This window comes from Pararge aegeria, chromosome 9, assembly GCF_905163445.1.
Source record: "Pararge aegeria chromosome 9, ilParAegt1.1, whole genome shotgun sequence".
NCBI lineage: Eukaryota > Metazoa > Arthropoda > Insecta > Lepidoptera > Nymphalidae > Pararge > Pararge aegeria.
The window spans coordinates 9,497,201-9,561,855 of record NC_053188.1 but is presented as its reverse complement, the minus strand read 5'-3'; the positions used below and the strand labels follow the sequence as shown (position 1 = coordinate 9,561,855).

Genomic DNA, 64,655 nt, shown 5'->3' with positions numbered 1-64,655 from the left:
CAGCATCATACCGAAACACTTAATCGCTTGGTGTCACATCTTTGTCAGTAAGTGCTGAAGTCTCAGATCCAGACTAGGGAATATTCCTTAAATGTAAATTTTTCCTGCCAAGAATCGAAACCAGGAGTTAGGCTTATTTATTTATTATTTATTTTATTTTGCATTATCACCTTGCGTAAAATATCGTTTCTGCTTTATCAGCTGTGTTATTGGGTTTTGTTATTTTTATTTAACTTACTTTGAAAGTTACTTTTAAAAAAAGCCGTTGGTTTATAGGCATCGAGTATCACAATCCTCAGCGTAACTCAGTATAACTGCTGGGCACAGGCCCCCTTCCTTAAGCTCAAGCATAGAGGGTATTCGTCCTCCACCTGTCTGCCCAAGATTCCTTGGCAAAACTGTTGGGTAATGGAAAGAGGGTAGTTCAGAACCCCCATTAAGAACGGTCCTCGAGTTGACTGTAAAATTTTAAATTAATTTATTATATTTTGCATCATTTGAAAAAGAAAACTGTATCTTAGATAAATTATGTTAAATTGGTATTTGTAATGTTTTCTATGAATAAATAAATTTATTATTATTATTATTATAAAATCATTTGCGGAGTCGCAGGCGAATGCGTTCCTGTAGCTACACATCATCAGGCGATGAGTTTGAGCAGCTTAAGGTTTTAAGTACGTGTCATGATTTTAAATATATTATTAAGTTTGTCTGGTTTCAAATATATTAAGATGTTATTGTAATTTTAAAATAATTAAGTAAGTAGTTTGATTAAAAATATTTGTATATTGACTTTTAAAAATAAAAGGATTTCGTCTGAGTTCGCGTGGTCTGTTCGGTATTCATTCGGGTCAGTGCTGGGGAGGGGATTTGAGAGACCGAGCGGAGAACGCGATGTTCCAAGTGGCATTATTATTTTTAAGACACTTGGATTGGAACTTCGGAACCGAGAGGTGGTGTTAAAGAGTATATTAATTTAGCTTGTCTGTAAAGTGAACTCAAATATATATTATTTACTGGTATTGGATACGGCGTTTCATTTTATCTCAGAAGTGCTATCGGACCAAAAAGGTAAGTAGACAATCTTAAGTTATTTAAATTAGTATTGCTAAACGCCCACTTTAAAAACCTTATCAAGAGGCTTATGAGCATTAAATCTTCAAAATTAATTTCTTTTGTTTATACTGGATTTGTTGGTTGCTTGACAATGCATATTAGATCAGGGCGACTCTCTGATAATGTCTTGTGTGGATTGTGTGTAATACTGTGTGGGGGCGTGGCTAGGGCTACTCTCTAGCAGCACCATAGCACTCATTATTGCACATACTGGCAGGACGTATCGTGTGCTTGATCGGGGCTACTCCCCGGTAGCACGGCATGCGTTTGAAACCAATAATCATATGTATATTTTTTATTTTTTCATAAATTGTACTACTTGTGACTGTGTTTTCATAAGCTTCTTAAGGATTTTGAGTGATTATAATCTGAACATGAGTGTTTATTTCACGTTGGAAGTATTTATAAGCAACTATGATTGTGCTTACTGGAATAATTTCAATAATAATTTGTATTGGTACATTTATTGATCAAAGGGATACGATTTATCGGATTTGTTAAGGGGCGTACTATGTGACTCGTTAGATTTTTGAGTGGGTATGTGTCTCACTGGATGTTGAACGAGTCGCTTGTCGTCTGATAATGTTAATGGGCGTACTATGCGATTTCACTGGATTTTTTTTTAGTAGGTATGGTTCCTACTGGTTGTTGAGTGAATCGCTAGGCGTCGGATAAACTAGTCATTTAGTAGCTTACGATAAATAGTTGTATTATTACCCTAGCCTACCACATTGACTCATCTGATTTATAAAATACTACGATTACCTTTATTGCATGGATATATTTAGTTGGGACTTATAATTTACGTTAGTTATTATAAATTATATTCTTAAATGGACTTTAGTTCTGTGTTGAACTTATACATACTTTTAAAGCTCTATCCCTTCAGTTATGGTCGTGAATGGAATACGTCCCAAGTTATGTACATATTTCAGTGAGGTGTGACGATGATGTCTGATGACGAGCCCGGCACTCCACCTGGTACACTTCGAAGGCACAAGCGTAAAACTAAGAAAACAAAGAATAGGCGGAGAAGCCCATCATCATCAAGTTCAAGTGATGAGGCGGTACCTAGGAAGATACGTAAGCGCGCAAACAAACTTTCTACTAAAGATATTCTAAAGTTGGTTAAGCATGTTTCAAAAGATCCTTCCAAAAACTCCTGGAATAACAACAATTTTAATAATGTTATTCCGGAGTTTGATCCGTCGAACAGAACTCAAACTATCGAATGCTGGTTGCGAAAGGTTAATGAATGTGCTGTTATATATGGATGGGATAAGAAACAAACTGTCCACTTTTCTTTACAAAAGTTAGTTGGGCTAGCAAAAAAATGGTTTGAAGCATTATCAACAGTTGTCTTTACTTGGGATGAGTGGCAGGTTAAACTCAAGAAGGCTTTCCCTAGTGAAGAAAATTATGGACGTCTCTTAGAAGAAATGTTAAATCGTACTTCACATAGTGATGAAAGTCTTCGTGAATATTTTTATGATAAGATAGGATTGTTAAATAGATGTGAAATTATTGGTAGAAAGGCTGTTGATTGTATTGTATACGGTATTAGCGACCGTTCAATTAGAAATGGGGCGCAGGCGCAAAATAGTTCGGAGCCCGAAGATTTACTTAATTTTCTTGCTTCTCAAAGACATCAACAATTGCTTACTAGTAAATCACGTGAGCATACGACTCAAAAGTCAAGCTCTGGCAATCCCGGTGCAAATTCTAACGGTGCTAACAGTTCAATAACTTGCTACAATTGTCGATCTAAGGGGCATCCTTATTTTCGGTGCACCAAGCCCATACTTAAATGCAAACGATGCAATCGGATAGGGCACGATAATGACGGATGCAAATTAGAACCCTTTGTTTCTGCAAATTCAAAATCTAACCAGGCAGGGAATACAGCGGAAAAAAATACTTTAAAAATTGATTGTTACAATGAAAGCAATGCCAAATTCTTTAAATCAGTTTTAATCAATGACAGGACTTTTAAAGCATATGTTGACTTTGGTAGTGAGTGTACACTTTTACGGAAAACCGATGCTGAAGTACTTAATTTAGTTAAGAATTTTGATAATGTTCCAGTAGTTAAGGGTTTCGGACAGTCATCAGTGATACCTCTGTACAAGACAACTGTGTCCGCTAGGATCGATGAAATCGAATCAGATATTGAAGCCTTAGTTGTAGACGACGTTTATATGCAGACATCGCTTATCATTGGACAGAATTTTACTGAATTACCGTTTATTACCGTTTTAAAAGATAGCTCTACACTAACATTTTATAAAAGCCCAAGCCTAGCTCTTTCTGAAGACCCAAAAGGTATTTTAAAGCTATACATTACGAATAGAATTCAACTCTCGAAAACAAGTTTTGTCCCCGTTCATTCAGGCTGTGACTTCACGGGAGATGTGTTCATTAAAGGTTACAGCGCTGTGGAAATAGGAAAAGAGTTTCACTTATTACAGGGTGCTTTTAGTATTTCTAATGGTAAAGGAGTAGTTATTGTAACAAATTTGTCACCTTCTCCAGTAACCCTAGAACCTAACGTTTTAATAGCTAGATCAATTCCGTTTAATGAACAAAAAGTAAGTCAGATAAGTCGAATAGTGAAAGATTCCTCTACTATGGAACCCCTTAATAAAGACGACATTCAAACTGGACCAGGACTAGATAGTGACCAAATTGATAGATTGTATTTGTTATTACAAAATTACCGCGATTGTTTTGCTACAAAACTTAATGAAATAGGTTGCACGGTTGATGTAGAAATGAAGATTGACTTAGCTGATAATAAGCCAATTATTTACCGGCCATATCGGTTGTCTCACCATGAACGCGAACAAGTTAGAGAAACTATTGACGAATTGCTTCTAAACGATATTATTCAGGAATCGAAATCAGACTACGCCAGCCCGATTCTAATGGTTAAAAAGAAAACTGGCGAGCAGCGATTATGCGTTGATTTTCGAGCCCTGAATAATAAGACTATTAAAGATCGTTTTCCGTTGCCACTTATTGAAGATCAAATCTCAAATCTCAGTGGCAATTGTTTCTTCACAACCCTGGATCTCGCTTCGGGGTATTATCAAATCCCCATGGCTAAAGAAAGCCAACATCTGACTGGTTTCGTTACACCCGATGGGCATTTTGAGTTCAAAAGGATGCCTTTCGGTCTAGCAAATGCCCCAGCCGTGTTTCAGAGAATGATTAACAAAATACTCGGAAACAGGCGGTTTGAATACGCGTTAGCTTATTTAGATGACGTTTTAATTCCGTCAAAGAGCATAGATGAGATGTTTACAAGGCTAGAGGACGTATTAATACTTTTTAGGCAATATGGCTTGACGCTAAAACTAACCAAATGTCGATTCTTCGATAATACTGTCAGCTATCTTGGGTATGAAATCTCTCCACACGGCATTCAGCCGAGTGAAGCTAAAATTTTAGCGGTCAAGGAGTTTCCAAAACCACAAAATGTCCATGAAGTCCGCCAATTTTTAGGGTTGACTGGTTATTTCAGGAAATTCATTAAGGGTTACGGAGAGGTAGCCCGTCCGTTAACATCTTTGTTAAAAAAAGACTCTGTTTGGAAATGGTCTAATACGGAAGACCAGGCGTTTTTAATTCTAATAGAAAGACTAGCCAATCGTCCTGTTTTAGCTCTTTATGACCCCACCCTTGAAACAGAACTTCACACTGACGCCAGCTCATTAGGTGTAGGTGGTATACTTATGCAATGGCAAAAAGATGTTCGGATTTTAAAACCTGTAGCTTATTTTAGTCGGCAAACTACTCCTGAAGAAAAGCACCTGCATTCGTACGAGCTGGAAACACTAGCTGTCGTATGCTCTTTAAAGAAATTTCGTGTTTATCTGTTAGGCGTTAATTTTAAGGTATATACAGATTGTGCTGCTCTTCGCACTACACTAACCAAAAGGGATTTGGTTCCGCGGATAGCGAGGTGGTGGCTGCAAATAAGTGAGTTCACGTTCGATATTGAATATCGACCTGGTGTTCAAATGTCGCACGTTGATGCACTAAGCAGAAACACTCGATTGTGTGCGGAACCAGATAATAGCCCCTCAGTTGGCGTGTATTCCATAGGGAAAGAGAACTGGCTTTTATCATTACAATTAGCAGACCCCGAAATATCCCGTATAGTTAAAATTCTTAAGCCCAACGACGACCAAGAAAGCAGAGACATTCGTAAAAATTATGTTATAAAAGACCATACCGTGTATAAAAAGATAGATGATAGGTTATGTCTAGTTGTTCCGCGAAGTGCTCGTTGGCAAATATGTCGGGCCAACCACGATGAAATTGGCCATCTTGGGTATGCAAAAACGCTGGAAAGAATACAACATTTATACTGGTTCTCTAAACTAAGAAAATTCGTTAAAAAGTATGTTGCGGCGTGTTTGGAATGCGCTTATAATAAAGATAACTCGTCAAAACAAAAGGCGGGTCATTTGTATCCAATAGAAAAAATACAAATACCATTTCACACTATTCATATGGATCACCTTGGACCTTTTGTTAGGAGTAAAAACGGTAACACCCACATTTTGACTGTAGTAGACGCTTTTACTAAATATGTTTTCGTAAGGGCGGTTAAAGATTTGAAAACTAAAACCACGGTTAATGTCTTAGAGAAAATATTTTATGACTTCGGTGTTCCGGCTAGGCTTGTGTCTGACCGGGGTACTACTTTTACATCAACAGCTTTTCAAACCTTTTGTAATGTACTCGGTATTAAGCATATTTTGAACGCAGTCTCTTGTCCCAGAGCTAATGGCCAAGCGGAGAGGTTTAATCAAACAATCTTGAACTCATTATCAACACAAAACTTTTCAGGCCATGAAGGTGATTGGGACAAGTGTCTGGGTAAAATTCAATGGGGTATTAACAATACTGTAAATGCCTCAACACAGAAAACTGCGACAGAAGCTATGTTTGGTATTAGACTACGCGATGTTTTATCGAATAAGCTCAACACTGAAAATTATTCAAGTTCTAATTTAGAGTTGCAACAAGTCAGAGAGCAAATTGGCAATAATATCAAAAAATATCAAGCAAAACAAAAAGAAAAACATGATGCAGATCGAATCCCCGCAGCAAAGTATGATATCGGTGATTTAGTTAAAATTTCTCGTAATAATTTTGATAATGATAAGAAAAGTACAAAGCTTCTGTCAAAGTTTGTGGGTCCATACAAAGTCACAGAGGTTTTAGGTAATGACCGATATAGAATAACAGATGTCCCTGGTTTTAATAAAAAGGGCAAACCTTACAAAACTGTTATTGCGGCTGATAGAATCCGACCTTGGATACATATAAAAGCTTTAGAGTTACATAGCTCCGACGAGACTAGCTCTGACGATGTGGGTGAAAAGTAACTTTCAGCTTTTTATTTAATGAATAAATTATAATTATTTTGATATTTAATGAATAAATTATAAGATTGTAATCTTCTAGTAAAATATAAAGTAATGTTTGGAATTATCATATATGAATTTAAATTTTATAAGTAGTTATGTATGTTATGTGACAAAATGTAAAAAAAAAAAAAAAAAAAAAACATATATAATATGTTTTTTTTTTTTTTTTTTTTTTTTTTAATATTTATTCACTATTTATTTATAGTTATGTGTGCCAGGAGGCAGCACAGTGTCGGATGGCCGAGTGTCATGATTTTAAATATATTATTAAGTTTGTCTGGTTTCAAATATATTAAGATGTTATTGTAATTTTAAAATAATTAAGTAAGTAGTTTGATTAAAAATATTTGTATATTGACTTTTAAAAATAAAAGGATTTCGTCTGAGTTCGCGTGGTCTGTTCGGTATTCATTCGGGTCAGTGCTGGGGAGGGGATTTGAGAGACCGAGCGGAGAACGCGATGTTCCAAGTGGCATTATTATTTTTAAGACACTTGGATTGGAACTTCGGAACCGAGAGGTGGTGTTAAAGAGTATATTAATTTAGCTTGTCTGTAAAGTGAACTCAAATATATATTATTTACTGGTATTGGATACGGCGTTTCATTTTATACGTAACAGTCTAACACTTGAGCGTAGTTGCCATTTCAATAAATCTAAGCTCAAGCGCCCCTCCTATCTATCTCTACGGTATACTTAACCCACCCAGCTCTATTTAAGTGTCACTACTCTTCGAGTGGTGTCAGTGATCCCAGTTTGTCTAATGAGACATATTGGGCACCCAACTTAATAGCGAAAATCCTAAAATTACATGCCCTTTTTGTAAGAGACCAACCTGTGTATGTATACCCTTCAAATTAAAAAGTACTTTTCAAAAACCGGAGTTTTGAGGTTACAAAGATATTAAACAGTTGTTTTTATGAACGTCCTCTTTTTAAATTCAGTTGAATATATATTTAGCTTGTAACTCCTGTAATTAATTTACCTATAAATTGTAACATTATTGTACCGCTTATATTTTTTACCTACAAGAAGTAACCACAAGGGCCTGTATGCAAATTGCGTAATGATAATCGTGAGTCGTGTTAATTCCATTTGTCATAGAGATAACATCTCGAGAACATCCCGCTGCAGGACGCTGACGATCCGATACTCGGATACGTAATAAACGAAAGTGAAAACAATTAGGAAATTGATGCACAGCTTTCGCCGGCGCAGATCGTATCGTATACACCTAATGAATCAACAATTATTACTGTTGAATGGTAATGCATAATTAAGTGTAATTAAATTAACAGATAGATAACTGACTCGTCGGTCTATTGGTTAGCAAGTTCGATACAGATCTCGGGGTCAGGTCAGGAAAAATTTTGTTGTGTAGTGTGATTTTGTTTTAGAATTCAGTTAACAATAATAACACCTAATCTATATATTAATACATGAAGCAAAAACGAGGAGGAACTGAGGAGTTTGAAATATTCCACACGTACTATAGTTTTTATAAAGAAAGAGTGCAGAATGCTCATATTGTTATATAGTTATGCATAAAACATTTATTAAATCAATTAAAACACACATTACACACGATACCATGTATACTATATATACGGCTACGGATTGGCGAAATCTGTGATTAAAGAAGTCTTTGATAATAGAGCCTTAATAATGTTCAAACTATTAAGGCTAAAAACTACTAAGAACGAATATTGACCAATAAGAGACCACTGGTAATTATAAATCTGCCTGAGATGAATAATGATGATAAACATAGAGATAAACATAAAGCACGTGTAGCAAGAAGAGTTATTAATAAATAAAATCCATAATAAGTAAAACTCCACTACAAACGTACTAAGATTTAATAAATTATTTAAAAAAGTTTAAATTAACATGAAATTCCCTGATAAACGAAGTCAAACCGTAATTGATTGGACAATGAATTATACTTCCATTCTCACACTTGAAAGTAAAATCACCTTCAATTTAGTAAGCTGTAGTACCAAAATGAAGGTCATACACAAAGAAAATGGTTTGTTTAAATAAATATTTATTTTGAAACACATTTATCTCGGTAAATAATTGGTATTTATCTCATTCGGCCGAAAAGGTTTTGGTCGTGTCTAGTTACTCTACCGACAAAGACGTGATGCCAAGGGACTTAGAGTTCCTTTCCGATGCCACGCAGAAGTCGATTGGAGGTATGAGTTTAATATAACTGCCTAACCCCTAACATATTTGTCCGCTAACATCTTAGACTGCATAATTACTTACCACTAGGATAGATTTCATTTAATGGTAACAACTCTTTGGACGAGATGCGAAGCTGAAATGCTACGGGGGCAATATACTAATTGACGGGGGGCAAGGGGGACCAATTGGAGCTGGAGTCCCATCCCGCTGGAGCGGTGACTTCATGCCGGAAAACGTAGTGTTGTTAGACCTCTCACAAGATGGGTGGACAAAAACAAAAGGATAGCAGGAAATCACGGCGTACAAGCGACACAAGATTGTGGACTTCCAAATTGTCCTACAAATACTCAGCAGTGGAAGGAACATCGGGAGTGAACCTTATTATATTTTCTCGCCAACTTTATTTTATACTGCGCCGTTTCCAATCGTTAGTAATGACGTATTATTTGTAGGCAATTTTCATAATGTACTCATACTAACAAAAGTGGAGAGGTAGGTACAGCAACATGATAATGGGTCCAAAGCTTTGCTCAAACTTAAAACAAGCAAAACCTAAAACAACAATGAGAATAAATTTGCATATTCTAGTAAGTATGGTCGAAATTACCCTACGAATACCAGTATTATTGCCTGATTTTACATCGTAAATATAGGTGCAAAATTACCCACCCAATTGGACCAATTTGAACACAGAAAAGTGGTGCTATTACATAAAATTGTTGATAATGTGTATGTAAGTTCACATATTACCATTGGGGTTGTTAAGTCTACACACACACTAATTAGTTTCTAGTAATAATAATTACTTAATAAGGCACGCGGACATGTGTTATTATTTTACTGTATGAAAACTACATATGAATTAAACGTAACACTTGTTATCGTTTATCTTGTGGATGTCACCATCTAATTTCATATATATCAAAATTTTGCCAAATCGATTATCTATTTTAGGTTTATATCTATAGATAAAGATAGAAGCTGTTATCACCGCCCCCTGCCCAGTGATTAGGACCTCGGCTTCTGTTTTGGGGGTCCGATATCGAATTGTTTGTTATCGATCGATAATGTTTGTTTTGAGCAATAAAACAAAAACATAGTGAGGAAACCTGCATGCCTGAGAGTTCTGTATAATGTTTTCAAAGATGTGTGGGTATGGAGTCCTCCGATCCGTACTGGGCCAGCGTGGTCGACTACGGCCTAAACCCTTCTCATTATGGGAGGAAACCCGTGCCCTGTATTGGGCTGGTAATTATAATACACGCTAATATTATGAAATAATATATTTTGGCTTATTAACTGCAGCAATCACGGCAAAATTTTGCGCAGTGATGGCTTGCGTCTTGGAGATGGAAATAAGATACAGAGATCCAAGCTTTGGAAATAAACGGTTCACGCGTGATTTGAAACGAATACGAATAAGTCGCGGGCGAAAGCTATTGTTGTCAATAACTCTGATGTACACAAATCTGAACTAAACTCATTTCAGCAGATCCAAGCAGATCAAAAATTAGTTCAGCCCTTTTTACATTGATTTCTCTACTGTACACGTGTTTTGGATTAACGTATAAAGTTTAACATGCGAATGTTAATGAACACGTGATTTGGTTAGCCGCTTGCGTGGTGGAGTTAAATGGATTTTCGCCGGCTTTTATTTTTGAAGTAGTCCTATGATCATAATTTTTTAAATCTTAAATCGAAAAAAGGTGATTACAACAATCGAAAAAACTTAATACAAAAGTAATACGTTTTTATATGTATTATGACTCACCTTTACGTCTTTTTGATTATAATTTGTAGCTTGTTTGTTTTTCACATAATTAGGTTGCGTTTGAAAATCAAAATTTAACCGTTTAATTTATCTGTAAGTATGCATCACGTTTGTTTGCATTGTTATTTGCGTCACAGTCACGCCATTTTACAGGGTGTAAACGACTTAATACGAAAGGAAAGGCCAAAAATAAATCTTACCCACGACCACTCCTAAAATATATTCTTCAACGTTTTAAGTTTAGAAAAAACTAAATTATTCCTACAATCTAAGAATTAAAATCCATAATTTACAGAAGTTATTGTGTTTGTTTAAATTTGGAATATAATTCTGAAATTTTATTAAAGTAATAGATGTATGCACACATATACGTGTAAATGCGATTTCAATGAGTACGGTTTCTCCATTTTTTTAATTATTTAATGCAATCTGAATTAAATCTTATTACAAATTATAATAATTCCTCTTAGTAGAGTGATTATATTTTCTTTTTATGCTCATATACTCCCTTTATAGTCTCCCTTTCTATACAAATAACAAAATTGCGAACCACAATCTTTGTTAAAGGTCAGTTAAAACGTTCATCGCTACATTCCTTCACGGGCTTTAACCTACATTGGCCTTAACTTTAATAAACACCGTATTTAGCTTTGTTTGCAGTTCTCGCAGGATTTTCCTTTTCTTAATTTACTATCTGGTGGTGTTTTAATCCAAGCTAAAGCAGAAAATATATGATAATCCTTAGCATATTTAACTCAAGGAAAATTTAGTATTTTATAAGTACTTTTTCGGTGCAGTGGTAATGTTCGGTATTAATGGTCTGAATATAAGGCTTCGGCTGAGGCTAGTTACTAAAGGTATTGTTCCGGTTCAATATCGCGTACAAACTGGCCATGAATATTTGTTTAATTTAGCTATCATGCCTATTCCTAACAAGATTGCCTGCTAAAACCTTATACTGCTTCATTACTTAACAGGTGAGTCAAGGGCTAACTTTGGATAAAAGAAGGAGTAAGATACATTTCTTAAATCTGAGGAATTTGCGATGACGCGATAGTTCCTTTCGTAGCGTGACCAATGTTAATTATTATTATGATAATTATTATTATGACAAGTCCCCAATTAAAGCGTCCTAACTCGTTTTCCTTCAAAGAAACAAAAACCGGAGGGCTTGATTAGAAAATACCAGTAACATTGGTCACGCTACGAAAGGAACTATCGCGTCATCGCCAAGTCTCCCAATTAAAGCATCCGAACTAGTATTGCTTATTTTTTACGTTTCCTTATTATCAGATCTCAATGTTTATTTTCTTTTGCATTTCTCACATTTTTTATTCATAAATAGTTTGCTTCTTCTATGCAATCATGAATAATAATTGGGCCGTGTTGTTGCAGAAATAAGTGATGACTTTGAAGAAGTTAGTTCCTTTTTCACTGTGCTACTTAGCTACTAACAATGACATTTTCTTTATTTTAATTATTTTACCAGTCAGAATGCCACATTCAGACTGGTAAAATAATGAATAGTTTCTTCTTTTTTTAAGTCAGTCTAAAAGGATGTTATGGGGTGATAATTTCGTTGTAAGTGATGATGCAGTCTATGATTGCAGCGTGCTAACGTATTTTGGGAGAAGGCATTTATATCAAATCCACACCTAATCGATTTCTACGAGACATCGTACTTGATCGCTTAAATCATTTTGCGGCACGTCTTTGTTGGTTACTGGCCACAGCCAAATACTCACACGAGAACACCCAAAAAAACACCTGCCAGCGATTGAACCGGGACCTCCACGCATAAGACCACAATACTACCCACTGCGCCAGGGATAGAATAATATTTGATTAGTCAGGGAGAGAACAATGGAGATTATTTCGCTGCATCTTTAATAATTTTTGAATAAAATCTAAGCAGATCGCTATGCAAATAATGTCTTGTATAATAAAAAATGAAAGTCATTGGATTGTATTGTCGGATGCAATTAATGAGTGCCATTTTCGCCACTCAAGGCACTGTCAGTTTGGCGAGCGGAAGCCTGTCAAAACGTTTTGACAGATATCGTACCTTGTGTTATGCGTCAACTTGATATCTACGCAAAAATGTACCTGTAATTTATGAATAGTGTATGAATCAAAAAGTTACATAATATTGGTGTAACAAGTGTATTGTGTAAGGGATTATAATATTGAAATTAGACTGCTTTGTTGGCTGGCAAATATTATTTTTGTTGTATTTACACGTAACTACAAGGCAAGGAAACGATAACTTGGTGTTTCGGTTGATACTGTTAGATAATTTCCTCCGATAATATAATATATCGTACTGGAAAATCTTTATTTATTATATCCAATATTTGAAGATGTTTCCACTCTTTCTTATCTCGTTATTCAGATAGGAAAGTTTATCGTCAGTAAAAAGGTATTTCCTTATTTAAATCTACGTACCTACTGGAAAAGCTTTCGTTACGGTAATCCGATAACTGAAGATAGTTCTACTGTTTCTCATTTTATTAGTCAGACATTTCGAAAGGGTATGGTAATCTGCACTTCAGGCCATCGTCCAGTTGGATAGTCATTTATATCACACGTGCCAGGATAACTGACACTGCTGATTCAATTTTGTTTTAGAGTTTTAACGGTCTGTGCAAAGCGTCGTCCGAGTACAAAACTTATGTTCGATACAGCGTCACGCCACGACAAAAATTATATCCCCCGATAATATCCCCCGATAAGGGATATAATTAACGTGTCGTGTCGTGCATGGGCACATGGAATAGAAGTTTACCCCCGTTTATTATGACACATATATTGTTCGGTTATTATTTCCACTTGTTCGCTAGTGTTCTGAAAGTTGATAAAGCTGTGTAGGAGAAGATAAATTTTTATTCTTTTCCCGGAAATGTTATTTTTTTATTTTTCAACTTACGACTAGTATTGCAGGACTTTTCCTTTCCTGAACTGATGTTCAGTATGGCTAGCATAGGCAGGCAAATTTGACCTGATTGATTTGTACCGCAAGAAAATTTTTCTCTGACATTGTCTAAAAACAGTTAATTCTGGACTCTGTCGGATATAACTCAGTTTATACAAATGACATGCAAAAAAAAATTCTTGGGCCCTGTCTAAAAATCATGTGTCTGATTTACCCTGATTTGTATGAATTAATCTTACTTAACATATTTTGTTCCTCAGTATAAGGCAATTAATTGTTTGACATACCACTATTAATTTTACCCATTTAAATTTTTCACCAAAAACGTTAGATGTATTTAGTTCAGGTAAATATTTAAAATGCTGTAGGTGTGCAGTATCATAGGTAGCGATTTCTTCGAGGTCCTTCGCTTTATTAGCGTTTTTTTCATTCGAAATGAGAATTATTTACCTAAAAATTTCGATCATCTTGGCAAACCAAAATGTTATACTTCTACAGACATTTGTTGCATATATGCATATGCAACAAAATCTGTCTGCGCATTCTCAAAAACCAAATAATAGTCTCTGATATCTAAAATATATAAAATCTAAATATATTACATTTCTACATTCGCTGAAAGCGGTGATAGCCCAGTGGATAGGACTCCGACATCTTTTTCGGCGGGTCGAGTCCAATCCCAGCTCGCACCTCTAACTTTTCTAAGTTACGTACGGTTTAAGCAATTAAAATATCACTTGCTTCATCATTGAAGGAAAATATCGTGAGGAAACCTGCATGCCTGAGAGTTCTCTATAATGTTTTCAAAGGTGTGTGGAGTCCACCAATCTGCACTGGGCCAGTGAGGTGGACTACGGCCCTAAGCCCTTCTAATTGAGGACAGACCAATGCACTGCAGTGGGCCGTTAATGGGTTGATATGATGATGATGTTCCACACCTATTTTTAAGTAGTTTTGCCTCATATTATCTATACCTGGTACAAACTAGATTTAGAAGTTCTTTTTTTTAATATTGCTACTAAGATACTGCAATAAAATACCGTAATGACAACAAACATTTAATATCTACCGGTTCACTTTCCTCTAAATTAATTGACCCCAATTTCACAGCCTTGACCGAAGCAATCAGGTAATCCTTATAAATTTGTCTTCGTTAGCTACTTTCATCACATTTTTAATGAGAATTAATGTTATCTACTCAATATCTCAAAATCGACTCGACTCGACGATTTTCAAAACCCGTGGTAGGACAACGCAAACCTCCGGGCTGGTACTGATAATTTTCAAAGAAAATCCCAATACCAAGTAATTAATAGTACCCCATACCAGTAGAGCGTTACATGATCGTATAATATTGATACTTCCATCTGCACATTATAACTCACAATCTGGTTAACTTGGTATTAGAAATTCCAAATTTGTGTACAAATAAATAAACTCTCTGAATTAAATACTTTATTGACTTTCCGAAGCTTTGAAGGTCACTGGCGAGAACTGGGTACGTATCAGAATTATTGTGAGTCAAATGTTTGAATCGTGCTAATATTAACCGGTCAGGGTTAAATCCGAATGGATTAAGAACCTTTACTGAAGTTATTTTACCCATTAGTAGGTAGGTACTTTTCACAGATTTTATGTCGATAAGTAGTGTTTTGACGGAAAGTAGGGAAGGTAGTACCTACGGCGATTTTAGAAGGTTTTTTTCGATTTTATATCATCTGTCCGGCTGCTTGGTATACCTAGTGGTAAGACAGATGATATGGAAATAATACTAATCCTAATAAATTAATAAGGTTTATTGGGGAAGACAGTATTTTCAATTCTTTCAATTTTTTCCTCGAACGTAGCTGTTTAGTTTGTAATATCCTTAATGCTATTTCTATGTGGTGTTCATTATAAAGTAACTGCGCGTCTTCTTAAGTTACTTTATTTCTTTAAATAAATATATTTTACTCATTTATTCCAGGTACTATTTTATCAACTTCGATATTCAAATTTACATAAAATTTACACAAATTTATATAATAAATAAAAACCTCGTACGAAATCTTGAAAAAAGCTTACAAAGTCGTTTGTTTTGATTATATAGTTACGTTGATTTAAATTTTGATATATTGGCTGTCTTTACTCCGTAATTTTATATAGATTTTCATATGTACATAGGTATATATTTTATATTCTAATATTTGATATCCTTAATAGGGATATAGTAAAAAAGATGTAATCTAGCGTCTTACAATGTAGATGTAAATTTCAGATCAATCGGTCATAAGAAGTAGGTAAAACTTTAAATATTAGATTTTGATTAGCTTAATATTGATTGTATCAAAACAGTTGAATACTTGCAACTTGAAACAATAATTGGAGAGTGAGCAGCAGCATGCTCTGTACTACTACAACCATCTACTGCAACCCGACTACCCAGCGTGTTGATTATGGGCAAACCTGCCATTGGAAGAGGTTTTTACGTCTAGCAGTGGACTTTTTAAGGCAATTAATGAAACAATAAATATTGCTAAACTAGTGACCACGTGAGAGGTTTAATAATATAACTACAAACAGTATTATCCTACGTAACATTTAGCAAATAATTAACACACAATAAACGTCGGTACATAAAACTAATCGTAAAATAGATTATGCTTAATATTTTGAAATAGTCAATAGGTTATAGTCGTTGTAATGAAACAAGAATTTAAAGAGAGTCTTATGAATATGATTGATTCTATGCTCACGATACTCATTACTTTACTCAATCCATTGACACGTATTGACATGCAGAAAACATTGCACAGTCAGTCATCTTAGCTGACCACACAGATATTACCTCATACAAAATGTTAATATTGTCTAATTACTAAAATCTTATCCTAAAGACATCGGTCACGAAATAGTGACCCGTCCGTTGCGTAATCGTGAGAATGTTTGGATGTAAAAGTGGTTCAAAATGTTGCCGAGATATTATCATTGAGTATATATTTCATTGCAATATTTAAATAGGTAAGTTGTTAATTTCCCCCCCAAAAAAAAATTGTCCATATGCCAGTAATTTGAGAAATAAAAAATTTACAAGTGCTAACAACAATTTCGGAACTTTCGATTGTTGAATACGTACATAAAATAACATATTCCATATATAAGATGTGTACTGTTTACTCTTAAATATAATAGTAATATCACTTGTTATGTAAGTGATGAGTCTGATTACAAATTTCCTTTTTCCTTATTGTAAATTGTTATTATAATCGTCGGTTTTTTTAGCAATGGTATTAAAATGTTTACGTAATAATTAATGTTACTACTTTTAAGAGTATTTACTACCATTGCAATAATTGAAATCATGGTCATCACCATCATATCAACCCATTACCGGCCCATTAAAGGTAACGAGTATCCTTCCACAATGAAATAGGGTTAAGGCCTTAGTCCACCACGCTGGCCTAGTGCGGATCGGTGGACTCCACACTCCTTTGAGAACTTTATTGAGAACTCTGATTGATGATATGGGCTATTCTTTAACAAAAATAACCGAACCTGATACGAAATTCTCTGTAAAAAATCATCAATGCATTCAAAAAGCTGAAAAAGCTAAATACTTGGGTATAGTTTTAGATCAGCGACTCTCATGGCATAATCATATTGATTTGGGAGTACGCGTATTAGAAAACTTATGTGGATTTTTAAACAATTAAGGCATGTTGCTTCAACTAACATACTAAAGATAATTTACCTTGCTTTAGCTTAATCTATTATAACATATTGCATCCCCGTTTGGGGTGTTGCAGCTAAATTGAGTTTTTAATTGTAAAAAGGGCCAGTTTATTTACATTAAAAATACTTTCTTTATATATGAAGAAACTGAGGCGCTTCTTCTGGATATAGATGCACGCATTAATAAAATGTACACACACACACACAAAAACACACACACATACGTACACACATTTTTAAAATTTTGTCATGTTGTCTTTTGTTGGTATGGAAGAGTGAGGGCTCCTGACACTTGTATTCTGCTGCTTACTAGAAGATCTCTACAACATGTATCATTTACTATGTAGAAAAAGAATTAAACGATTTCTATTTATTTGTTTATTTATTATTTTACCTAATTAACAAAGGAATTCCGAAAATAATGTCCTTAAAACATTAGGTATAGCAAAAGTTTTACTTTTATATACTATAATTAATAGATATGTATGGTTATAAAGACCAAAATAAGTTAAAGTAGATTAGATTTGCTTGTTAGACATGGCACATTGTAACAATAGCGATTACTATGTCATGTGTCATATTATAGATCTGACATCAGACATGTGAAATTAACGTCGCCATAGTGTCATTGTTTGTTGTATGTAAGTCCTGTATCTGAGGTAGTATGCATAGATGCCAATGGAACAAGAAACATGCCGCTCCCTCAAAAAAACTTTAAATGTGTAGAAAAAACTTACTGAACTTTTAAACGGTTTGTGGTCCCAATTTTTTTCTGGTACAAAATAATAAGATGAAAAAAGGTAAAATCACAATCAACTATCGATTAAGATTTACAATCTTTTTTTTGTCGTTATGAAAATTGGTGTGTCTCTTAAAAAAGATAGATATATGAAGATCTTTTTTAATAATTAGTACTTTTTATCAACCCTAAGGTATAATAAGCATAGTAAAAAAAGATTTTTTTTTCAATTTGCTTCCAAATAGTTGGAAAATGTTGTTTTATTTGTGGTAGTTATTTACACAACTTCAGTTACATACATTCTTAATTAATTAAGCAATCCACTAATGTATTACAGCGCAATATATTTTACTTTTAAGGTGCAGCACGTTTCGTTGGAGACTATAGAAATTAAAAAAACTCATTAACTTCAAGTGGGTATTGTTAATAAGCAGATTTGAAACATCAGGTCAGTCTGATTGTAGTGACTACCACCGGCTTGGAAGGCATATTATACCAAGAAAAGCCGGCAAGAAACTCAGCAGATTGCTCTCTTTCAACAAAATTTTATAATTTTACAATCTTTAGAAATTTTCTATCTTCTGATGAGAGCGGAGTAGCCCGCTTCCATAAACCATGTCGTTAAGGAATTCATAGTGTAGTAACCACGATTGATTATATAAGTTTTATACATTTTTTTAAACTTAGGTAAAGTAGATCTAATATTACCTTCGATATCATGTTATAGAAGCATATTCCTATCCCCACATAATGATTCTGTACTTTTCTCAGACGAAATGAAGATATCACTAATTTGTGTCCGTTTCAAGTAAGTCTAGTTTCTAGTTTATATTAACTATTTCTTTATAATAAACGAATGTTTTGTTAAATAAACATTATATTGTTTTATATGGAAGCTATGCCTAAGAATGTACCTATTTCTTTAAATTTAACACGACAGAATTCGCGTGATCTAAGTTTATGTATCGATCGCACAGCACAGAAGTTCAACGAAAAAAACAAAGCTAAAGCCAAAATAATCCTATGTTGTAAGCATACAATAACTTTAATGTTGAATATTTCAAATTTGAAATACCTTTGAATAATTGTAGTAATAATATTATAATTAAAAGTTAATAATAATTCTTTACGGTGTATGCCTAACCACCGGCGGTTTGTACAACGTAAGTGTAATACGTAACTGGAACTAAAAAAGAGGTATAATTTTTTCTCTTTTGTAGTGTAGTGGTTTAAGTTTTCTCTTAACTTTGGTTTTGTTAACTTTGTTGGTAATACAGTCTTAGATGAAATGCGCTTGTCTAATGTTTGGGTTTGGCTCTTAATTTAAAGAAGCTCATGTTATTGGACTTAAGTTTATTTTATTATTTTCTCGACTAGTACCTCATGTACTAGTCGAGAAAATAAAGACTTCGCACGTTTTTATGAATATCGACTTAGTAAGTAAAGTTGCAGGTGTTTATTAATACCATGCGGTTCAATGGTAAGAAAGGTGAGTGTGGAAGAAGTCCACCACGTTTGAGTCGGTTTTTCAAAGATTAGGGTTTTGTCTGGGCCAACAAGTATTACATCAAAATCTTTTTTGCAACAAATCGTTTAAAGCGGTTTAACTATGTGTTTATGTAACAAAGGTTAAATTTTAAAGTCTTCATTAACTCCTGGTTCTTTTCCGGAAGATTTTTAGGGAGATCGAAATAAATAAGCAATAAAACCCGCATACAGCTTTCTTATTAATAGCATTAGTATGGCTCATTAAGTCAGTGACTCTAAGAACTCGACATTCAAAAAGCCATAATCTTTTCATCGCGTTCGTTAATCGTTAATAAGGAAGTGTTGAACGATAATCCTTACAAGGGTAGAATTAAAATGCTAATTTATTAATTATGATATGACGATAAGCTTACCCTTAATCCTTCATTCGCAAACTTGTCACTTTCTCGGCAGCAGTGGGCAGTATTCGTTTGATGCGCTCGTGATTATTGCCATTAGCGTCCATTAGCCGTTTAACTAGATACGATTAGAGCACGGCACGACACGGTTTGCAACACCATATATCATAACCCACCTTCAGGAATAAACTGGCCTCAGTCAACGTTGTTCGATATTTGGTTCTGGGTTAATAAAATTCGCTTCGCTGGCAATTTTGCCATATAACCTAGGTACTTTATTTGCAAAAAAACACCTGTTCGGCAGTTTACCTTTTTTCGCCTGCAAGATGAACAAAACAACAGCATACCGACGACTAATAATGGAGGTTTTTTGAAAGTTTATTTTTATTTCAGAAGTTTCAACCCCCAACTAAGGTAAAATAAACTAAATGAAGCAACAACAACAAAATTACTAAAAATTACCATTGGCCCATAAATAGTATTTTACATTTACAAAATTGCATTCGATCAATAAAATTTTATGAGCCTAGTCGTGTAAATTGTAATGATAATGTAAATTTTGATTGTTTATTTACGTGGCATACCCTAACGTTTAATAGCGACCCATAAATGAAATAAGTATAAAAATCTTATGAATAGGTACTGATAATAAATCAATACCAAATCGATGATTTTTAAATCTACCGTGTGGTTAATAATAATTTGATATTTTCAAACCGTTGAGTTTTTAGTTTGGACCACTTTTCCCTAAGATAGCTGTTATATCAGGTTCTAAAACCGATTCGATGATTGCATAAGTCGCAAAATATATTACACGGTATAAAATTTGCGATTTGAAATACATTTGCTTATCTAAGTTCTTTGCGTTTTACAAATACGCCAATGAAAGCTTTATTTATCATTAGTGACATGTGATAAGAAATACCCACACCCATGACAGGTAGGTATTTTGCAAGTTTGTTTGCGTCTCGTAAGCTTAATAAGCGACTAGATTAACTGGACGTTTGTATCGAATAATAGCGAGAACTCTACTTTACATTTAGCTGTTAGGTTCTAAATGTGGTAACGTTAGTTAGCACATTGTAAACCAATAATAATTTAACCAGCAAAGGTCTGACCCTTATGTTTCTTCTGTAATTCGGGTGGTTATCATGACGGGGTTAGGTATCTATGCTTTAAAATAATTTTTAGAAAAATCGAAAATTTTAATAATTCAATAAAACTAGCTTTTTAGCTAGCATGTCCAATTTTCTAATAGATACGTGAGAAAGTAATGTTGCACATAGTTTAAAATCTTATGATTGTAATTTTATTACTTGAAATAAATAAATTTTGAATTTAGAATTTTGGTGCTAAGACAAAGCTATCCCAAACTTTTAGCCCAAACAATAAAATGGACCAATTACAACCTCGGACCATAGTCATAATATGACTGGTGTGAAGTTTGAGAATTTATGAGAAAGCTGAAACTTGAGATGAGTTAAAGTGGTTGTTTTCGTGGAATGTGAATCAGCATAGAATGCAGACTTATCAATATTAATATGTGCTTAACTATATTTGTCTGTATATTAATAATTTCTGTAGGGAACCTACTTATAACATTAATAAATATCAAAGTGAAAATAATCAACTCTCACTGACAAATCTCTCAAATCCCTTGATCACAAATCAAAATACATCCGCAATGTCAATGACATCAAACGGATGCGCTTGCGTAACATGCACCTTGACAGTAAACCGTTATATCGATGAGTTGATGACGTAACATACGAACCCAATAATAATTAATATTATCTGTTATCCCGCGATCCTGTTACTAAGTACCATATAAGTTTTTTTTTTTTTACAAATAAATTCTTCATTGTTCAGAGAAATACTAAAGCGTCGCCGAAACAGATGCGGTTGTGGTTTAACCAATAAACAAAAGTGCGGTGGCGTTATTGCTGTTTATACTCGTATATCGGAGTTTTCTCTGCGAAAAATTTATTGATGCTATTTTCTACAAATTGTTCATCCCGTTGGAGATGTAGAAAGCGAAAAATTTATTCTGTTATCTTTTTGCAATGGTGAACATATAAGACTCATAAAACGCGTGTTTGGAATTATTACAGCGCGCATATAGAATTTGGAAAACAATGCTGGCGAAGCAGTGAGTGCTTTTTTAAGTGGTCTATCCCGGGTGTTTGGAATTATTATAGCGCGCATATAGAATTTGGAAAACAATGCTGGCGAAGCAGTAAGTGCTTTTTTAAGTGGTCTATCCCGGGTGTTTGGATTTATTATAGCGCGCATATAGAATTTGGAAAACAATGCTGGCGAAGCAGTGAGTGCTTTTTTAAGTGGTCTATCCCGGGTGTTTGGAATTATTATAGCGCGCATATAGAATTTGGAAAACTATGCTGGCGAAGCAGTAAGTGCTTTTTTAAGTGGTCTATCCCGGGTGTTTGGATTTATTATAGCGCGCATATAGAATTTGGAAAACAATGCTGGCGAAGCAGTGAGTGCTTTTTGAAGTGGTCTATCCCGGGTGTTTGGAATTATTATAGCGCGCATATAGAATTTGGAAAACTATGCTGGCGAAGCAGTAAGTGCTTTTTTAAGTGGTCTATCCCGGGTGTTTGGATTTATTTTAGCGCGCATATAGAATTTGGAAAACAATGCTGGCGAAGCAGTGAGTGCTTTTTTAAGTGGTCTATCCCGGGTGTTTGGAATTATTATAGCGCGCATATAGAATTTGGAAAACTATGCTGGCGAAGCAGTAAGTGCTTTTTTAAGTGGTCTATCCCGGGTGTTTGGATTTATTATAGCGCGCATATAGAATTTGGAAAACAATGCTGGCGAAGCAGTAAGTGCTTTTTTAAGTGGTCTATCCCGGATGTTTGGATTTATTATAGCGCGCATATAGAATTTGGAAAACAATGCTGGCGAAGCAGTAAGTGCTTTTTTAAGTGGTCTATCCCGGGTGTTTGGATTTATTATAGCGCGCATATAGAATTTGGAAAACAATGCTGGCGAAGCAGTGAGTGCTTTTTTAAGTGGTCTATCCCGGGTGTTTGGATTTATTATAGCGCGCATATAGAATTTGGAAAACAATCCTGGCGAAGCAGTGAGTGCTTTTTTAAGTGGTCTATCCCGGGTTTGGTCCCCGGCAGGGGTAATTTGGGTATTTCTATTTTTTTAATTTTCTCTCGTCTGGCTAGCTTTTATCCTAACTACAAAGATGTGCCGCTAAAAAATTTAGCATTCCAGTACAACATTTTTTATATTTATCAATACTTAGTATTTTTTTTATTTGTGTAGTCTTGTTTATGTATTAGTATGTAGATATTCGTATGTATGTACTAAATAGTGTACCCCACCTATTTGTTTTCTTTTTAGTTTTCCTAATCTAAGGTTGTCTGGCAAAGATCGCTACTTAGCGATAAGGCCGCCCTTTGTATCCTGCTTCATTCTATAAATAAACATAGCGTAGAAACCATTTAGGGGAATGGGTTTAATCTTACTCCCATACCTTGCCCTGCTTACCACCCACCCCTAACCTGATAGATTCGTCCGTTACCATTCTGGACTTAGGTATATCATTATTTACTAGCGGGTGAGATTGCAGTCAAGTGCTAACTTGAAAAGGAATAAAAAAAAATCTCCATGTAGGTACAACCCTCCTTGCCCGCCATATCAGACCGCGACCACTGACGTCGACCCCGTCGTTTTGGGAACGCTTTAAGCTTCTGAGGAAGTAAAGCGTAGGCTCCAGATTGTACAGATTAAACATGATCGATATTATTGCACAATAAAGCATTGTTCGGAAACACCGACGCTATTGATAATATGAATGAACCGTCACAAATATTCGATGTTATCGCTTTTTACTCTACATCTTATATATAAAGACGCTTTTGCATTATTTATATTGATACATATATAAATTTAAATATAATTAAAGTGTATGTTTGTGATCTTGGTGTTCTAAATACATGTAATATATACATATATATTTTTTAACTCAAACCAACGCTTTAAAATACTTGTTTATTACTTGTCTGTTTCCAGGTTAATCTACGGAAGTGGAATGGAAATTTTCATAGCCAGATAGAAAACAGCCAATAATAGTTCACTGCTGGACTAAAGATCTCTTCCTTAGAGAGAAATTGCCTTTAATCACCACGGCGGGCGGGAGTATTGGTGTTCACGCAGTAGATGGCACCAGTAGCAAAGAAGACGGTGATGCCCGTTCTCCGTTATACTAGGACCGATCAAGGTTAACTGGTATTCATCCCGGGAATGGTGTCTGAACTCAATCTCAACACCGCGAAACATAGGCCGAAGCGCTAACCACTAGGCTTTCGCCGCTTCGTCATCTTAATTATATATTGATATAAAAAGTGGGTATGCCTTTAGTACCTATGAATTTGAGGCAAATGATTATGTTAGTAAATCAAATGCAAGAATGAGGTTTTGGTGTAACATGTTAAGCAATAATGTAGACGATTTTACTAGAGCGCACAATATATTTGACAGGTTAGACGCTATATTTTATGATGATGTAAAGTTTTGGTGGTCAGGTGTGGGAAGGCGGCGCCTACCTAAATTGAGCTCGCGGCCGACTACCACACACTTGCATACTTTAGCATAATATTACAAGCAAGCTTACTTAACAGCTTTACAAAGTTTTCTTGCAGCTATGGGAAATAAAGAAGAAGAAGAAGAAACAATTTATTGCACGTATACCATACAGGAAAAGTATGTATGTACTAATCTAAATATTATCATAAATTTTCCCCCCCAACTCCCAACATTTCCATTGTAAACAAGCTTATGGTCTATTTGACCTTTTTACTTCATTACGCTAACTGGTGCCTGCAAATCTTCAACATCTTCCAACTGTTGTAATGATGTGTTATATAACATTAACACGTTCTCGAGGTTCGTTCCAACGTGTTATTTTAATAAGGTCCTAGTCTACCCGGTCGGTTAGCACTGCACTACCTCATTACAAGCGAGCTAACATTTACGATTACTTTATTATCATTCTAGTATAAATTCTAAAATAAGTAGGTTATTTAAATTGCACTAGCTAGATCAGCCCACACTTCGCTGTGCCTAATTTTTTTGTAAATTATTTCCCATTCCCGAAGGAACTAAGAAATAAAATGTGTATAAAATAAAATAATTAAATATACTATGACAAAACACACATGGCGATCTGGCCCCAAAATATGCGTAGCTTTTATGGCTACTACGATAATTGATGAATATTTTATGAATAATATACATACATACTTATAGTATACAGATAAACACCCAGACGATGAAAAACATTTATGTTCACACAAACATTTTCCAGTTGTGAGAATCGAACCAATGGCCTTGGACTGCGAAAGCAGTGTCGGTTTATTAAACTTTGTGTAAAAATTTCAAATCAATTCAACATTATTTAAGTTATGCGGACACAAACATAAAATAATAGCAACATTTTGTTCATTAACTGCTACCGTCACCTTGACTTTAGCAATTTGTCAATTATTTACATATTTGGGCAGGTAAATTGCTAATTCATAAAGTTAGTAGGTATACCAAATAGTAAGCTGCTAAAAAAATGTTCTAATATTTTAAGCCTAATTCATCATGGATCTATGTTCTACACGTTAAAAATGAAATTCCAGGAACAAGCCAACTCCACAGATAATAACGTGAAAGACCTTGACCGCAAAGTATACACGAGGACACACGACTAAGAGTAATAAGTAAGGCACGTGCCCTGTCTACAAATGCGTGGCCAGCCGCTATCTTAACTTTATTTACAATGACTGACTTATTTAAATATTTTGTCACGGGGTAATCCCCATAAAACATACGGCAACCTCTCATATTACAGTGACCTAAATACCTGGCACACATGTTTGATCCGTAAACTAAAATTCTTTGTGTAATCTGCTTAAAATTCCAAAGTGCTCATTATTGTAATCTTGTCATGGCAATATGACCCACATTCTCCGAAATCTCATTAAAAATCGTCTCGTTTTTTTGTTTATACTAGCCAATGCACGTGGTTTCGAATAAAGAAAGTAATATCAAAGCAAGTGGATACCATATCTTCATGCCATATTTTTACTTGGCCACAAGCATGACTCTACATTTTTAAACGTCTTTCAAGTGTATCACAATACTCTTGCATAAAATTTTGTTGCTTCCAGAGTAAAAGAAATAAATTTTTAATATGAACGTTCAAGTTCCTTAAAAAGTTGCTTGCTTATTCTGAAGCAATAAGTATTTGCATAAATAGAAGATCCATTTTCAGTATTAAATTATCAATCATAATATTTATTGAAATGTGCTTTCAAACAGGAACGTAAGCATTATGATGTTTGATCGGCAACATTTTGTTTCTCTTCAACTGAGTCTCAATCAATTTGGGATAATAATTGACTTAGGTTTGGTTTCCACCTTCTACCGTTAAACTCATCACGTCACTTGTAACTCATAATAATTTAGCTAAATGTAGTAAACGTGGACGGGGTTTCAGCAAAGGTATGTTTTTTTATGGGAACAATGGATATACGTGAGTAGTCTAGCTATGTATAAAGCAGAGTACACGACATTTAGTCATGCATCTTCTCCGCACAGCTAGCTTTCGTAGTGCATCTTCATAGAACATCTTGCTCCGCTACATCACAGTCTCTTGTTTTGTAGCTTCGCTTTGACCTTCCCTCACAGTATATCTACATCGCGCGGCTCTGGTGGAAAGGCACCCTTATCTACCTATTCAAGTTTGTAGCAATTCCATCACACCAATGCATTGTCGACGAGTAGGTATAAAAAATATCGCCACTTTTCATTTATTAATAGCTTAGATATGTATGAAGGAAAGATTTCTCCTCTTTATATGGGCTAGTTAAACGATCAAAATGTACCTATTGCGAATAGTGAAATGTACAGAGGAATTTAACACTTTGTTATTTGCCTATAGCGGATCTCCGGATTCGTAGTGAGGACTGACCGACAACACTGTATGACATAACTCACTTAGCGACACACTTTGTATTCGCAAGCAAATATCCACAGGTAATAACTCTTCCTTTTCTGAATGAAAAGTTAACCTGTTTTGTTGTTCTAGAACGTTGTAACTTTTTGAAATAAACTAAATAATTATTAATACTTAATTGAGATGTAAAAAAGAACTCTATTTTGAATTTGTTTTATGCTTCTTTGTACTTTATATTGTTTAGCGTCTACCGTCCTACGGATAAATACGAATTCCCTTTGCAATTACTAAGTATATGGGCAAGAGACATTTTTCTCCCTGGGGAATGGACAAAATGTCATCTTCTCCCCAAGTTTTATTAATCGTCTCATAGTCCCAAAGTAAGCGTAGCTTGTGTTATGGGTACTAAGTTAGCTGATGAATATTTTTTTATAAATATTATACACATAAATACTTATAATATACAGATAAACACCCAGACAACGAAAAACATTCATGTTCATCACACAAACATTTTCCAGTTGTGGGAATCGAACCCACGGCCACGACTCAGAAAGCAGGTTCGCTGCCCACTGCGCCAGTCGGCTGTCCAGGAATTGTGTGGTTTTTTTGACAAAAAAATTTAAAAAAATCCTACAAACACATCTAATACAGCGAGGTTAGGTAGTGGGCTGGTAATAGGTTGATAATACTGATGATGAACCGAATGCCTACTTATTCTTTGGAAATACAAAGAACTCGGCGGCTTTCTATTTGCTGTAATTCTAATGAAACTAAATAGAACAATAGGTACTTGATTACTTCATTCAATCAAAATAAAGATAGAAAGAGAAATACGTGCAAGCTGAATTTTAAATTCTTAGTAGGTATTTCTAAGATTAAACGAATAGGTGTTCGTGGAACTTGATTAACACTGTTTACTGCTTAAAAAAAGTGGATCTTGGTAACGGTGAATAATTCCAAAGTTTTTATGGGATATAATATTTTAATTATACTTTTTAATTATGCTCTGAATGCAAATCATAGTTCAAAATACTTAAGTACATGTTATCTTTACAATTCTGTTACAATTGAGGGCTTTTATACAAAGTGTAAATGAAAACCGAAATAATAATTCACAGGCTTTCGAGGTACCTACGTTATATACCTACTGTCTCTGAGACTTACCTGTGACACCGAAAACCTAATTTTTTTTCGGTTACACGGTGTAAACTGTTTTAAAAACGGTAAATATTTGCCATACAAGACTGGCAGAGGTTATTAATTTGTATAAATCGCCCGTTGTACACTGAGACAGTCAGATCTCTTTTACGAGACGCGCTTTATACCCTTTCATATTTTCGTTACGCGTCGCGTAACGTAGGTACTATGCGCGTTTCGTGTCTTTTACCTTCAATAGGACTGTCTGAGGTAAACACTTAAAATGTTTTGACTTAGTTTCTATGGAAAAATAAATATGCTTCTTCAGATTGAATATTTTTACCGGATAATTCCTCATGAAATATACATATGCATCCTTCAATATTATTTCTTAATTATGTTACACGTTATATACTAGAAATGAGCTTAATCTACCATTATTAATGAAAAATATTATCATTGAATCTATTAATTAGCTATTAATACTTATCTGACCCGCGAAGTCATCCCCAATTTTTTTTTATTTGGTAGGTAGTTCCCCAAACATACTAATCACTAGACAGACGCAGTTAACACTCGCATACCTTTAGACAAAGCCGATAACCCCAATCCTGGGCATTTATACCTTAGAATTGTAAAAAGAACCATCTCCCATTGTGTTTGGTCGGAAACTAATCGATTAGCGAGCAAGATGAGTATCTATAGATGCCCGATAACGTCCATCGGAAGACACCTCGAAAGTAGGATAAATCGTGAGTTTACTAATTATTGGTGTTACGTTAAGTATTGCGACAGTCTTTTGTCTCCTTATTGCGAATCCACTAAAGATTTATGGTTATTAATCAGGCTAAGAGCAGCCGTGTTTGTATTGTTACGCCATCACGGAGATAATATGTTTATCTTAAGAAACAGTTGTGTAACACTGACTTAAGTGTTTTAAATTAGCTAACACTAATGTTCCGCGCGGTCATTACACCTTGTCAACATATTAAAAATTAATTAGGTATACGAGAAAATTATGTATGTCATAATATATTATAATGTATTAATTAACGATTAATCTTTGTTGCGCTCCTAGTAGATACCGCCGGTAAGTTGATTGGGCCAAAGAATACTGCGCCAATGCAACTGACTGCGCTGGCGTATAACTCGACTCAGTATTTTTTATTGTTATTTTATTGTAATAATTGAAGGACCAAGCAGATGTCCCATTTGATGGTAAGTGAAAGACCATCGCCTGTAACATAGCAACACTTTGCAGGGCAAGCAAGGAACATCCTAAGGTTTTCATCCTTATGTTGTCAATATTCCAAAACTCGCACAAAATGATCTGCAGCTTCTTTACTTCTTCGCATTGCTGGGCTTTGGGACGCTCTTTCCAGTTCTGTATTTCCTGATTCTTACAACCAGCACGGTATTTGTAAAATAAGAGTGAATAAGCATCTTCTAGGCAAGCGCGTCCCATCTTAGGCCACATCTGCACTTTCCGTAAGGTGAGATTGTGGTCTATTACCAATACAAAATGGTGGCCGAAATAAGCATGGCGGTAGCACTTTCCCGGATAAGCTCTGTTACAAATTGGCTCTACTATCTACTTCTACAACCTCTGCTATGCAATGAAACAAAGGATAGCGTGTTTTACTACTGTTAATTAAATACTGGGCTTAATTAAAACTTGTTGGAAGTTTCAATCAAAAGTTCTTAATACCATCACAGAGTATTCGATAGTGTAACGGATACGCGAATAAAAACAATATTAGTACAACAAAATATTATAATACTTTTAAAAAAAATGGCGGTGAGGTACGACAACATGGCGGCTTGGCTTTGACAAATTGTCTATCTATAATCTGTGGTCGGTGCACTGGCTGACGTCTTATTCGTTACAATAGGTAACCTTTTGCCTTGCAGAATACGTTAAGATTTCGGTGGAATATGATATAGTTAGCTTTTAATTTCGCTCTCCTTACAAAAAAGTGGCTTGGGCCCAAGCAGTGGAATATTATAATTACATTGTTGATGAAGGATAAATGTTTGTTTAAAATTTTAGAGATTTTCCATGTACAGTATTCTCAAATAGATAAACCAAAACATAGCTCAGCGCGACCGTAAAATCGCGAATGAATTCTTTAAGATTTTATGTCCCCAGCCTCCATCCGTCATGAACTATATATCACCACATTTTACCGAGGCACTGGCCAATTCGAAAAAAGGTAACTGTCGCTATAAAATGCTCCATTTTACTGCCTTACCAGGAATACTGAGCAAAAATAAAACATCATTATACCTTATGCATAAAGACCGAATTACTCGCGTAGAGCATAACTTTTTTTATAAAACTGGGCAGTAATTTTTTTTTTATATAGGTACTAACTTTTAATTTAACTATGCAGTAAATTTTAGTCGTTTAAAAGAGGTTGAGGTGACCAGTCGCGCACAGGGTGGACCAGAATAGGCTTTAAGCAGACAATAAAAAATAAATACAATTAAAAAAATCCTACTTTGGTATTGGAAAAAAGAATTTTCGGGTAGGCATTGCTCTTATGCATGTATCAGGAGCAAACTACTGCACTGAGACCCGGCGCCACCTTAGCTGGGTTTGTGAAGCATTGTAAAGTGTGAGCGAGCTGCATATATTTGTAAAGTTAAGCAAATATAGTCTCAGTTGAGCTCGGTTCATTTTATGCAGAGTTACAGCGAAAGACTGTTTATTCTCGTACGAGCTGATAAACGCTAACAATAAAATATTAAAGTCTTTGCAAAGAGCAAATTATTGTACGAGATGTAGTAAAATCAGGGTTGACAACCTACAGTGACGAAGTTATAATTGAATTACATTTGAACATGTAGATTATTGCGTCCATTGAATGCCGAATACTTATTAACCCAGGACTCGCGATGCATTTACGCTCTACGTTTATATACTGGTATGTAAAGTTGTAAACAGTTGATTGCGGCGTCGCCATAAAAAAGGCAACGTTTAGAAAGAAAATCTGGTGAATATATTCTCAAGGAACGGAGATGAAGTGATATACGCAGAACTCTCCTCTTAATACAAATACCTTCACTCTATGTTCATTCTATGACAAATTTTAAACATCTGGGATGTAAAAAATAAAATTACACTATAAATTAGTAAATCGTGGGCCTTCAAGAAATGATTAGATATACTACAAAAAACCCACATCTCCCCAACAGTTTTTGTTCTGAAACGCACCAAGGAATTATACAGGAAGGAATTAATGGCAACCCTAACTAAAATTCACTTTCTCACGGTGATTTAACTATGGGTCAAAGATACATGGTGAAAAACTCAGTCTCGTAAGAGCCTCTCATTTCCGCGAAGACGAAGAAACCGTTTTTCACAGGTTGTAAATTATATTGACTGTGCATCAATAAATACATGGGTAGTAAGTAGGCACCTAATTGTTTTAGTAGGATAAATTTACCTATTCCATGATCCTTGCTTGTCTTCCATCGACTGTTTTTTTTAGTATACATTATAACATGAAACCTGGAAACTTCATTGGTTTATGTTATATAAAAATACGACATTACTTTTATGTGTAATAGTACTGTTTGTTTCCCTTCAAAAGCTTATAAATAACTAAATAAACAGTAGGTACGTTGTTTTTATAAATACATGTATTATGTTATTTTACAATAGGTAGTCTTTACGGTCCAAAATGCAATCACAAAAACAAACTCTCAATCAAAATTAGTCAATTGGAACCTGTGATATTGTTGGACATAAATTTTACGTCAGTGACGCGTCGCGGTGATAAAATGCCTAGTATTTAACTAAAGCGATGATTAATATTTTCGGAATTTTAAAACATTTTCTTTAAATATTCAGGTTGCGTACCCGCAACCTCACACGACGTTATTCTGAGTAATATCATCAATTTATATGAACAAGCCGTAAATAGTAGAAACAGCATATTAAAAAGAAGGTGGATTGAAAATTTTAATAATTTTATTAATTTTATGCCACATAATGAATTGCAAATAGGCATAAACGTCCACCCTTTTCTTCACAACACTTTGTATGTTGAAGATATTGTGTTTCAAAAACATTAAAAGGCTTCTATTTATGGTGATCGCCATTTAAATGTTTTATCCGTTATGAAAAGTATATTCATAACCTTTTAAGAACCAAGGACAATTGCAAATTTTTTAACCTATTTTCTCCGGTAACTAGAACCCCAATATTAATACTGACGCTATCTTTGAAATTCTGATATTAATGACCGTAATTAACACGAAGATGATGTGGGCTAGTTACATCATATCGAATGATAGATGAAATGATAGCTTTCATTGAATAACCTTGACCAATGTTTGTTTTATGGTTGGTTGTGATTTTTTATTGGGCAACTTACAGTCTATATCTTTGAATATATAATACAGATGTCACTACCACTCCTATTCGCGCGGGTGTCGTACGAGGCGATTAAGGGAATATAACGGGCAACGGTCAATAGCGTCCTCTGTGCTAATACTACTGCGAATAGCAACCTGTCTGCCCAGCGTAGTGATTATGAGCAAATACTTCCTTTGGGAGCTTTGAGTCCAGCAGTGGTCTGTTATAGGCTATTGATGATTGATGAAAAAATGAAAAAAATGAAAATGAAAAATTATTTATTTGTTATCTAAATTTCATTACAAAACAATAGGCTAAGACCTCCATTTAAGATTGGAAAAAACCTGTATTTGGAGGTCTCGCTCTTTCCGATATAAAGTTTACACATATACTAATAACATGACTTAACCAATTTATTACATTTTATAATTTTACTTTTTTTTGTTTAGAATTTTTCAACCAATCATGCAAGCATGCAAATGTGTGAGTGTGTGTGTGTAAGTGTTTGAGTGCGTGTGTGTTTGTTTATGTGTGTGCTTTTACTTTATAATCAGGAAGAGAGATTCTGTCTCATCGTACGTTAATGATTTTAACCAATTTGTTACTGTTTTTTACAGTCATGCAGTTTCAGTGGATTGATGATGATACTAATCATTATCACAGGCATTCTCACTCATAGGAGAGAGCAACAAGAAAGCGTTTATATTAAGATTCCTTTCCGTTATTACTTAAAGACCTACAACAGCTAACGTGCTCACTGAGGCACGAAGAAAAGGTACTTATAATCCAAATTTGGTTCCCCAAGTTTACAGTAAGTGTAACTGAGTTAAAGTACACCAAAGAAGCAGACTGTTGTTAGCAACTTTATAGACAAAGCACAATCCACGGAGAACCTGCAGCTACAGAAATATAACAATTTGTCTAATGAGAGGTGGCCGCTGTGGCTACCGTACCGACATAGACGTACTTCTAAGCGATTTAGCGTTCCAGTGCTTATGATGTCACGTAGAAAGTGATTACGGGCATAAATCAAGGTCTGAACAGGTTAGCGCGTTACCATCTTAGACTGCATCAACACTTACTGGCAGCTGGTGAGATTGCAGGCAAGGGCTAACTTGTAGTTGAAAAAAAACAAAAGCGCGTGGAAACCTCTACCAGGAAAGCAGTGTATGTCAAGCAGTAAACGTTCGTAGTTTGAGGCAATCTATTTCGGCGGCAAAACAAATGTTATCATGTCTTTCAAACTTATCTGTTGACGTCATGATAACAAATGCGAAAGAATGTCTGCTGGTTTGTTTGTTACCTGTGTTCGGTTAAACCACTGCACCGAGGTTGGTAATATATGGTACAGATATAGATTGCATTCTAGAGACGGAGATAGGATGCTGTATACCCAGGACAAGCGAACCGTTCTTGCAGCATTAACAAAAAATACTTTGTTCATAGGTTGGGTTATAACAGCATAACCGTTGTTTAACTTTTGCATAGCATAAAATAGAATACTTTTAAATTACCGGTTCCTTAGTAATTAAAAGTTACCAAATACATAAGAACTTAGTCCCGGTAAATAGCATGTTATTTTACACGAATAGGGTGTAGTACACAAGATGTTACCATAATTAAAATGCTGGAAAGCTCACTGACTTAAAAATGGCAATGATATATATATCTGCTATATTCTTTGACTGTAAGTAGGTAGGTATTTTGCGGTATCTAGAAAGGTTCTAGATAGTTAATAGAAATAAAATATTCTTTATTAAGTACTTATTTTGTACTAATTACTTGACAACAGCAAGAAATGTTTCAATAAATTTTAACGATTGGTATTTACATTATGTAGTAATAAATAAATGGGACCGGATTTGAGGCAATCCGAACACTTGAACAGCAATGTTTTCAACGACAGGCCGGCGCCGGCGCCGACAAAACTGACATTTACATGGGACCTTGCGTTTACCAATTTGCGAACAATACATGCGCTTGTCACACGCATTCCCGGAACCCGCCGTTCGAACCCGGAGTGACCTCAGCCAGCCGACCTCCAAGCTGCAAACATTCTCCACCTCAAAAGAGTTGCAGAAATCGCACAACGACACCTCCAACGCACCTCACTTATCGTACAAATCAATCAGTGTCACGCAAAACCGCTTTTTATAATTTAAATACAAATTATTTAGCGTACCATTTAATGCATATTATCATTTAATCTATACCATGTTGGTATATTGCTCCATTGGCTTTGTTTAACGCAATAGGCCGATTACTACTTATTGCGAAATTTCGACTGTATGAACGTGATTGATGATATGACGAATAGAGCAAAAATACGGAAAGTTCGAGTCACAGTGTGTACTGAGAGGCCTGTGCTTTAAAAAGAAACATATAAAGTTATTTGTAATAAAATTAAACATATTTTCGTTGGATTTTTTTAATGCAATAAAATGTTGTCCACTATTCTTAAAGTCAGAGTATCAGCGGTTACAGTATAAATTTGTGGAAGAAGGACAATTTCGCAATAGCTGGTATTACTATTACAGTACATGTACGGTACGGTTTAAAAATATATTCGCAAGGAGGAAGTTTGATTTGCGCTGGAATCTCATTTCCTAAGCTGGCTATGGAGCGGAATGTTATCACTCATGGGAAGGTTGCTTCCTGTAGGTACATCCTCTACACTGCTATGATACTGATGCCATTTTACACCTATCATATTTAACTCTCTACGAGTTGTAGGTTTAGACTATGAAATTTTAGGTCGATAAAGTGTTTGATCCATTTTTATTTTTACTGCATTCTTGCGTATGCAAAGCTAACACCCCTGGCGAGTCTTTGAGAAATAATAATGAAAGTGGAGAGAGAATTGCCGTCACTGTCCACCTTCAAAAGCAAGAGCTAGTTCGTAGTTCTTAGAAGCTTAGAAGGGACGCAAGGATACAGGGATTGTGCACTAACCTGAGCAGGTCCACCACCTGTATCTAAGCGGTGAGCAACAGTTCGCTAGCGGCCACGGAGACATCTCACAGGATCCGAAGGGCACAGTAGCAGCACTCGCAACGTCACCACATTCCTGGGTGCGCCTGGCGGCCTGCTAAGCTTCCTTCTAAGTGAGCTGGGCTGGCTGGAGTGACCCAGCGGGGAGCTGTACCAGTGGCACTACGTACAACGGAAGGTTCCGGCCGACCAAGTGCGGAGACAAGCCCAGAGAAAGAAGAAGAAGAAGATTCCCGGGTGCAGTTATGCGTGGACTGACTCAACTGTTATGACGTATGCGTCTGATCGCAAAGCGGTGTTATACCAACTTGCGGCGCTCGACTCGCGTCGGATTGCGAATTTAAGCTTTGATGCACGATAAGGTGGGTAGTTGGATAATAACGAGAATAAATACTGACAAATTATTTAGTAACTTACCCTTAAAGTGTGCAGTATATAATATTAGTAGTGTTGCCCAAATGCAAGAACAAGACGAGACTTAGCCAGTCTTGGTCTTGGTCTTGCGCCAATACACCTGGTCTTGGTCTTGGTCTTGGTCTTGCGCTCCCAGTCTTGGTCTTGGTCTTGGTCTTGCAGCAAGAGTCTTGCAAGTCTTGCAATTACCTATTAGTCTATTACTATTTATTAAAGTTTACTTTAAATCTTAGAAAAACGTATTAGAATTGGAACATTGTGAGCTTGAATTAACATAGCCATAGTAAAGATCAAGCAGATTAATAAATAACTGAAGATTTGATAAGAAATTCGAAAAATCAACTGACCTATATGTCGTTTTCCATGGAAGTAACTGTTTCTTAATAAACATTTATGATTTATAAGCTTACATTTGCTAAAACATGTAAAAAAACAAATTAATTACAATAACTTGACTGTATTTTAAAGAACAATACTTATCTGTCTAGAAAGAGATTGAACCCTCAACTTATAAGAAATTTAATAAAAGAGTTTTACGATTTATCATTTATTTGAATAAAAAATAAAATACAACACAAATCAACAGCTTTATCATTAGGTTATGATACTTTATATCAATTCTTTTGACCAAGAATTAATACAAAGTAACCATCTGGCTGACTCATCACTTAACCTATTTCTATGTTTTCTAATTACTAATGATGCTTTAGAAAATAACCTCTCAGCAGGTACTGAAGTTGCAGGTATTGAGAGAAAATCACGGGCCATTTTCGATAAAATCGGATACTCTGTCTCATGCGTCCTCCACCAATCTAAAATCACCAATCTGAAACTTATTTATTCTTTGGAACACCTGTAGGTACTCTTAAAATTCGAAATTATTTTGCATGAATAGTGTCAAATGTTATGATTTCGGCGCGGCGGCAACGATTGTTTTAAATTTCAAAAGAAGCCGCCGGCGCGTGTATCATAACCATGTACTTCCGAAAAGCGGCAAATTTCTTTGAGAAGTAAGTACAAAACCTTTGATGCCGCATTATCAAAGTGCCGATGGTTAAAACATAACTATGCATGCACTCAGTTTGATTTTAATAGATATTTTTTTATTCGCTATGTTTATGGTATTAGTCGTAATGCGCATAGGTCCAGTTTTTCATATTCTTTGATATAGTTTTTTGCGTCTCATAGAATTCCTAAGCGTACCTACCTACCTATACACCGAACTGTTACACCTAACTACTCCGTGAAATAGCGCTAAGTCCTAGCTGCAAGACGCAAGAGTCTTGCAGGCTATGTCTTGTTCTTGCTCAAGTCTTGCACGGTCAGTCTTGGTCTTGGTCTTGCTAAAAATACGCGGTCTTGTTCTTGGTCTTGGTCTTGCAAAAACGCAAGAACAAGACCAAGACTGCAAGACCAAGACTGAATTTGGGCAACACTAAATATTAGGCGTTAGTTTAGTTTTCTTTTGCTTTTAATGAATGTGAGTTAATTGTATATCATTGGCTTTCTATTAATAAAATAAATATAAAGCAAAAGAGCTTAAAACCTACATATCTTCTCTTTCCTATGAGATCATTATAATTTAAAAACAAGGACTGGAAATGCTGAATTGAACATCAACACAATAACTTAACACTTGAGCGTTAACGGTAACGTTGAGCTAGGCTTAAGAAGATGTTGATGACTAATGTGTCCCACGAATAGAACAGCCCAAGATATGCGGCAAAACCTTTAGCCCCGTATCGATAATCCTTAGTCCTGTAAAACGTGTAAGGGGTAAATGAAATCATCCTGGTACAGCTCTGCGATTAGCTAGCCCTTCCAGCATCCATTTTCCCCAGTGCCTACAATATGAGTACCTTAAAATCAAGAGTAAATAGGCATCTTCTAGGCAAGCGCGCTCCACCTTAGGCTGCATCATCCCTTACCATCAGGTGTGGTTGCAGTAACAAAAGGTAGTTTTTTTTCATTCCACAAGTTAGCCCTTGGTGACTGCAATCTCACCTCGTGGTTAGTGATGATGCAGCCTAAGATGGCAGCAGGCTAACATATTAGGGAATGAGGCAGTTAGATTAAACTCTTACCCCTAATCGGTTTCAGAACAGGTTAATCGCTTGGCCGCAAGTCTTAGTCGGTAAGCCAGCCACGGGCGAAGCCACCAAACAAGAGACAATTTTTTTACAGTTTGCGTTCTCACAAGATAAATAATGAGATGAACGTTAGTTACAATTTTACGGCGACATGGATATTACAGGTCGCTATGTCGATGCAAAAGAGGGCTGGTGCTAAGCGAATCGACCACCACTAAAACAACATAGAAATGACTTAATGCGCAGTTCCCACAAGTGAGTTAACATTAGGTAATAATAACCGGATCCGCGAGCTCATTAAATAAAAAAGATCATATCATAGACAATAGCATACCTACTCGGCGACCGAAAGTGATAGTCTAATCGATATCAAAGCGAAACGATGACGATAGTAAATGACCACATTGCGTCTAGTCATTCTCAATAGACGCGGTTTTTGAAGGTTATCAGCCTCTTGAGCTTTCTTAGATTATGATCATAGCTTTTGTAGGAGTCAAGGACAATGCCACGGAACTGATGTCAGTATGGAAAAAATTAAGTAGATCTTTGGGCAATTGCATACAAAATACTTTTAGTTTTCCAGGCTTCGAGTCGCTTTTTGGAAGCTCGATGCAGTGACGCTTCATTCCATTAATTTATAAATATTCGAACGTATATAGTCACAAAAATTTAGTTTAGTGATAACTAATTAGCAATTAATTCTCCGCTAGCATTGGCAGCAGAAAAAACAGAGTCACCAAAATGTCAATTTCAATAAATCTTCTTCGACCGTTTTTTGTCACATCCAAATTTGGTAACTTTTCTTTGCAGTTTCGGAACGACTATTGTTTGGAAATTGAAAACTATTTTTTATGTAGAAATAGATTAATACGTGGTATAAAATATCATTCATGATTTAATAAAATCATGGCTCGTGGTGATCAAACCATGTCCATAGCGTCTAGATATCTATGTCCAGCAAAGCATGTCAAATCGGTAGATTTCCCAGCGGCTATAGCTATTATTCCAATACTCCCATAACCCGAACTCTATAAACTAACCTCAAAAATATGCTTTAAAATAATCCGTCGTCACAGCGAACAGGTCGTCTTCGGGAGTTCCTTGCTTACATGGTTTACGTAATTAAGTTTTTGTATTTTCGAAATAGCTTTTATCTGAGCTTTTTATTTGAAAGCTTAATTTAATAATGATTACATTTTAAAGTGCTTGCCAATAATTATTTTACCTGTTAACTCAGAGGTATTAAGCTCACATTTTAATATTAACATAAAAACAATTCGTTAACCATACAATTGAAATAAACCTTTATTACTTTTTTGTCCTTGACTGTAACAATACGAGTAAATGGTGTTGAAACGACTCCTAATAACACAGGAATGATGAGTAAGTATACAGTAGTCTTTCGACTTTAAAGTGAATATGAAATTCTGTAATGACAATATAAATTATAGGATTTTGAGTAGCCGTAGCCTTCTTAAGTGCCAATTAAACGATCATATTTTAATACTGCAGTGAAAATATTGAGTTGGAAAATTAAAAGAAAAGTTTATTTTAGTGATTCCGACTTCGACTTTTCAAAGTTAGGTGCGTTTTTAATTCAGGCAATTTAATATCACTTGTTCGAACAGTGAACAATCATCGTGAAGAAACCTGCATGCCCGAGAGTTCCTTGTAATGTTGAAGTTTATCTATCTGCACTTGGCTAACATGGTGCTCTTACGGCTAAAACCATTCTTATTCATAAAAGGTGAAACAATGATGATCAATTGTTTATCTATCTTATCTAAATTAGTAGTAGATAAAAAAAAGCAAGCCCCATCGTCGTCTATGCTGATATGACGTAATGTATTTAATTATCAGATTTAACAAAGCAAATATTCAATAAGTGTTCCTACTGCTAAGTATTCCTTCCTAGATGAGTTCTTCGTAAGAATCACCAATTATTCTGTGCCACTACTTGATATTTTTTTAATTTTTGCCTCTTTCAAAATAACAGATCCCATGCTAAACTGCTTAAAGTCGATATATCAGAATCTTTACAAATTGAGTATGATTGTGTAAGATTAATAATAATTTTACCTTTATTTATGGGTAGGTAAGTATGACATGAAATTTAAATTATTGTGTAATGTAATGGATTCCGCTCCGATACCTTGGAGGTTTTATTTGGTTATGTATAAAGTGTCAAACGTAATTAAATCCAGGTGGTTTATTTTTTATCAACTGTTTATTTAAATTATGCATGGTAGAATTAGTAATATATGACTTTTATTTCATTACTTCTTTAACTAGAATTATGTGTTGTTACCCGATAATCGCTGGGCAGTTCGTTTCAATGTAAAACAAGCGCTAATGTCGCCAGGGAAAAAATAAAATCCTAACCCGTTTCCAAAAGTCATCGGTCTATTAATATGTATGTTGACAAGCGATTATTTTCGTTTTGACTAAACAAGCAAAAAATTGTTCATTTTGCTTTGATGACTCAAATGCCTTCTATATCTCTTTATTAAAAAATATAATTATTTTTTTTCGTTTGTTGGTACCCAACAGCCAATAAGGCTACGATATCAAAAGGCGGTTTTTAACAATTTCAATAGATAATATAATAGAAAGCTAAATTATCATTAAGTCCCTATGTTAAGTTAGAATAAATTAGACTCCGCACAATTTTGTCAAAAAAAGCCGCCATACAATAATTATCAATCCGAAAACCGAAGCCGATTATTCAAGATAAAACAACCATTACACATGAAAATGCTTCTTTCTGCATATTAATCTTCTATTGTGTAATAAAGATTTAAAACCACTTACAATGAACAAGAATCTACCAGACCATGTTGTTCCTGTAATTCGTATGCCTACAAAGATTGAGTAATAACACGAAGCATGTTATTTAAGTTAGAACAACAGAGCATTCATCATTCACCGCAAATTATAAACGGGGGGATACACAGAAGCAGTAGACGAAGCCGTAAATGGTAAATGGAACGCAAATGTCAAAATTGCAGCTATTTACAATACATCAAGTTGCGCCGGCGGCTGGCTTGCGGTTCTTTGACAAATGAAGCTGTAGTCTTCCTGACCGCGTAATGCATGGTGACTTAGCTGCTACTGTGTGACCCGGAACGTCAAGTGAATAAGTCACGCACTTGACTCACGATTATTTATGAAGCGGTACGGACTTAATTTTACTTTTGCAGTTGATTTAATATAATTAAAGAAGACCGCTTTTTTGTTTGTTGGAAAAAAATTTTTTTTTGAATATTTATTTTGCATTGTCTACATGTTTAGTCACACAACACGGCTAGTACTTAGGACAAATACAAAACACTCTCGATTTATATCCAGTAACAAAGGATAAAATTTATTTGTCCACCTGAAACAGGGAAAAGGGGAATTTTGCCCCTGTTTAATATTACATGTATGTTATTTGGATTGGATTTATATCCAACCGTGCGCCCATGATCTCAGATTGGATAAAACTGTGGGTGAAATTAAACATTTGCTTCTTCCCCCCTTTTGGAGAAAATGTGTCCTGCTTATATATACCTTAACCTTTCTCCTCTATAGGAGAGAGAGATAAGTGCTCAGACCCACCAATCCACTTAAACACGGGTTAGTTTTATTTATTAGCATAAACGTTTTAACGCGTTCTTCGTGACACGGAAGTGGACTGAGCCAATTTTCTATCTGCCGGCAATGTTGAAAATTTCTTGACAATTTTTTTTTAACTACAAATACTAAGCACGTTAAAACTTTCTATAAAGTTTTTGAGTGGTGTTAAATGATGTTGAAAGAACTTCAACTATGAATAATCTATGTAGTTCAATAGCATAAAAAAAATATGTTAGCCTTGATAAACTTTGTGACTTAATGTTCATAAAAAATATTTTGATGGAAAAAATACGAAAAATTGAAGTGAGTTTTCTCAGTTCTTGTTTATGAAAACTTTGTAATAGTGTAAAAAATTCTTTGCATATAGACTTTAGTGAGTATTTTCAGTGGCTGCGCATGAGGGCAACGTTCTCCAGTCCCACTAATTGAATTTTTTTAAAGTAAATTACATACATTTACGACCGATTAGACGGCCGATTGGCGCAGTTGGCAGCGACCCTGAATTCTGAGTTCCAAGGCCGTGGGTTCGATTCCCACTATTGGAAAATGTTTGTGTGATGAGCATAAATGTTTTTCAATGTCTGGGTGTTTATATGTATATTCTAAGTATTTATGTAAATTATTCATAAAACATTCATCAGACATCTTAGTGCCTACCCATAACACAAGCTGCGCTTATTTTGGGGCTAGATGGCGATGTGTGTATTGTCGTAGTATATTTTTTTTTTCAATTATAAACAAATCTTACCGGCTTGGTGATATAATCTTGATATCATCTTCAGACTTCATATTAAGAATCGTGATAGGATAAACCTTGTACCGAAAGACAGATGAGACCTCAGGCTATTATCTATTCTAAGTCTCAGGTCTTATCGATGCACTGAGTTGAGTAGCCTATAGTGAGATAAACCACTACACGGTATCCTGTTCCATTATACGGTGTGCCAAACGACTTGAATGAGGTCAAAACCTGTTGACTTATAAGGAACTACCTAATAGAATTTAACTGCATCTAAATGGGTATCTAGTTTAAGTATTTTTCATACTGGCAAAACTGATTAACCACGACGATAAATGTATTGTAGCTTTTAAAAGTATTCTTTTTTTATTCCACTAATAGTTAACTTTTGTAGGTAAGGTAATATGGAAGGTAAGGTAAGTTAAAATTAAACATAAACCTACGCCTAAGTAATTCTACGCGGCATAGTAGGTACTGGAACGCTTTTTTACGACCTCCGCGGCGCAACGGTGAGCGCTATGAATTAAAGTAAGGTTCGATTCCCGGCCAAATTGCCCAATTTTGGTAATTTATTATTTTTGAATTTCTTCTGTTCTGGTCTGGTGGAACGTTTTGGCCGTGGCTAGTTACCACCAACAAAGACGTCCCGCTAAGCGATTTAGTGTTCCGGTGCGATGTCGCGTAGAAACCAATTAGCCTACCATACTCCCTAAGAGGTTAGCCCGCCACCATCTTAGACTGCATCATCACTTTCATCATAGATTGCAGTCAAGGGCTAACTTGTAATAAAAAAAAGCTAACTTGGTGGTACATCTTCTTTTGCTGTCGTAGAATTCTCCGTAGCCTACTTGACATATTTTTTACATTTATTTTTCAACAAAAGTAATATTCTGACCAAATTAATACACGGACATGAAACATCGTTGGTCTAGCAGTTATCATTTTCGACTACGGATCTCCTAGGTCCCGAATTCGATTCCGTTGGGTTTCTCTGTCAAGATATTCTCAGTACCAATCCGGAGGAAATTCAATTTGTTAACCTGAGCCTCGGAAAACACCGGCAAGAAACGACTTTTATTATCATGTGATAATAAAAACGGCGACATTTAGTGGCGCCTTCTCCCATTAGAGTAATATAAAACAAGAAATACATTGATAATTAATCGAAAATAATATACAGTTTTGGCCTAAATTCCCATACCTAATTTAATTTTTTTCACCTATTTCGGTTTAGTTATACAATAGTTCCTACATTTCTTTTCGGTGCCTTACTATATTATTAGATTTAAAACTAACTTTTCAGTCCATACAAATTGTTAGATATTTGTAGACATAACCTAAATAAACAATTATTAAAAAAAAAGTTTTAATATAGTAATTTTTGAATGTCCAGAGTGGACGTCCATAATGATGAAGATGGACTCAAACCCGTCACTCTTCCACTTTATAATGACAAAACGTAGTTATACCATTGCACCAAAGAGTTCATCAAAGATGGTGGTGGGGGGTGTTGTTGTTTGGTTGGAGGTTTTTCCGCATAGTACAAGAGTGAAATCACATACATAAGTCTGCAGCCTTAAGCTAGTAGATCGTAAAACATCTCGTAATTTTGATATAAACAGCGCTTATACGCTGTACGTGAACACATATATATTCGTTCAACGTATAAGGATATAATTTATATTATACTACGAGAACACATCTTGAAGAGTGAAATAAATGTAATAAAAGAGAGGAATTTATTCACATTCCATATAAATGTTAACCTTGAACTCCTGCAAAGATTGGATAAAATAAAAATCGACCAAGTTGTCAGGGTTCCGCACCTTGGAAGAAAATTTTATATAAATAATATTTAATCGAAAGCTCTCAAAACATAGAACCACATAACCAAGTGTGCTTGTGAATATTGCTGCTAAATATAACCGAATTCAGAAGGGTGACACCAGCGGTATATTGTGTAGAATAGTGTAATAACTTTTCTTAGGTAAACATAATATCAGAAGTTGTACTAGAACGGAACGCGGGGATCCGCTTGTAAAATAACATAAATAGTTAAATAGGAGTAAAAAATATAAGTCAATAAATTAGTCATTAGTAGGTAATCTTTATTGTGTAAGATAACTATTTGATATATCATTGGTTGACCATTTCGTTACAAAACCCTAAAAATACAAGCAGTGGTCAACAAAGGGTGATAACTGATCTGAAAAGCGAAGTGGGTGCATTTATACAGAACATAAGCGATTTACATAGTACAGGGACCATTGAGATGGAGCGGTCAGATATGAGAAGGATTTAAATGAAATAAATGGTAAATTTAATGGAACTCTTAATGTTGGTAAGACACCCACCGTACCCGGAAGGTTCACACTTAGAGATACGCAATCTGGCCCGGGGATTGATTATTTCTCGAGCATTGCAATTCGTAATAAGTTGTTATGGCAGTACCTACTTAGGTCCTACTTTAACAAAGTTCCTGAGATAATATTACTAGCATGTAAGGAAAGTCGTGCGTCGTGAATTTTGCGTTATATAGGTATTCCATATCTGAAAAGGAGATGCCTTGTCTAGATAGGATACTATACCTACTATTACTAGTTACTACTATATGGGAACTGATAACTGGAACAATTCTATGAAAGGATTGTTTCTAAGTGTCTTTTGTAACAAATTAAGGCCCGTTGACGGCAGAGACAATTTGGATTTTATTATTTCAGTATTTTCTCTGCGGGGCTGCACAGGCAGGAGACAAGAATTTAATCCCCCAATTATATCCCCTGACAAGGAATATAATTAAGGCGTCCACCTGCTAAAATACGGAAACATGGAATACGAGAAATTTACCCCCGTTATTATTCTATCATTTATTGTTTTTCATTTATTTATTTTAATTCTCCCTTGCGGGGCTTTTGAATGCTCAAGCAACCGGCGTTCAGGGCTCCAGAGTGAGGAACCTCCTCACAATACGCATATATGATATATTAGTATAATCATCTTATTATAATATATGATTTGGATATTATTTCAACTTGTGCGCAAGTGCTCTGAGAGTTGATAAAGCTGTGGGAGATAATAAATTTTTATCCTTTCCTCAGGGAGATAATTCTAGAGATCGATTTAAATAATATACATTTTAAGAAAAATAATGAATGCTTAAGCGTCGGTTTTCGTATACAAGTACGTCATTTACGTTATCTTTAGGTGCCCGGGTACAGTATCAGGTATCTTTGGTACGCGCGTTGAAACTATTTTTTAACAAGGTGGCTGTTAAAGTTCTGAACCTTTCGTACGAACCGATTACAAGAAGTATGTAGGTACCTACGTTAGAAACTGTGTGCTTGCATGCGTAACCAAGGTAGACAATTTGTACAAGATCTGTAGTTTAAATCACATTTATGTTTAAAAATAAGTAACTAATGTTTAAGAAGTAACAAAATGATGAAAAGATATTTTTTATTATCCCTGTTTACCTATATTAAAATAGTTTGTTTTTCTTGTATCAATATTTTACAAGTTGGTAACGACAAAAATTGTTTGATATTAAAAACGTTTATTTATTTCATGTAATCTAGGTCAAATTACATCCCAGCGGCAAAGTTGTGTTCGTTAAGGCGAACCATGTTAATCAGCAATTTTAATATGGAAATAAAGCTATAGATGCGGAGTCCGGCGCCGCTGCTAATTTAATCGAGTAGGAGTTAAAGGTGAGAACAGCACCACGCCTGTCTTTAAATTTCGTATTGGTTGGAGCTCAAAATCATTATTTTTGGTCCGACAACAACCAGTGTTGGTTAAATGGCCAACAGCCCCGTCTCGTCCTCGCTAGCCTGGCATCCAAGTCTGGTCTGATGTTTGTTTGTTGTGCATTTTATCGTAGGCATAGACGTATCGACAAGCAATTAGCATTTTTATGGATTTCAATAGTTTCAATAGGTATAATTTGTAGAAGGTATGTGCATTCAATATCGTAAAACCGATTAGGGGTGAACGCTTAATTAACTGTTTCTAATTCGTAGAATGCACCGTTACTTAATATCAGATGAGATCGCAGTCAAATCTATCTTAACATTGAATAAAAAAAAAGAATCGACTATAACTTAATTTTTTCGTCGAAACATTTCGAATAGGTACAAAGCCAAATCCAAGCATCGTGTCTTAACAAATTCGGCTTTTATTAGAATGTTACACAAAAAACCAACATTGAACGAACGGTCGATACGGTGTCTGCACAGTACAGACAGTACAGTCTCAAGGAAAACCCAACTCTCCGAGGGCATTATCTTATATTAGTTTCTATTTGAGAGTTGAGACAAGGGTGATCCTGCACATGCGCTTTAACCATCATTGATTTTTCACAGTTTGACAGTTCGCCCGATGTTTTGAGCGACCGCCCGCGTATAGGACACAAAGTAAACAAAAAATATGGCTTTAGATTTTTCTGCTACGTATAAGTTATTGGTTTTAGGTGATTCGAATGTAGGCAAAACGTGTATAGTGCATAGATATTGTGATGAAAGATACTACGATATTTACATATCTACAATTGGTGAGTTATGTATTTTAATTTACATTTTATATGTATTTGTTTGTCAGGTGAGGCTTCGTTTCTTTGTTGTAAAGGATTTAACTTTCTAATTGCGGATTTTGTTATTCTCAAACAGTTTATTTAGCTTTGCAATTAGGTAAGTTATTAAGATCTGGAATAGTTATTTCCGGGTAATGGTAGGTGCATTCATGTCTTAATATTTTATACAGTTTTAAACCAGACCTATTCTTAACTTTGTAAAATCAAACATAATTAGTTACTTAAAACTAAATCTGAGATGATCTAAGTGACAATGATTATTTTATAGTGAAACCTTTACAATTTAATGAGGGAGGAGGAGGAACTTTATCGTCTGAGATTCTTCAAGTAGGTAAAGTTTTACGATAAAGTACAAACACTTAGTATGATAAATGAGTACTTAGGTACCTTACATGACTTCAATTTAATTTGTATTCGGTATGTGGCCTATGTATTTGTTATAATTAATAATTTTAAACTTTAAAATGGATTGATAAATATAATGTAATTCGGTAGGTATATGGAATTTCTTATTTTTTTATTGATAACAAGTAATCGGATCACGAACAAAAGAAAATGATGCTTGCTATTGATCTCTGTGTATATTTTTAAATAATAATTTAAGTAAGTATATAAAAAATAAAATCGGTTTATTTCAACATTAATGTAATTAAGTGATTATATTAAAAAGCTGATTAAAAAATTAAAGATTATATTAATTAAAAATTAAAGATTATATTAATTTTTTTTTATTCTACTGAATTATATTATGCAAACTAACTGGTAATTCTTCAAAATGTGCTAGGAGAAATAAAAAAGTACCAAGGCAGGCTAGCTGGTGCTTATAGGTTTGTTTCTTCTAACCCGTCTTATAATGTTAAACTTGTTAGTGTTTTCAAATAAAAATAGTACAGGGCCATTATTGTAGAAGTAAGTAGGTAGGTACATATAAATAAAATAACAAGACAAATGTACTGATAAGTAAACTTATGTACCTACTTATCTTTTCAAAATATTTTGGAAACAAAATTTACGTCTAAAGTGTCTTTGTTTACATTTAGGAAAGGTAAGGAGAAAGGTAATGTATCAGCAGATTGGAAAACAGGTGCATCACTACGTCATCCAGTAGGAATCCTTACATTAATATAATAAATGCTTAAATGTTTGTTTGTTTGTTCTTCTCTAAGGCCCTTATTAGTTATACCGACCAATCAACTAGATTTTTGGGATATAGTAAGTTAAAAGGACGGAGAATGATATAGGCTACTTTTAATACCAGAAAAACAAATGATTTGTAAAAAAAAACGATTGGTGGATGTGTAATAAAAGTGTACGTAGGACGCGGGCAACAATTTTCAACTAATAATTGTATAAATTCATACTTTTTACCCTTGAAATTTAATCTACCTGTGCAATCATTGTTCCTTGTAGGTACCTACCTAATAATATGTATAACATTAACAAAATAATTTTACAAATTTGCAGGTATAGATTTCAAACAAAAGATAATTAATTTGGACGGCGTGCCCATCAAACTCCAAATATGGGATACAGCGGGTCAAGAAAGATTTCGTACTCTAACTACGGCATACTACAGAGGTGCAATGGGGATAATTCTCATGTATGACATCACCAATCTGGAATCCTTTAACCACCTGTCATACTGGCTGAGGAATATTCAAGAGGTAAATCTTTATTATGTTATATTTCCCCTAGATAGTTGATGTCAACTTGTATCTGAAGAGGTTTAGGTATTGCATTTGACTTTTTAATCTTTAAAAGAATCATTCAAGCTACTTTCTAAGTGTAACTACCTAACCCTAAGGCTAGGCGGGGCAGTTCCTCGAGCTCCTAAGCTACGGTTAAGTTTCCGGCTCCCGGCAGTATTATAGGGGTTTAAGCGGTTCCTAAAACTTGTCTCATCCTAAAAATATACTAGCGAAGCTCCATACGCAACAATTGTTTTAAAGTATTTACTATTTTGTTTAAAAAAGATTCCTTTTTAATTTTTACGCCGGAGCCTTTGATTCGGTACGTCAATGTATACGTTGCAAGAAAAAATTATGCTCGAAGGGCGGAAGGGCGCAACATCCCTTATCTTGGATGAAACCAGTTTTGTGCGAGTTCATTGGATGTCAACCACGCCTCGGTGGAAGAACAAGGTTGTGCAATTTCTGAGTACACTCACACCTAGACGTACCATATATATTAGGCAGGCATTAAAATTTGTGATATTCATTCCTAATATGAGGAGCAAGATTTTAGTTTACTTTTTAAAATAGTTAGGTACTATGTGTCATACTAACTTGAGATTAGATATTAGAATACACTTTTATTATGCACCAAAGAAAAACATAGTGACAGAGGTATAAACACATTGTTTGATTCTGTTTATTAGTTATTAATTCTGTAACAGACCTGTAAGATTTTGAAGTTTTTTAATAAATTTTGGTTGTAATTCCATTACTTTACTCAAACGCCGCATTAGATCGAGATTCCTAAATTTCTAAACTAAAATATTAATAATTTAACCCTAAAACGTCCTTATACAGTATCTATAAAATCGTATTCTAAGTCATATTTATGGAAATAAAGTAATATATTGATTTTTTAAGTGCATATTGTGTTTAGGGTGATATAATACAAACGGTTTTTGAATAAAAACGAAAAGAAACTAAACCGTTTTCATAAAACTGTATTTGAAATTCCAGTGTTCACTATAGGTCATTGCCAATAAGATTACTAACAAATTATGTAGGTAATTATTTTATCCTTCGTCACGTCCCCTGCTCTGTTACGCTCCAGTGGAAATGCACCTAAAGCGGAGCTCTTTTTTGTGGTCTCATGACGTAATACCATTCTCTTGTTTACTTATTATAATGGTCGAGTTACTATGACATCGTCAAAAGCCAAACCTATGAATCATGTAGGTCCACATAGTTGATACTTGCTTGACATGTAATCTCTTCATGTTATAACACTTTGGTAGCTGAAAAAGCGAGTTTAGTAATTACTAGGTATATTAAATTAATTGAGTGTAAGACAAACCCTGGAACCCAGATTATGGCAGTATGGTGGGTCAATGCTATCACTCAAAAGTTGTATAATTTACCTATGTCATACTATGTCGGTATTTTGTTAATGTCCTAAGATAAGGTACGATATCGTTTTTAACTAACCCTTATCACTCATCAGCCATAATTAATGCTCGACTACTGGACATAGGCATACATATTAGACTACTGGGACTGGTAGGCACTGGTTTTCCTTGCCACATAATTGTAAATAAATATAAATATACTACGACAATACACACATAACCATCTAGCCCCAAAGTAAGCCTAGCTTGTGTTATGGTTACTTAGATAGCTGATGAAGATCTTTATGAATTTAAGTTATAACACACATAAATACTTATAAGTACAGATGAACACCCACTACCCAGACACTGAAAAACATCCATGTTCATCATACAAATATGTTCCAGTTGTGGGAATCGAACCCACGCAACCCACGAATCGAAATCGCTGCCCACTGCGCCAGTTGGCCGTCAATTAGCCTCCTAGTACTTTTTTTATTTTTTTTACATTACCAAAAAAACAATTTAAACTTGCTTGTACAGTATGAAGACAAAATGTTCAGCTACATATAGGTAAACACCGCATGCAAATAAATGGTGTTAAACTAGCCTACAATTACATAAACAAGATAGAAGTATATCCAGTGTAGGCAATGTATATAATTTCATTAAGGCTATCAAATAATGAAAAAGTCTTAAGAGCTGTTGAAAGATTGATTAGGTTTTATGTTTTTGTGTGACAAATGCAATGACATATTTAAAAATAATCTGGATCTTGAAAAAAGCGCCTCCTACTTTTAACTATAGATAAGAGATTGAGTAGGTATCCCATAGGCCATATGATCAAAAAATCAATAATAATGACATTTTAGTTCCACTGCTTTGTAAGTGTGTATCCAATCGTTCAGTATTCATATGTGACCTATGTAAATACAATTTTTTGTAATTCGTATGCCATCCCATCGATCGGAGCTATGTACGATGAAGGCACTATTTCATACTACCTCCTACCTCATAATCAACAAAGTGAAAACGTTTAAATTCTTATCTACACCAAGTAACTATTACCTAAGTACTTTTATTGTTTTATATTATTTTCAGTATGCATCCCCAGACGTTATAAAAGTTTTAGTGGGCAATAAATGCGATGTGCACGACAATCATCGGGCAGTTCCGAAAGAAAGAGGCCAAAAGGTAAGCCCACCTACGTTATTTTCTCTCTTTAAACTTACTTAAACATTTTGCACCAGTTAGACAATATTATGAAGATTAGGTAAATTATTTATTATTTTCTACCTTTTAGATTGCTGATGATTTTGACATGCCGTTCTTTGAAGTATCGTGCAAAAGTAATATCAACATAGAGGATGCTTTTTTGACGTTAGCCAGAAAAATAAGAGAATATCGAGAGACTAAGGTAAGTTTAATTTAATTCGTCTGTTATCGCCCTATATATTCGAACTTTTATGTATGGAAGCTGGCATAGCTGACATATGCGAGATCGGTTCAATCCTTTTTAAGTTTAAATTTAGTACCTACTAATATTCGAAGAATATATCAATTAGATACCCATTAACACTAAAATACCTACCTATCTGAGATAACCCGGAAAATCCAGACACAAATAAGTTATTGCATAAAACATATTTTCAAGTTCAAAAATAACACAAACTCCATGAAAGCATGGAGTTGCAATTTTAAAATTTTCTTTTATAGTGCTATAAATACTTGGTTATTTGATACGTAGCCTAATTTCATATCCATCAGTAGGTAGATTTGTGTAGGCTGTGCTTGGTCTGATAATTATTGGCAAAGTTCAAAAACAGGTTAGTTATTGTCCTTTGGTTTGTTTTTTTTTTCGTGTCGCTTCAAAAACGGACGATGCACCTACGTGTGGTCGAAGACACTTTTTATGCGCATTTTGTTACCGGATGACATTTTGTAACCATAACATAAAAAGTCCTGCAATATGATACCTACATGAACATGAAAATCTGGCACCTTCGGATATCCGTATGAACCGAAGATTTTTTTGAATGAATGTATAAAATATGGCAAATTGATACACGACACGATACATCCTTTGTTGATTTTGTCATATAAGTACCCTTCAATAATTCCTTCATTCTTAGGTAGTTACGCACCTACTTGCCGTTATTAGCGGTCAGGTCTCTTCAGTTTTCTAGTTACTCTGATAGATTTGATGACCAGTTTGATGGTTTTAAAAGAGAACTTTTTCAATTGACGGCCGATTGGCGCAGTTTGCAGCAACCCTGCTTTCTGAGCCCAGGGCCGTGGGTTCGATTCCCACAACTGGAAAATGTTTGGGTGACGAGCATGAATGTTTGTCAGTGTCTGGGTGTTTATATGTATATTCTAAGTATTTATGTATATTATTCATAAAAATATTCATCAGTCGTCTTAGTACCCATAACACAAGCTACGCTTACTTTGGGGCTAGATGGCATAGATCGTAGTATATTTATTTATTTAATTACCTAAGTAGGTCTGTCGAAAAATAACTGTTTTATTTATATGTAGTTCTTAAATTTTTTTACTCGGGATTACTTTTGCATTAGGTGTCCTAAAAAAATTTTTTGCTGCTATCAAAAAACTCTTGATGACAAACTATTTATTTTAATAAGAATCAATACTGCGTTACCTACTTTTGTTTCTACCAGCGATATAGTAAAATTTGAGAACACAAAAGCTTCTATTGCTACTTAACTATGACAATTATATATCAGGGATTTTGTTTTGGTAACTACGCGAGTACCTACTTTAATCATGTAATACATAATTTTTATTTTTCATCGATAGTTTTCTCAGCGCACGCCAAGTGATGAATTTTAGAGGCAAAATGTTGCTACTTTGGGTTACATTATTCCAAATTTCTTAGAGTCTCCCAATTCCCAATTATAGCCTTTCTTTTGGCGAAGAAATGGTAAAAATCGGTCCGGTACTTTCGTAGTCTATTGGGTACAAACAAATAAAAAATCTTTTCTCTTTATAATATTAGAACCTACCTATAAATGTACCTACTTAAACTAACAGCAAAATTGTAATTTTACAGGCTGACGCTTTCGAGTTAAAGGAACGGGACAGCGTAATAAAGGCATCTGAATCCGAAACAGACGTATCAAAGTGCAGCTGCTAGCTTGACGAGATTTTATAAAGACCTTTCTACTGGATCAATCCATCAATGCAATTAGTAGGTATCTATACGTTATTCACAACACCTGGCAAGAGTAAATGAAACTTATTTTGTAAGAAACCAAAGTTCGCTGAGGACGAGATTATACAACGTGTAAATGAAAAACGAAATAATACTTCGCAGGCTTTAGAGGTACATTATGTACTGTCGCTGAGACTTATCTGTAAAACCGAAAACCTAATAGTTTTTGAGTAAACCACTGCAATAACTTTTACTGAAAGAAATCAGATACAGGCTTAACATCACATGCAAAATTAAAATCATGCGACTCCTGTCACTTTATCAGGAACGCGTCGCGTAGCGTAGGTACTTTGCGTGTGTCGGTCTTTTGTTTTCAATAGGGTTGCAATAAGTAAACAATTAGAATGTTTTCAATTCGTTTGTATGGAAAGATAAATATGCCTCTTTTTGATTTAATATTTTTACAGGGCGATTCCTTATGAAAGCCTTCATCATTATTTCGTAATTCGGTTACACGTTGTATTTCCAAGGTAAGTGCCCGCAGGTTGTAGATCCTTGCCTCCCAAATACCTAGGGTGCTACCAAAAAGGTGAGGCTTTTACTAAGTATTACTAAGAGGTGTAGGCTATTTTAAACTTTGTAAGGGTCTTCGTAATCCAAGTACCGAAGAGTAAACCTACCAGCTGGTTCGCGATGACATTCGTTCACAACTATTTGTCTATGACCAGAGTTTCGAGAACATTAAACTAGGAAATGTACGACCATTTGTAAGAAGTTAAACACGTGTAGAAACCCACAGGTATGCTCGCGCTGAGAGTTAATAATAAGACATTGAAAATTTTCACTTTTAAGATTGAAGGAATAATAAAATTTTATAGTTTTATATAGATAAAGCCTAAGATGAAGTGATGAATTAATCAAATATAATTTTAAAAAAACGTATTTGAATTTCATAGACCTAATAATGTATGCACCTATTGAAGTAAATAAGAACTTAATTACTTACAACGTATATAACAATATCGTATGTGGAATTTATCAAGATAATTTATACTAAATAAATAAATTAAGTGAGTAGGAACTCCTTACTTAACCATACCTTATTAAACTTTATATAGGTACTCGTATCTGTAATAAAGTTAGACTTAGATGTTTAAGGTATTTGTTTCGGAATTTCAAAATAAATAAATAATAAACACAAAAGTACCTACAGTACCTACTTTACACTACAGCTATATTACCATCAAATAAATAGGCTTATAGTTTTCTAAGCCTAGGCTGAAAATCGAATACGGTGGTACCAAAGTAATAAATAACGATGCAACTTAAGGTAGAATTGCGCTTGCAAGATTATTATAACAGGTTCAAATACGAAAGCCCCAAAACGTTCAATAGTTTCTAGCGTCTCACCGTTTCAGATTGGTTACTAAACTTTGCTGATTTATTATAGAAGGCGTATACTCTTGCAATATATTCAATCGTTACTATCTTTAACATTTTCTACCATTAAAATTTTAGCATTAAATTACATGTAGGTAGGTACCTACCTCTTTTGAAATTCCGATTTCAAAATAGAGACTGTACACACGCTTTAGTTATGCATATCTGTAATTATTATGTGTGCTCTATGCATGTTTAACCACTATAAATTTGCAATATAATATTCTTCAATTACTAGTTTAAAGATAATAATAAGTTACCTTCATAAAGTAATAGATTCAAAATTTAAAAAGATAAAGAACAACAATTTTATATACATTCAAGTCTTTCTGAACGACTTGAAACTGCTAAGATATACTTGATTATACGTGAGCTATAAATAAAACAAAACTCTTTATTGTACCTACAACTTTCTATTTGTGACACACAAATATTCATTAATTTAGATACATAGGTTAGTTAATATAACTCACGCATTCCAAACTTGGCTGGATTTTACTTATTTTACATTACCTTTTTATTTTGTTAAAGGACAGTCAGTGACATACGTGAATAACTAACCGATGTTTGGTTCTTTAGAATGAATATAGTTCATAATTTTAATACAAAATAAAAAATTAAAATATAACTTACTGTTTTATTCTATTGCGATTAGGTAAAGGTGAAAAGTAGAAAATATTTTAATAAACAAATTATAATGTTTAATAATGTATTCCTGTGATATGTTCTTAGTTCTCAGGATTCTTTTATTGGGAGCACGTCAAAAATATATGCTTACCGAATGATTATTTAAACGCAACTAAGAACAATCTTAGTTATCAATTAGGTACTTTGATAAATAAAAAAGTGGCTTGTCGCACAAAATTTTAAACAATGTATTTAAAACGTGTTACTAAACAATAAAAGGGAATAAAGTAAATGATAAACTTTTTTATTACAGAATAAATATTTATATTATTTTGTTAATTGAATAGAGATGCAATAACAAAAAAAAAAAAACGCATTGAAAAATTAAATAAATAATTGCATTCTAATATTAAAAATACATCTTTTTTAATTAGATCCTTATATCTCGAACGTGCGAATGCTTGCTGCAATACTCACCACCACACTTCTCTAACGACCCTGACGACTCTAAAATTAATAACATCTTACTGTGGTTTTGCATTATTAGTACAATTATTAACATAAAAACATGCATTTGACTTATAATAATTTCAGCTTGTGGTTAATAAAATATTATTTTAACATATTTATCAATTTACGCATCGAAGCATTTGCTCACTGTAAAAACTCATAACACACTTTACGAATTTAAATAGAAAGTATTGACCTTCTTCCCTAGTTATTGATTGTTATATTATAAATCCAGCATGAAAATATTTATTGTAACGTGATATATATACGTGTACATTTTGATGGCCGATTGGCGCTGTGGGTAGCGTACATGCTTTCAGAGCCAAGGCCGTAGGTTCGATCCCACAAATGGAAAATGTTTGTGTGATGAATGTTTTTCAGTGTCCGGGTGTTTATCTGTATTTTATAAGTATTTATGTATATTATTTATAAAAATATTCAATAGTAATCTTAGTACCCATAACACAAGCTACGCTTACTTTGGGGCTAGATGGCGATGTGTGTATTTTCATAGTATATTTATTTATTTAGCGCAAACTTAAAAATTTGGCCACTGGCACAATTATCAATAATGATAACGGAAAATATGAGCCAGTAGCAACTTCTTGACACTCGAATCGACTTAAATGTCAGTAAAATTGGATGAAAGTTAATTAATGTTGTTAACCGATAACATTTAGTTTCTAGTTGCTTGCACCGAACAATTTTTAGAAGCCTTCCATTAGGTTAGTAGAAGGTAGTAACTGGACATCAAAAGTGTATACATCTGCGCAGGTAGTTTTTGGTACTGATTGTATGGAAATAAAATATTCAAAAGTATCCAACACGAGAAATGTCTGCAGTCTTATCCATACATAAATAAGGTACTAAAGCGGTAATTTGCTATTCGCCATAGGACACGGCATTCAATAATGTGAAACTGATAAGAAACAAGGACAAGGTGTCTTAGTTTTATAAATGTCCAGACGCTATATTATTTAACGTACTACAACAGTACAACCGGCGAATATGTCCTGACGGCCACAGCAAGCGCAGTTTATGGTAACAGTGCCCTGTGTCACTAACAAAGTGTCTAAGTTTGGGTAGCGCCTAAACTTTTCAGGAATTACGATACATCAACTTTATAACATAAAAATACAATTCAGTGTATAATATTTCATGATGCAATCATTTATTATTTTTAAATTAAATCAAATGGTGCTGCATACCAAATATTTGTTTGGACCAGGTTTGGTACCCTTTTGTAAACAAATCTTAAAATTAAACTAATATATCCTTTGCAACAAAGAAAATAGTGAAGATGACGACACTACTTTTTGACCTGTCAATTAAGTTTATTTTAGAGATTTCTTTGCAACATAACTATTAGTACCACGAAGTAAGAACCTAATTATAATTTAATTAAAGAAAATATTTCTCTGGTATTTCCCATTTACTCTATTGATTTGAAACAATTTTGTCTATTATTTCTCCTCCTGTACATTATATACCTAAGCTAGCGTTTATATGAGCTCGCACTAACTCGTCATGGTAGAAAATAAATTCCAAGCCATTGTTTTATTCTAATTATTTTTAAATCTAAATTTCGATATTAATAATTGATTATTATATGATGTTTGCTCTATAGGACAGATTGAAAATAAAAACATTGGATATTTATTTGTTCATTAAACATTTTTTTATTTGTTCCATGGAACAAATAAAAAAATGTATAATTTTGTACGACGACGTCATTTTTCAAAGAAGAAATGGGAACAATTCAATTTATGTTCATTATATGCAGTACCCTATTGTCTTTAAATTATTAAGCATCTTCTAAAGAATTTAAATTCATAGATGGGCTGTAAAAATACTTGTCACTTATTATAAATTATAAGAGAAGCCTTGTTCTAAAATAAAAAAATGTTGCTCCAACGCCTAAAATTAAGTTTACTCTCCGTAAGTTTACTCAAAGACACAACTGGATTAGTTTGATGTGTAATAAATAAAAATTTATAATAAATTATTTTTATTCGTGTTTTATTTATTTAGGGTTGGTTTTTCAATCTCCAATTATCTTGGGATAAAATTGGACGTTTTAACGTTAATTTGTAGGAAACCTGCCCACAATATGAGTGGGAATATAATAAATAATTGAGAACCTAATAAAATACTCTTAGGCATGCAGGTTTTCTCACAATTTTATCCTTCACCTCCGAAAAGACCGTGCCGGTTAATGAACTCGGTCCCCCCTAGAGGGAGGTAAAGCTCTAACCATATCCACCACCGATCATCGCGTTAAATATATAACCGATTAGAATATAAGTATTGCGACTGAAAAACCATCCCTATAGAAATTCGTGGGTTAGACCTTTCCATAATTCATTTCAAACTATCCTAATATTTACCTAACAAGTCTATTATAAGGTTAGATATTGGAAAAAACTTATATAAAGTAAAAGTAGTATGATAAAAGTTTGCGGGTTCTACACAATTTCAGGATTCTAAAAATCTTATATTTTACTACATAAGAACAGAATTTCACTCCAATGTTCCAAGCAATATTCTAAAAAAATAATTTGTCATCCAAATTGTATGTCTATATTATAGAGATAGAATTTGGAATAAAATGACAGATCTAAAGAAGATCCTTTTCGAAAGGGAACATTGCAAAAAGGATAGCACTACTTTAAGACTTGTCTGTTAAGACCACCACTAAAACTTTAATTAAACTGACATATGATTCTCATACTGTTGATGGTGGAGATCTAAAATAACTATTGGAATTATCTAAGTCATAAATATTGTAGAATAGAAATTTTAACGTCAAAGGTTTAGTTTCCTCTTCCTGGCAGGAAGCAATTCAGTTTTAATAATCTCTTTTTTAACAATGTTTGTAAGATTAGCTAGGTTTGGGGCGTTCGTTTGTTGTGACACAGGCTCCAACTTTACGGATACTTGGGTTTCAATCGTTTCTTGTTTGCTGAAATTGTAAGAAAAATAATAACTACAAGAAATAAATAAAATTAATACACAAAAGCCATAATGAAAATTTAAAAAAACGATTACGTACAACTATAATCTGGTCAAAATAAAGGTAAAAGCATTTCTTCATAGCGAAATTCCTCATCATTATCATCAATTCAACTAATTGACGTAGCTGACTGGCTATGGCTTTATAGGGAGGTCTTAAATCCACGGTACTGGAGTGCTCGTTTTCAGCGGCTCCCACGAACTCCTCTGATGTTTACCTCGTTAGGAGCCGATCTATACTGAGTTTTACGACCCGAGATCGCCTTCCAGCACCATGAAACCCTAGCAATCCTCGGTCCTTTGGTGTGAGACCTGCCATTTTCGATCCCCAACTTGTAGGTTTATAGAAATCATTTGTATGACCGCTTTGGCCCATAGGTTTAGGCCCGCCTTGATAGGTTCTCGCACACGTGAATCCCGTGCTCTCACTTATAGGTCTACGGAGTGGTATGAGTCAGGCCTATTCTCTGTATATAAAAAAGGCGCAATTCGGGTATTTATAATTTCTGAGTTTTCTTTGGTGCCTACCGACAAAGACGCGCTGCGAAGCGATTCAGTGTTCCGGTGCGATGTCGCGCAGAAACCGATTAGGGGTATGACTACCATACTCCCTAACAGGTTAGCCCGCTACCATCTTAGACTGCATCATCAATTACCTAAAGCTAGGTGAGATTGCAGTTAAGAGCTAACTTGTAGGGGAAAATGAAAATACTCTACCTATTCATATCAATTATCTTAACGTAACACGAAATAGCCGTGCTGTCATCGCCATCTGTCGGGCTGATTTGTGAATCTAAACCATCCAGGGTGCCACCCAAACACATACCAAAAAATTCATTCAAATTGGTTCAGTCGTTTAGGAGTTCAGTGAAATACACACACACACACACAAGAAATATATATATTTATATAAAGATGTTGATGTAGTTGGATACATCCAATGTGAGTGCACATGCACCTTGAGCTGGAATGATCGTATCTCCATTTATTCGATTTCAGTTAATTTCCCGGCACACACTTGCAACTTTTCGGAGTAATGTGCTTATTTAATTAAAGCTTGCTTTAACGGTGAAGGAAACCATCAGTAAGAAACCTGCATGCCTGAGAGTTCTACATGAGCTTCTGTGTGTGTGTGTTGTGAAGTCAGTGTTGGCCAGCATGGTGGACTACAGCCTAAACCCTTTGCGTAACGGGTTTAGCACTGTACAGTACTATTTATAATTACTCACATTTTTGGATTCTCATGATGAACGTCAACTTTTCTATCCAATATACTAAGTGGTAATTCAGCATCACCAAAGTTCACACTGTACATGCAATGTTTTTCCATATGAGCATTTTCGTTGAATGGTGCTATTGCAGCTGTAAGCATAAAATTAACAAATATTATTATAACACAATTAAATATTGCCTGTACCATAATTCTAGTTCAGAAGTTTTCAATTAAAATGTCACCAAGAATTTCATACGGGCCGGTTTGCGGGAAAGAGTTTTTTTTAAATTCCACTACAAGTTAGCCCTTGATTGCAATCTCGCCTGGTGGTTAGCAATTATGCAGTCTAAGATGGTAGCAGGCTAACCTGTTAGAGTTGTGATCCTGGCTCTCGGGATTACCTGGCCCAAAGGTTGTCCATCATCATATTGACTCATTATCGGCCCACTACAGGGCACGGTTATCCTGCCACAATGAGAAGGGGAAGCTGTCCAGTGCTATAAAGTGCAGCAATTTATAATATATAGTACAGTTTGATGGGCACTTTTGCCCGGGAGTAACCAGTTAATTATGATATAATTTTCAGTATTTATTACATTTAATGGATGGTATAATCAAGTAGATTTTTTTACGGTATAACAATAAGGGTTTCATACTAAAGAAGAAAATTTTTAGTCAAATAAAATATTGCAACCCTAAAAATCGACTTATTTGAGAATATTATAATATGACCTTTTCCTGTGTGTACGATTTGCATATACTCAGCATAAATATTTAAAAAAAAATCTTAATTTATGTGTGGAAAAAAACAAACAGCACTTAAGAAGGTGATTTTGGGGTGAAATTTTGATAATTATTCAGTTATAACTCTTCGTGGTAGTAAGTATATTTTGGGGTGAGTACAATAATGTGAAATTTCTTTCTGTTCAGTACAAGTATATATATATAATAATAATATTAATGTATTCTTACTATATCTAATTTTGCCTCCGAAGGACTTATATTCCTCAATCTCATCATCTTTTGTGATAAGCATCTTACGTAACTCTAGCTGGCTACTTCTCAAATCTTGTATAATTTTCATAGCTGGCTGAGTAATTTTTTGAAAAAACTGCAACATAAGAAACAAATTTTTTTTTTAATATTTAAAAATAGGAATATGGAGGAAAATGAGGGTTAACAATTTTACTAATAAAGCCACAATTAATTTGTGGCCTGTATTGGCATTTTAAATTGTTAAACAATTATTTTTATATTTAAAGGTTAAATAAATACTTTAAATTTAAAATGTACCATACCCCTTTTTATCCTTTAATAAAGTTAACATAGATATGTATACCTATGTTAACTTAGAAACTTTAAAATAAAAGACAAAAATGGAGTAATTACACAATTAAAAACCGTTGTGTTTTTTGTATTACTATTGACTATTGCCATTATTGTTTAAGCTTGCCAACCCGGAGTAGCATAGTGGGCTTATGATTTTTAAAATCCAGTCTCCTGAGAGCATGGGTTTGTGACTAATAAAGATATCCACTGGGCAAAGTGATGCAAAAACAATCCAATTGTATACTAACACCCTCAATTGTATGGCAGGCGTCAGACATGAGTACTTAGATAATCATGGAAAATACTCGGACTTAGGGATCTTACCAATTCTCTGGATCCTTCTTCCAAACTAATACTGAGTTTCAAAGGGAACCCTAACATTGTCATAGAAACTGAAAGTTTTTGTCCATCAACAGTAACTTTAATTTTCTTAAGTTCAGATGGCTTTTGAAGCATTTTATATCCTTTGTCTAAGAGTTCACTTTTATCCATTTCTAAACCAATATTACTCTCCTGTAAAATAGTAATATACTGTTAACTAAATGGGTAATATTATTCAAGTGACTTTCATCATTAAGAACCTATATGGATACAATTAAGATAATGTGTATACCTAATTATTAAAATATTAAAAAAAAGGCTTTTAGCCTTGCCTTAACCACTATGTCTAAGCTGTACTTTTGTCAATTTTGTTTTAAATTGCAGAAGTATTTAAGTAACTTTCTGCTTGTTAACCATTAGTGGTTTAGAGGTGTGTTAATAATTTATTTCAAACTACTACAGAAAGTTACAAGAGAACAGATTATAAAATATTAAACTAGATGTACTTACTAGATGAAGGTACAAAAGCAAGTTCTTTCCAAGTTATCTCTAAAGTGCAATCTCTACCAGACAACCTTCAGGTTCCAGCAAATATAAAAAGGTAGACATTACTAGGTGGTATGTAAGAAAGCATTAATGCAATGCAAACAAAATTATCAGATAAAATTAAAACAATTTTATAATATGTTTTTTTGATTTCAAGGACTTCAAAGAGAATGTCATTCTACATACTAACCCTGCAAGTCACGGTAAAGGGTGACATTAGAAAAACTTAAGGATGGAAGTTAATAAAGGGAGATTAGGATATGAGCTAGAGATTCTCTAGTAAGCTCTTTAACCCTTAGCTTTAGTAGAGGAAGTCTAAACTCGCTAACTGCTAATGTAGCTACATTACGCTCTAGTTGGACAGCACTCTAAAACTCTAAACATAGGTTATTACCATAAGTCGATTAATCAATTCATCTTCAGTGTAATAAACTTCCCAAATTGTAATGTAGTCTGTGATAACAATGTGATATCTTTGCTCTCTATCTAATAATAAGAAATAAGCTGGAGAGTTTTGTAATTCTTTCCACATTATTCTTCAAACAAATTGTGTAGTTTTATTTGGATAACAAAAAGTAAACATAAGACTGTCAGTGCCAAGTGTCAACAGGCACCACAGACTAATGACTTATATAGGCACAATATATACACTGTGGGGTTATGGGTTATTATACACTGTGGGGTGTGAAGTTTGCGACTATGGGTTCTAGCTATGGAGGGTAGAGGTAAGGAGAGTCATCTTATATGGGAGAAAAGTAGAAAAAGTGTCCAGTTGTATGCGCTAAATAACAGTTCAAAAATCCTCCACAATGGCGCTGGTGGATGCACAGGGTATGGTATGAATGTAGCAATCGTAGATGAATTGAAGTATGCCGAGTTAAAAAATTTAATGTCATTATCGACTAAAGTAGTTAATTATTGAGAATTTCAACAACTTACGTTGTACAAAATATTGTGGTAAATATAACCTTATTTCCTTGTTTATTTTTCTAGCCTACTCTAACAATATTTGGTTTGGCGCTTCTTTTAAGAGTTACCTTGATGCAAATGTGGCGCCATCCTAATTTAATACATTTTGACGACACTTTTTCATATACACAGATGATCCTCCTTACCTCTACCCTCCATAGTTCTAGCCTCAGAGTAAAGAAACTATTTAGATTGTATTGTTGACGAACTCTCCTCGCACCCACAGGTGGGGAAAGTCTGTGGGTGCATAGGTAGCTTTCCTAATTTGCATTATTGATTTAATATGTTACTATAAGCTCACTGATTTAAATAATAATCATATGTCGGAATATTGTCTTTTAGTTGCGAAACTAATCTAATAGGTATCTAAATAAACTATTTTATGTATAGGTAAATAACTCCGGTTATGAACCTAGTACCGTAAGATGGGGTGAATAGAAGCAATTTTAATTTTTTAATTTGATTTACCTACACAATGTTACGAATATCTGTGCACATGTAATTATAAAATGATGGTTTTGTTAAGGGTTAAAACCATTAATTTAATAAATTAGAATTTTTAAGCTTAATCAAAACTAGGTATTTAAAAATAAACCTGGTTAGAGCATTAAAAATTCGTACCCATGATTTCCAATTTCTATCGGTCCCTTAAGACTTATTAAAAAATTAAATTGAATAGTTGCAAATTTAGACCTTTTATTAAGAGGGTCTAGATATCAACCGATATGTGGTTTAATGTAAAATTTTATAAAATATAAAAATAAGTTCTCGATTAATTTTATGTAGGAAGACTAGAATATTGCACTGCAAATAAATTCCTTCTAATAGCGTTAAAATTATTGTAGTCTTATTTTATGTTAACATCAGAAAAATATATTTATTTCCGTAAATTTTGTTCTCTATCACTTAGCGCTATAACTTAAATTAATACAATTTAATCTTGAATTACGTACGGGTAATATCAAATATGTAATAATTTTATTAATGAAATTTATGAAATCTAAGTACTTCTCACAATAATCTCATAATACAATAATAGGTACGGTTTTTTAAATTCTACTTTAAAAAAAACATACCCTGCACAGTTCAAAATGTAAAGATTGCCTTTTCTTTGGTCAGAGAATACAAAATTACAAAGCGAACAAGGTCTCCGTAAACAAGTAGGTAGGTGGTATTTTAATAACATAAAAAAAATTATTAATTATTTCTGTGAAGGCTGAGACTCTTCAAGCTGTTCAAATGCAGGTTTGCGGGTTGTACCGATTATTGATATCATGTTAAGTTAGTTAGTATAACAATAACTAGTAAGATGCCTACGATATTATGGGGTTTTATCATTATGGTACGGTTAACATTGCGACAAGCCGGCGCGCCCACGAGTAAATTGTTACGGGGCTGCATGATAAAGCCCCGTGAAGCTTACATAAAAGTTAACTGCCATGTGAGTGGGCGTAAAAACTGTAGTCAGCTAATTTATCTTTCATGCCTGACCTAATTTACGAAAATAAAGTTAAGTACCTGTTTTAATTCATACCTACTTATTTAATAAAAGCGTCTAAGACACCGGGAAGTTACTTTGCGCCTCCTGAGTCTCTCAATAAGACTGAAGAGAGTAAGAGACAATGTGATGAAAATTCACAAATGTAATTTTTGTTAATTCTTGAAACTATTAAATCAATTAAATATAAATTATTACCTCATGTGTTATAAAAATGCCAAGCAATTTGATAATATATCTGGCACCAAGT

The 64,655-nt window shown here is 34.4% G+C and overlaps 2 protein-coding genes across 2 annotated transcripts; one reads left to right on the top strand and one right to left on the bottom strand.

The window, feature by feature from the left end:
• Window positions 1–46,462: 46,462 nt before the first annotated feature.
• Window positions 46,463–53,126, top strand: LOC120626313 (ras-related protein Rab-8A). The gene is made up of 5 exons (XM_039893785.1): window positions 46,463–46,668; window positions 48,172–48,371; window positions 50,867–50,959; window positions 51,069–51,182; window positions 52,839–53,126. Exons 1-5 carry the CDS (start codon window positions 46,545–46,547, stop codon window positions 52,920–52,922), a joined length of 615 nt encoding a protein of 204 aa, XP_039749719.1. The 5' UTR covers window positions 46,463–46,544; the 3' UTR covers window positions 52,923–53,126.
• Window positions 53,127–57,245: 4,119 nt separating this feature from the next.
• On the bottom strand, window positions 57,246–62,519 carry LOC120626282. The gene is made up of 5 exons (XM_039893728.1): window positions 62,333–62,519; window positions 61,396–61,584; window positions 60,715–60,853; window positions 59,759–59,891; window positions 57,246–58,479 (listed from the first exon to the last, which is right to left on the bottom strand). The coding sequence occupies exons 1-5, from the start codon at window positions 62,468–62,470 to the stop codon at window positions 58,323–58,325; spliced, it is 756 nt and encodes a 251-aa protein (XP_039749662.1). The 5' UTR covers window positions 62,471–62,519; the 3' UTR covers window positions 57,246–58,322.
• Between the last annotated feature and the right edge of the window lie 2,136 nt (window positions 62,520–64,655).

What these genes read in the sequence shown, in the direction of transcription:
- LOC120626313 (XM_039893785.1), top strand. Translation starts at nt 46,545, where the DNA reads ATGGCTTTAGATTTTTCTGCTACGTATAAGTTATTGGTTTTAGGTGAT. An exon ending in GGCTGAGGAATATTCAAGAG is followed by an intron (nt 48,372 to 50,866) that starts GTAAATCTTTAT and finishes TATTATTTTCAG; the next exon opens with TATGCATCCCCAGACGTTAT. An exon ending in CGAAAGAAAGAGGCCAAAAG is followed by an intron (nt 50,960 to 51,068) that starts GTAAGCCCACCT and finishes TCTACCTTTTAG; the next exon opens with ATTGCTGATGATTTTGACAT.
- LOC120626282 (XM_039893728.1), bottom strand. Translation starts at nt 62,470, where the DNA reads ATGTGGAAAGAATTACAAAACTCTCCAGCTTATTTCTTATTATTAGAT. An exon ending in AATTGATTAATCGACTTATG is followed by an intron (nt 61,585 to 62,332) that starts GTAATAACCTAT and finishes ACTATTTTACAG; the next exon opens with GAGAGTAATATTGGTTTAGA. An exon ending in AAGAAGGATCCAGAGAATTG is followed by an intron (nt 60,854 to 61,395) that starts GTAAGATCCCTA and finishes CTTATGTTGCAG; the next exon opens with TTTTTTCAAAAAATTACTCA.